General features: G+C 51.2%; 5 protein-coding genes across 13 annotated transcripts in view; all 5 read left to right on the forward strand.

The window, feature by feature from the left end:
- The window catches only part of JMJD6 (jumonji domain containing 6, arginine demethylase and lysine hydroxylase), a 12,553-nt gene extending 12,495 nt beyond the window's left edge, over nucleotides 1–58 (forward strand). The window contains exon 7 of the mRNA XM_065852476.2: nucleotides 1–58. This exon is cut by the window's left edge and continues 3,705 nt beyond it. The gene's annotated coding sequence lies outside the window, so the exon portion shown is untranslated.
- A 2,893-nt stretch (nucleotides 59–2,951) lies between these two features.
- On the forward strand, nucleotides 2,952–30,860 carry MXRA7 (matrix remodeling associated 7). Of its 3 annotated transcripts, XM_065852278.2 has the most exons (6): nucleotides 2,953–3,497; nucleotides 9,964–10,059; nucleotides 12,262–12,328; nucleotides 16,264–16,363; nucleotides 18,401–18,481; nucleotides 24,590–26,352. In XM_065852278.2, the coding sequence occupies exons 1-5, from the start codon at nucleotides 3,072–3,074 to the stop codon at nucleotides 18,432–18,434; spliced, it is 723 nt and encodes a 240-aa protein (XP_065708350.1). In that variant the 5' UTR covers nucleotides 2,953–3,071; the 3' UTR covers nucleotides 18,435–18,481; nucleotides 24,590–26,352. The 3 variants fall into 3 exon arrangements, with proteins under 3 accessions (XP_065708347.1, XP_065708350.1, XP_065708348.1); XM_065852275.2 differs by lacking the exons at nucleotides 18,401–18,481; nucleotides 24,590–26,352 and adding an exon at nucleotides 29,426–30,860 and having other exon boundaries at nucleotides 2,952–3,497; XM_065852276.2 differs by lacking the exon at nucleotides 18,401–18,481 and having other exon boundaries at nucleotides 2,955–3,497.
- Nucleotides 30,861–32,298: 1,438 nt separating this feature from the next.
- Nucleotides 32,299–56,226, forward strand: ST6GALNAC1 (ST6 N-acetylgalactosaminide alpha-2,6-sialyltransferase 1). Of its 6 annotated transcripts, none has more exons than XM_071816416.1 (10): nucleotides 32,300–37,720; nucleotides 39,100–39,200; nucleotides 43,629–43,773; nucleotides 51,041–51,209; nucleotides 51,408–51,579; nucleotides 51,961–52,099; nucleotides 52,479–52,582; nucleotides 53,165–53,254; nucleotides 54,592–54,691; nucleotides 55,073–56,226. In XM_071816416.1, exons 3-10 carry the CDS (start codon nucleotides 43,720–43,722, stop codon nucleotides 55,241–55,243), a joined length of 999 nt encoding a protein of 332 aa, XP_071672517.1. In that variant the 5' UTR covers nucleotides 32,300–37,720; nucleotides 39,100–39,200; nucleotides 43,629–43,719; the 3' UTR covers nucleotides 55,244–56,226. The 6 variants fall into 6 exon arrangements, with proteins under 6 accessions (XP_071672521.1, XP_071672517.1, XP_071672519.1 ...); XM_071816418.1 differs by having other exon boundaries at nucleotides 32,300–35,304; XM_071816417.1 differs by having other exon boundaries at nucleotides 32,300–35,026; nucleotides 35,117–39,200.
- On the forward strand, nucleotides 43,785–48,762 carry LOC136109458 (alpha-N-acetylgalactosaminide alpha-2,6-sialyltransferase 1-like). The gene is made up of 2 exons (XM_071816480.1): nucleotides 43,785–45,046; nucleotides 48,174–48,762. The coding sequence occupies exons 1-2, from the start codon at nucleotides 44,916–44,918 to the stop codon at nucleotides 48,760–48,762; spliced, it is 720 nt and encodes a 239-aa protein (XP_071672581.1). The 5' UTR covers nucleotides 43,785–44,915.
- Nucleotides 56,227–63,726: 7,500 nt separating the features above from the next.
- ST6GALNAC2 (ST6 N-acetylgalactosaminide alpha-2,6-sialyltransferase 2) overlaps nucleotides 63,727–67,503 on the forward strand; it is an 11,195-nt gene continuing 7,418 nt past the window's right edge. Inside the window, exons 1-2 of one of the 2 annotated variants that reach the window (XM_071816437.1) lie at nucleotides 63,727–63,798; nucleotides 64,063–64,214. In XM_071816437.1, the coding sequence (XP_071672538.1) occupies nucleotides 64,090–64,214 (125 nt within the window). In that variant the 5' untranslated portion in view covers nucleotides 63,727–63,798; nucleotides 64,063–64,089. Of the gene's footprint in view, nucleotides 64,215–67,503 lie in introns of both variants that reach the window. The other variant, XM_065852765.2, reaches the window with a different exon arrangement.

Genomic DNA, 67,503 nt, shown 5'->3' on the forward strand with positions numbered 1-67,503 from the left:
TGTTTGGATGATTGTGGTTTTGCTTTTTATTTTAAATAAAATCAATTATTTTGCATTATCCTGTCGGCTAGTCACTTCATATTATGATCTGAAAAAAACCCTACAAGTGCTCACCTGTTTCACAAAGTACTGCATGGTGTTTAGGCAATAGCTCTGGGGGTGCTTTGGGGACGTTCTCTGGGTCTTGCATCCGGTGAGTACGTCTATGTGGTGGGGGGTATTTTGAGGTTGTGGGGGGAGGTTTGTGTCCAGACAGCAATGTGCATTTGTCTCTTCCCTGTCTTCCGCAGCAGCCTTGTGTTGTTTCTCCTCCCACTTAACACTGGCCAGAGGTGGTTTTATCTTCCAGGCTTTGGCTTCACTTGCAGACAGGACACACAGCACAGAGTCACTGCAGAAGGGCTGGACCCTGAGCAGAGTGCTGATCCACCTTCTGCCCCCAAAATCTGGGGGTTCAGGGAGAGGAGCTGCCTCTGTGGGTGCTGCTGGGTGTCTGAAGGTGCTTCTTATGGCTTTGGTTGTGTAGTGGAGCAGTGATTGGGGAAGTGGAAGAACTTGTATATTTTGTTATTGAGCTTGTTGAAACTGTTAACTACAGGTAAATAACCTGCAGCAGTGTGCGACAGCAGCCTGGAGGCTTTTCAAATAATGAATGTAGAATGAAACACCTTGAAGAGTAGATGAGTTTGTGGAGATGGCAAGTTTTACAATTTCTGCATGAGCCCATGTCCTTCCTTTCCCAAACACTGATGTAAACACTCTTCTTGGTTAGTCACCATCCCTGGAGGGGTTTAACAGACATGAAGTTTAGGTTCTTAGGACCATGGTTCAGTGGTAGAGTTGGTGGTGTGGGGGTTAATGATTCGACTCGATCTTAAAGGTCTTTTCCAACTGAAATGATTCTGTGACTACGATTTTAACATGGTGGAAGAAGAGCTGTCTGGGGCGAGGCCAGAGGCCGGGCTGGCAGCGGGCTCAGCAGCAGAGGCTCGGGGAGAAGGTACCACCCCAGCGCTCCCCGGGCTGCAGGGAGCCCGCGGGGCTCGTCCTGTTCGCAGGCAGATGCGCAGCACGTTCCGTGGCGGGGGACGTTTCCCAGCAGTTGTCCCCGCCGCTCCTCTCAATCCCCCTTTGTTGGTAAAGCTCTTCAGCTGCTCCCCAGCCCCTCACTCCCCGCGCCGTGCCCGGGAGCGGGCGGGCCCGGCTCCAAGCCGCTTTGTGCGGGGCCGGGGCTCTCCCGGAGCCCGTTCCCCGCTCGCAGGCGCTGCAGCGCTGGGCTCCCCCCAAGAGAGGGCAGCGTGTTCCTGCGGCTGCCCACGGCCAGGCTGGCAGCCCCGCGCTCACCCTGACCTTGGGACGGGGATGCTGTACCCGAGGAGAATTGCCTTCCTGTCCCCCTTTGCCAGCGGTCTCCGTGCAGAGGCTGCCCCAGCCCCCCGGCAGGCGGGGCCTTGAGGGGGTTTTTCAGTCTGACTGTACTCCAGATCTATTCATACCCCTTTGTACTGCTCTGGTGATGCAGCCCTGGCTGTCACATCCCTCACCTTTTCCCACTATTTCCATCTAGTGAGTCAACCTTTTGGGAGGTAATGCCTTCACAAAGCTAAAAGAGTGGATTTGGACAGGAGGGGAGGAAAAGGAAAAAGCTGCTGAAACAGCCAGCGCTGTGATGCTACCACCTCTGGATGTTCTGGCTGAGCTCTAGAGCAGCTCTGATGATCAGAGCCCAGGAAATGCAAAGCTATGCAGGAGAAGGGGAGATAAGTAACGTGGTTGATTGTTACTAAGAATACAATTATCCATACGCTAATGATTGCCTGCCTGATAGGATTACCAATAAAGACAAACCACAGTGGGGATCATGGCTTCACTTCCTTCCTCCCTCCCCAGGGCTTTAATCACATCTTTGTTCGTGTTTTGTTTTTAGCCAGTCAATAAAAATCTCTGCTCCTGGAGATATCTCCAAAGACATTTCCCTGGAGGAAACTCTGGGGGTGGATTCCCATGTCTGCTCCCCTCACATGCAGCTGGGAGAAAGCTCTGTGCTGGTTTTACCCCGGCAGGAATAGCTTAGGCCTTCTAATTTCAGCCTGCTTTGTAAAAGATTGGCTAATCCTCCCAGCAGTCTCAAGAGGCAGGAAGTCCTTGGTGGCAGCGGCTGGAAGGACCTGGCATCCCCTTGGCCAGTCTCCTTGCCAGCTTGTGATGGCTTTTGGGCACATCTTGGTTTTTTGAGTCTCCTTTTCAGACACCCCAGCAGCAAGGTGCTTGAGGGGAGGCTCTCACAGCCCAGATACTCTCAGCTCCCAGTTTGTGGGTGCAACAGTAACTGAAACGAACATCCCGCCAATATCACCCACAGCTCCTGGGGAAGGTGGAGCAATGCTCTGAAGCTTGGCGAAGAGGCGCTGCCAGATGCTCCTCACCGAGGAGCGCCAGGACAGCCTTCCCTCACCCTGCCAGCCCCTCTGCTACCCAGCCAAGGGCTAACAAGGTGCAAATGCTCATTAAGCACTACATGGCGGACAGCTGATCCCCCCAGCCTGCACAGAGCTCCCTGCAATCCTGCTGAGCTCAGGGACTCTGTGAGTGCCTGTGCACCCACAGCGAGCAGCCTTGGAGACGGAGGTGAGGAAGCAGAGACCCTCCCAAGTCAGACAGTTTGAATGATGCAAGTGTGTGCACATAACAGTCTGGGAACGACTTTTTTGTATATAGGGCAGCGTCTAATGAAAGATCCTCCTGTCCTGAGCCGGACACTCATATCAGGCAGAGCTGGCTGCTTGCAAGCAGCCCTCCTCACCCTGTCCCCCTTGTCCAAATCCCACCCGTGGCTGTGAGCGGGGGCGTGTGGGCAATCCCGACGTGGCGGGGGGGGGATCGCTCTGCCTGCCGGCTCGGTGCGGGAGGTGGGTGCCGAGGCTGGGGAGAGGGGGGGGCCGGGGCTGTGGGCAGGGCCCGGGCAGATGACGCCGGGTAAAGCCGGCTGAGAGCCTGCCCAGCCCCGCCGCTGGCCGCGCACCCTCCGCGGCCGCGCAGTCGGGTCGGGCGGGCTCCAGCAGCCGGGCAGGATGGACGTGGCCGTGGACTGGTACCTGGTCGTCCCGCTGCTCTTCACCGTCCTGGCCATCGTCCTCGCCTCTGTCTTCGTGAGGCTGCGAAGAGGCGAGGGGGAGCGGCCGGTGGAGCGGCCCCGGGAGCCGGCGGCGGCTGAGCCGGCCCGGGAGGGCGGCCCCGGCTCCGGGGGCGAAGCGGCGCCGGAGGGAGCGGGACCGGCCGAAGGGTCGGAGGACGAGAGGGGCCGGTTGCCGGTAGAGGAGGTCGGAGCGGGCGAGGAGGAAGAGAAGAAGAAGGAGGCGGCTGTTGAGCAGCGGGAGGAGGCGGCGGAGCCGGGCCCCGCGGCCGAGCCCAGCCCCGCGGCGGCCGAGAGCATCATCCCCCGGCAGCCGCCCGCCGAGCCCCGGGAGCCCGTGCACCGGGAGGATGCGGAGAGCAAGGTAAGGCCGGCTCCCTGCGGAGCCTCTCCCCGGGGCCGCTGGGGTCCCCGCCCCTGGTGTCTCCTGCTTCCCCCCGTGTCCTTTCCCGGCTGCCTTCGTCCCCGCGGGAGGAGCTGGTGGCCGGGCAGGAGCGCAGCGGTCGGGTTTTCCTCTAAAAGAAGAGAGGTCCCGGCAAAAGCCGGGGTTTGCCATCGGTTGGGGACAAGCCCGTTGTCCCCCAGCGTAGCATCAGTGGGGGGCGTGTTTTGGGCTTTTTCCCGCCACCACTCTCTAAGGAATACTGTTAAAAATAATCAAGACAGTGAAGATTTAAGAGAATAAAGTGTTGGTTTGTGTGAGCCTCTCCTGTTTGCACATCCGGCCCCTCGGAGCCTTTTCCTTTTCCCAAGAGCTCATCCAGGTACTGAGGGTGTTGTGCGTGTGTTTTTTCTTTCTGTCTGCATCCTCTTTCTGTCAATTGCCGCAAACTGTCCCCTTGCCAGCGCAGGGTTCCCTCAGCTGTCCCTGGCCGGCTGTCCTTGCCTGCCCCAGGGGAAGGGACTGGCTTCCCCCTCCCTCCCAACCCCAGCAGGACGCTGGCTCCAAGGTCTGACCCCTGGTTGAACTGGGAGGGGGCAAGGGGGGGACAGCGGTGCCTATAAATGCCTGGTAAATCCTCCTCCAGCACCGGATCTTGTTTAAAAATAAAAGAGCGACCCAGTGTCCACGGAAAGAGCTTGCTCTTCTCTTACCCGGCTCAGATGTGTCTCGGTGACAACCTGAGATGCATGACCTCCCTGCATTGGTTGCTTTCTCCTGCACCAGCCCCTTGTCCCAGTGGGGGGAAGTGAGTACTGGGGTGGCTCAGAAATTCAGGAGTGATGCGTCGCCTGTGTGCAGGCAGCACGTTTCGGCTGGGGAGCGCAGGCCTGGGACCCAGGCGCCTGCTGCCTATTATTAGCAGTATTTGTAATCCTCAGCGACCGTATCCAGGCTGCTGGGCAGTATGCAGACAGCCCTCGCCTTGGAAAGCATCGCCACTGACTCACTGGATGGCCTTGGGCAAGTCCCAGGGCGTTGTGTACCCTCCTCCTTACCGTGATGCTCTGCAAGGCGCAGGGGTGAGCCCTGAGCCGCTCTTGGGGCTGGGACGTGGCTCTGCCTCCCTGTGCGCCTCCTCACCTCCCCGCGTAGTTTCTGAGCCTCAGAGCTCTCTCTCTCCCCTTCCCAGCACCCCTTGGCCACGGATATGGCTCTCGAGCAGCCCCTTCCCTCATCCCAGCATCCTGGACACCACATCTGTCCCTTTGCCATGTGATTTATTGGTGACTTTGAGTACCAGGATCTTTGTTAAGCTGGAGAGCCCCTGGGCTGCCATTAGCTGACTGGGCTAGCTCAGCAGCAAAGCCAGCCACCCAGCCAGAGCTGCTGTGGTGTCTGGGGTGCACCCAGCGCTCTCTGATGCAGTGCAGCACCTGAGTTTCCTGGTTTTGCTCCCTGCAAATATCCTCAAAGTTGCTTTTTCCTCCTCCTCCAGTGCTGCTTAGGCCAGAGCCCAGCAGATGATACAGGCGGGGATGGGACTGGCCTTGGGCAGAGCAGCGTGTGCTTTGCAGGCGGCTGCGGGTGGAAATGAGCCACATCAAACCCATCCTGGCCGGGCTGAGGCTGCAGCCCCGATGTGACTCAGCAGATGAGGCTCCCAGACACTCAGCTGCGGGTTCACGGCAGCGTTGGGGCTGCTGCAGGCTCGGGGCTGCTTAGTTGAATGGGTACATCAGCAAATCAGCAAGCAGAGGCCTGTGCTCGGCACTCAGAGAGCTTGCTTTCCTTTTTTATATTTTTTTCCCCCTTCTTTTCCCTCCTGTTTGCTCAGCATGCACTGCACCAGGCTGGTTCAGATTCACTGCAGCCATTAACCACTTGACCAATATGCTGATGGATGAACCTGCTTGGGGAGCGTGGGTTTGATGGCCGGAGATGTGCTCCTCACTGCTGCCTTCCTTTTCTTCTCCCAACCCCTGCAAACCCGCATCTGCTGAGCACCCTGAGCTGGGGCAGTCCCGTCATGTGCTAAAATCCGTGTGGATTGAGGCTTCAGAACAAACCGTTTCAGCATTGTGCCCACGGTTAGTAAATGAGCAGGAAGAAGAGTCCAGGAGTCTTTGTTTCTGTTAACTGCCGGTAGTGGCTCTCATCACTGCAAAAAAGTTAATTAGTGTGTCGCTGTCTGTTCTCATCCCATCCTCATCTTGTTAACGGACAAGGCAGCGCTGTCAAAGCGATCCCCTAACAAAAAGCTCTTGGGTGGGAACTGCAGCATCGCTGGGGCTGCTGAGTCTTGTTCTTGCAAGAAACGGTCAGCAAACATCAACTCTCTAATGACTGTTTCTGTTGTGGAAATGGCAGTGGCAGGACAAGTGTTTTAATGGTAGTGCAGAGCTGCTGCTGGGTTCTATCCTGGCCAAGCTGCTCTGGAGATGGGGACAGGGCAGTGCCAGGCTCTGCCTGGCTGGTTTGCCAAGAGTTAACCACAGCTGGTGGCTTCAGAGAGAGCAGGGTCAAGTGGGTGACAGTGGGGAGAGAGGGGACAGCTCTGGGGGTCATCCAGCAAGGAGGGGCCTTGCACTTGGAGGTGCCCAGCCCGCCCTGGCCAGGGAAAGTCCTGCCAAGCCTGTCTGTCCAGGACAATGCGCTGTGCTGTCACCCTGACAGCAAAGGCACTAAGAGGGTGTCACCTGCCTGTTCTGCAGAGCTCCCAGCACCTTTCCCCTGTCCCTCTCGTCCCCATCTGTGCCTTCCTGGGGGCTCCCAGCACCCCTGGACACATCAGACAGCAGAAGTGCAAACCACCCAGCTCTCAGCAGAGACTCGCTTTAAATATAAGAAGTCAGCCTCTCACCCTCTAGTACGCCCTGCCTGCTTCGCTGTGCCGCAGCGGAGAGGGTGGGTAATTAATCTGGCTTTAATTGGCAGGTGTGCAGGCTGCCTCTGCACTGCCACAGGGCTGGGGCAGGAGCTCTGTGTCCTGCAGCATGGTGGGGAGGGACATGGGGATGTGTCACAGCTTGTCACAGCCTTGGCAGAGTCACGGGCACTGCCAGACCTGTAACCACTCGGATGTGGCCCGGCTCTCACCCAGTGCGGTCTGTGCTGATAACAAGTGCATTGTCTCTTGCTGCGTCTGCAAACTGGGAGGCAAGGCAGGACGTGCATGTGTCCCTCCCCTGCATCCCAGCGTGGGGTTGGAGCATGGGGCTGGCACTGGGGCACAGTGTGGGACATGATTGAGTCGATGCCTTTACATCGTGTCCCCTCCAGCAGGAACGGGAGGTGGGGCAGCTGCCCAGTCCTTTCTGGGCTGGATATGGCCCCAGGAGCCTGCCCAGAGCCAGGGTGCTGCTGGAGCAGAGGCAACGAGGGCTCTTTGCCTTCAGAAGTGCCCCCCATGTGCATGGCTGCTGGGTGAGGCTTGGAGGTGAGGGCAGCCTGTGCTTCCTGCCCAAGGATGCCATCTGGGCCATCTGCGGCAGGAAGAGGTGTCCTGGGCTTGGTGCCTGTGGTGTTTGCTTGCCTGAGGCTGGAGGACAAGGCGGGAGCACCACAGGAGCCATGTGGGTGCAATGCTGGGGGTGCTGATGGTGCCTCCAGGGATGGGTGCTGCTGAGCCAAGCCTCCTCGTGCTCCCGTGGGATGTGCCAGCACTTTGCTCATCAGACCTGGCACTGCTTGAGCTCTCACAGGGGGCTGGATGTTCGTGGAGTTTTGGGGGGGCTCTGGCTTCCTGTCTTTACCCACAGCAGTGACGGGGGACTGGTGGGAGTGTCCCCTGCTGTCACCCCGGGGCTGGCAGGACCATTGCCTGGGGCAGGAAAACTGCTCTTGTTCTGTAGCAGCTGCTTCTCTGGCTGCCGAGAGGATGGGGAGCTGCGGCGCTGGGGTGAAAGGGAGCTGCCGACATCGCAGCTGCTTTGCTTTGCTACACTCTGACCGACATTGTTATTTATTCTTTTTTTTTTTTTTTATAAGACTTCTTCCTTCCCCTTTTCCTCCTGGCTTTTCTCTTTGTGGCCGTCTGTCTCTTGTCTGCTTTCTTTCCCTCTTGCAATGTCTTGCATCAGGCTTGGAGCAGAAAGTGCAGCCATAAATGGCAACGCGGAGGGCCCAGGAGTTTAATCCAAGATAATTTTCTCCCCCAGCTTTGCAGCCTGGGATCTTCCCTTTTCCCAGAGCTGGAGTGGGGCACTCGTGTGTCCCCATCCTGCCCACTGACACCAGGGCTGTCCCTATGACAGGGGGAGGAACACACCAGCCCCGCAACCTCCTCGTGCCTATTCTGAGAAGGGAAACCGAGACTGTTTGTGCCGGGGATGGAGGAAGTGGGAGGAAGTGGTCAGAAATGAGCTGAAAACCAGACGATGTTGTGATGGGGAGCCTGGCCTCTGTCTCCCATAGGGCTGGGAAGGGGCTCGCACGGTGGCAGAGCTACAAGGGAGGTTTTGGGGGGACAACACGAAGCTCCTGCCTCTGAACCATCCTCTCCTGAGTGACTTGGGTCCATCTGTGGTCAGTGCTGCCCATGCCCAAAACGTCTCTGGAGGTCTGTGTCCTCGCCCCGCGCTGGCCCGAAGCCCCCGCTGCCGCAGTCAGCCTCGCGCGGGCGTCTCGTTTGTTGGCCGCGGAAGCTAAAGGGCAAAAGCTTCTTTCTGATGATCCAACAAATGCTTCAGCTCTAAAGCCAAGCGCTGCCAAAAGCCAAGACAGATGTATTGCTGCATTGTTATTTAAGGTACATGACTTGTTGGGTTTTAACCCTGCGGTGGTTGGTTCCTGGGCTCTGCAGAGCCCCTGGTGAGCTGTGCAGAGGTACGATTCGGGTGCAAGCGGGCATGGGATGTGCTGAGGAATGGGCTGGGTCCATCCCGCCCACGAACAGGAGCTGGCAGGGAGTACAGGGCACGTTCCCGTCCCCGTGTGGCCTCGGGGCAAGGCAGCTGCTGCCGAACACGTCCTGTTGCGATGCCGGTGGCAATGCGATCTTTGTTTGCCGGAGCAGCTGCGCTGGGCGGCTCATGTCAAGTCTCCAGATGCTCCCGGGTAACGATGTGCGTAGTCTCCCTGCAGTGCTTGTTGTTGCCCTTTTTTTCTTTCTGTTGGGAGGCTTTCTTGGTCAGCATTTAACTGTGCAGAGATGCTGGCTCATGGGCTGGTGGTCAGAGCACTTGTGTCCCTGCTTCTCCAGCAGCTCCTGCTGCCCTGGTCCATGCTTCCCTTGCTCACCACCACTCGAAACAGCCCCCCTCTTTCCCAGCTGGCAGGAGCTGTGGATACAGTCAGGCTCGGAGTGAGAGTTTTGTCCCTCCCGACTGTTTTTCAAGCCAGCCTGGAGGTTGCTCCCAGCCCAGCGCTGGTATTTTGCTGCAAGGCCGATGGACATGATGTCCCTGCTCCCTGCCCACGCATATGCTCCTCCATGGCTGCTCTCCTGGCACAGAGGAAAAAGGTTCAGCTGAGACGTGTTTGGGCTGGAGAGGGCAGGGGAAGGAAAGCTTTGCATGGGGGTCAAGATCATTTGGCTTTCCAAGCCGACATGGGGCTGAGAGCACAGGGAAGCCCCAGCTCTGGGACTGCAGTGCAGGGATGGGGTTTCAAGGGGGTATTACCTGGTGATGGAGAAGGCAGCTGGCAGAGCAGCCCCCGCGAGTGTTTACAAACTGAGCATACCGTGTCCTTTCTCTCCTCTCCCCTCCTGCCAGCCCTGATCTGCTCCATCAGCAAAGCCTGGCGCTGGCCAAGCTGTTCCTCCTCACCGACGGCTCCTTAGAATCACAGGATGGTTTGGGTTGCAGAGACCTTCCAAGCTCACTCAGTCCAACCCCTGCCATGAGCAGGGACATCTTCACCAGCTCAGGTTGCTCAGAGCCCCGTCCAGCCTGGCCTAGGATGTCTCCGGGGATGGTTCATCCACCACCTCTCTGGTCAACCTGGGACAGTGTTTCACCACCCTCATTGTAAAAAAATGTCTTCCTCATATTCAGCCTGAATCTCCCCTCCTTTAAATTAAAACCATCACCCCATGTCCTATCACAACAGGCCCTGCTAAAAAGTCTGTCCCCGTCTTTCTTATCGGCCCCTTTTAAGCACTGAAAGGTACAATAAGGTCTCTCTGGAGCCTTCTCTTCTCCAGGCTGAACACCCCAACTCTCTCAGCCTGTCCTTGCCAGGGTCCCTGTCCTGTGGGCTGGGGCTGCCACCAAAGGCAGCTCCTGAGCGCCAAACCCTGGCTCCAGGGCTCGGCACTGGAGGTCTCTGGTGTTCCTCATACCAGCAGCTGCGCCAGGGCTTGGCACATGGATGGGAGGAAGCGTGAGCTCTGGTTCTGGGGCTCCCGGCCCCAGCTGGAGATTTATCCATATGTGCTGATGCTGCCGGGACTGGTTGGTTGGCCTCGGGGGCGTTTGTGCTCAAAGCTTCTCCCTCTTTGCAGATACCAACTGTGGGTGCCTCATCTGGGTCCAGCCCTGGGCACACGGGACCAGCAGAGGATGGAGTTGGCCAGGCTGAGCTTCCCAGCAAAGCAGAGGTGCGTGGGACGGGGAGGTGGCGCAATGAACCGTGTGCTGGTGACCCTGCAGAGGTGGCACATCGTCCTGGGGGAGCAGTGGCTGTGGATGGGGAAAGCCTGTCCACTACACTCACCAGGGTGGGAGATTGGTTGGGTTTTTAATGGTTTGGCCCATTTAAAATGGAGAGAACCAGTTCTCCAGGTGTAAGTGTGCCACTTGGATGTGCAGGGAGCCACCCCTGGCTCCTGCTGGGGATTGGGGTCACGCCAAGGCAGCCTGGGGTGGCTCTGGGGGTGGCACAGCGATGGCTGCAGGTGCCAGGGAGGACAGACAGGGCCATTGAGGCTGGGGCTGCGGCACAGGGGAGGGAGATGCTGGAATCTGCCTCTGAGTCACCCAAGCAGAAACATGTTGGGCTGCAGCGAGTGGGGGGTTCCCAGCACGGCCGTGCACAACGCTGCCGCCTCACAGCCTGGCATCCCCAGCTGCTCACTCTCCATGTTTCTTCTTCTGGGTTGGAGCATAAATATTTTCCTTCCTTGAAGGTTTGGCACCTAAATTTCCTATTTGCTTCCACTGTTAAATGCCCAGAAATTTTCAGTACCTAATGCCTGGGCAGGGAGCAAGCTAAAATATGCCTTTTTGTGCCAGGTCCTGAAGGGCTGGGTCTCCCCGAGGGCATCCCAGCTCATAAGGAGAGACAGATGTGATGAGGAACCGCTATCCTGGGGTTTGTAGCTGACCCCCCCCACCCTGAAGCTGCTCCTTTGGGTGCTGCCCCGCTCCCAACCATCCCCAGGGAACGCCTGTGTGTCCATCGGGAAGTGCCCATGTTTGGAATTGTGGCCCAAAATAGCAGTGGCTTCAGGGGGCGGGGGGGTCTCACTGGCATGTCCTTCTGGGGAGCCCAAGAGCAGGGTGGCGAGAAGAAGCCAAATGGCTCTGAATAATGCACATTCCTCACCGATGACAAACTAACCTAGTTCTGGTCAGGGCTGCATACCACGCTCCAGCAGTTTATCTAAAGCTGGGCGTTGCAAAGCCTCCGATCTGTGCAGGGTCCCGCTCAGACTGTCATTTCCCTGGGGTCTCCTTCACCCCCACTTTTCCCATGTGCTCAACAGCATGGCAGCTTGCCAGGCTCCCTCCACGCTCCTTCCCCAATCTTTGTACACCAGGCCCATCGCTTCGAATCGGATGCACAGGACTGGGGAGGATGCAGGAAAATGGGTGCTCCAGGGTGCTGTTGAGCTCCAGGCTCAGCTCAGGGAGGTTTGCAGCCGGAGTGCTGGATGCTGCATTTTGTGGGAGGAGGGCATGTCCACTGAGGCATTGCCGTGTGTCCCTGCCCTATCTCCAGAGCTGGAACACTGTGTGTACCACAAAGGGAAGGAATCTGGGCTTGATAAAGCTTGTTGTAACTTGTAGGAGGCAACCCCAAAAATGTCTAAAATTGCTTTGCATTTAAAAAAAACAACAAAAAAAGTGCTGTTTAATTGCTGTTCTTGCCTGTGCTGCAGAGATCAGCTGTGCCACTGCAGTGTGTGTGGGCAGGTGGGTCTTGGAGCAACAAGGGGCTGGGGGCCTGTGCACAGGAGCCAGGGGTGTTTCTTGGGGTTGCTGCCAGGCATGAGGATGGGGAGGCTCCTGAGGGTCCCAGCACGATCGCCCGAGCACTGGCTTCCACCACCGGTCCTGGCTGGCGAGTGCTTGGCTTGGCCTGTGGCTACACGGTGGCTTTTGCTGGGGACCCACCTCCTCGTGCTGGGACAGTCCATCCGGGCCTGGCCTGGGGCACACAGAAGTCCCCTCGCTCATGGCTGGATTCCTTGCACAACCCCAGGCTGGGTGGGGGGCATGGGGGATGCCAGCCCAGGAGGGTGCTCAGGCACAAGACTCTGCCTGGGGATGCCAGGTTAGCAGGAACTTCTTAAAAATCTTAATATTCCCTCGATTATGAGGAGGTACTTGCAGTTCATAGAGTTTGGTGGGACTACAGTAAGCAAGGCCAAATCCCTCCCATAGACAAGCAAGAAGAAAGTGAGTTAATGAACCTCGCTCGTTAGTGAGCATCTTTTTGGCTTGTTCTGTGAAGAAGGCAGAGAAGGGTACCCAGCCCTTGCCTCACCAGCTCCTGTGGGCTCTGGTGCCATGGCCAAACACAGGTGGTTTAGCACAGCACCTTCTCCTCACAGCTGCTTCATTTTTAACTCCTCCAGGAAGAAGATCCAGACTCAGAAAACGAGAAGCTGATGGTGAAAGAGCCAGAGGATGAGGATGAGGATGGTGAGTGTCTAGCAAGCCTGCGGCGAGCATAGGGATGGGTTTGAGAGTGCTTGGGGATGGGCTCCTTCCTCTTAAAAATGCAGAGGAGATTCCTACTGAAATACAAAGGGGATTCCTAACCTGACAGCAGCCTCTGTTTGCTCCCCAAGCTGCCCTTGGGCTGTTTGTCATGGGGTAGGTTTGTCATGAAGCTGCCCCAAAAGCTCCTTCCTCACATCCAGGACAATCTCCAGGGGCTTTAGTCAGAGCCGTGTTTAACTGATTAGCCAATTAGTTGATTGGAAAATGATTAATTGACTAACTGGGGTGACAACTGCTGTGCTCATAAGACAATGAAACAGATGGTGCCAAGCAAGAGTGTGTGTCTGAAGGGGACTCTGCTCTCCTGAGCAGCCCCCGGGATGTTGGGGTGTCCCCAGGAGCCCCTGCCCGGGGTGGCTGTGGGCAGCAGGAGAGCTTGGGGTGTTGCCCCTGCCCTGCCCCAGTTTCCGCTTGCCCTTTTTAAGGCGCTGTGTGGCAATCCCTTGGCTCGGGAGGATTACGCCTAATGCCACAGAGAATCAAATTTTAATCCTGGTGCCATGCCTACATGGTGGGGGAAGCGCCTTCGGAGACAGGGCTCCCAAAAGATGCTTCTAGCACCCCGTTAGGCTTCCTTGCAGCACTGTTGATTGGGGATGTTACCGTGTGAGATTGCAGAACCTGGTTTGAGAAATGATGGACATATCCTGACATATGGGTGCTCAGTAAGGCTGCTCTGCTAGGTCCTGCATCCTTGAGCTCAGCCCTGTTTCAGGGATATTCCAGCACTGTTGTGCACCACCCCAAAGCGGCTGTGGCTCACCATCAGGTGTTGATGGTCCCTGGCCCTGGGTTGTGGCTGGTCCAGCATCCTCCTTAAGCACCTCCTGCAGACAACCACCAACTCCTCTCCTGAATTGTTCACACCATTTCTGAGGTGTTTTATAACAGGTGAAGTCCTGGCTCAACCTGATGGTGAAGAGGCGAGCAGCGTGCAGCTGGGAATAGCGGCAGCGCCCTGGCTTTGCTGGGGAGAAACTTTCCTCCTTCCTTTGCCATCTCAGTCCAACTCAAGCTGCTGGACCACTGCCCAGCAAACCCACAGGCAGAGATTCACCTCGGGCAGGTGGGGATTGTGCAGACAGTCTGTCACCAGCCTGGGACAGTGGCCAAAGCCACCAGGGCAGCTTCTCCTGGTTTGGGGGAGCTGGGAGGGAGGCAGCAGGTATTTGCTGTGTGCACAGAACAAGCATTTCAGAGCAGAGGTTTGCTCGAGGGGCTGCTCTCACCCTGCCAGCCCAGGGTCACAGTGCTGGCAATGCCAGGACAGAGAGATGAAAGACAAATGTTTTCTTTAATATGAACTCACAGAGGCTCTGAGTAAGTAGGTCACCTCATATTTCTGTAGTCCACGCGAAAACCCGGCCTCCCCTTCTCTGTGTGTTTCCTGAAGTTTTGTTTTCAGTCTGCAAAGAAAGTTCCTGAGCTCGGAAAACATCTAGTGGTTTCCAAAGCTGCACGCTGGCTCCTTCTTAACAACAACACGTAGGCAGGGAGATGTGTAGCCTCCTCACCTCCCTCTTCCCTTATTCTTTTCTGGCAGGGTGGCAATTAAACAGCCCTTTTTGGGACAGGCAAAATCCCAAATCTCAATTTACTTAGCAGAAAACCACGTAAGGGAAATGATCTTAATTATCCTTGAAATCAGGCAAGCTATACAAAGGTAACGAAGCGGCTCCTGCTCTGCACTGGGTAAGAAACAGGATGTTACACCCTCTTTCTCCTAATATCTCCCAAAGCAGCAGCCAGCTGAATTTTCTTTCCATGCACTTTTACAGCCACCCAAAGGGCTGATAAGCTGTGGCATTACTGTTTGTTTCCAGCTGGACAGACTTGATTATCTGCCAGCTCGGAGGGTTTTCCCACTGAGGGAAGTGGGATACAGCCAAGCTGAATGTTTGGCGCTGCAGGATAGGAGCATGGGGGTGCTTGTGTTCGGACACGTGTGAAGATGCCAGGGAAAGGATTTGCTTTGTTGTTCCCCCGGGAGCCCCGATGGCATTTCGGGATTAGAGAAACGCTTTGGATCAATAACTGCGCAGTAATCCAGCAGGACTTCCCGGGGAAGATCCCCGAGATCAGGGATGCAGAAAGGTAGAGAACAAGGGAGAAAATGTGGATATCTGCATGGAGGCGGTTTCTTTTCAGCTCCCAGCCCACCAGCATCGCTCCGGGCACACTCCGTACGGTGGTGGCAGTGACCTTGCAGCGGTCGGCACGCTCAGTCCCGTACCTGCCTGTGCAGCCTTGTGCAACTTGTTTTTTTGAGATCTCAAGTTTTCCAATCTGTAAAATGAGGCCCTGACTTGCCTTTTGCGTGGGGGTCCCCAAGGTCTGTGAGAGCCCTGGCAGCAGCTGAGTGCACGGGTTGGAGAAATTGCTAAATCAAGCAGTTGACCGTGGACAGGGGGAGAAGATCCATAAGGGGAGTATTGACCGGAAAATTAGGGGAAGCTGCTGATGCTGAATCTTTCTGGGTACAAGAAAGGGAGGAGATGAGCTGTGGGGTGTTTTTCATTAGGGCAGGTGGAGGAAGAGAGTCTGTCATGGATGCGGTGCCTGCAGTAGCAGTGGAGAGAATGGGAAGGGGCTTCCTAGGTGGCTGGAGATGTGGAATAGATTCTGTACAAGCTGGGGCTTTCTCTCCTGCCATGAAAGACAGAGTTTCCCTGCTCTTGGGGTCTTGCTGGTGCTGGGAGGTATCATCCTGGCTATTTGATTTGTGGATAATGTGCAGTTTTTCAGGGCCATAACATCTTATTTTTGTGATCCCCTTAGAAGGATCCCCAGGGCTCTTAGGATGGGTGGAAACAGCAATGCTAGATGGTTCAATGTGAGGCAGCTGAGTCCTGCAGTCCTTGGGAGATAAAGGCTCCCAGATAAACAGCCCACAGATAACCAGTAAAAGCAACTACCCAACACAGCCATTCTTCCAGGGCTGCCCTTTGGATTGACCTCCACTCCTGTTGTTTTCTCCCATCTGTAGGAAGATAAAGCAGGGGAGAGGTTTTTAAAAAGCAAATAGTGCTCGAACAAAATCCGATTGGAAAAGGATCGGCTTTGGCTCAGAGTCCCTGAGCTTCGGTGCTCTAATTAGCACATGGCTGAGGTTGATGAGCTGGGTAGGAGAGCACCCAGGCCTGGAGAAGGAGACTTCAGTCTCCTCTTTAGGTCTGTTGGCTGGTGACAGAGGGACGTGGACCCAGCTGTGTTGGTGCTTCTGGGCTCTCTTGGCTTGGCTTTGTTTGCAGCCCCGGGATTTGCAGGGTGGCATCTCCCTTTTTCACAAGCTTTGCCAAGGGCTGCAAGAACGCTGCTGAGCTGCATGGCCAGGACAGCTCTGCTTGTGCCACCATCCATGAGTCTTAAGGGTGGGAAAGGGCCCCTGGACCAGGAGACGGAGAGAGGAGGAATGCAAGTCTGGAGAGGAGAAGCAGAAAATGCTAATCAGGGCAGGATTAGCATGTCTTGATAAGCCAAGATGGGCGTGCAAGGCTTGGAATCCAAAGAGAGCGTTAGCATATGGTTCCTGTGCTGTAGGATTTACTGGTATCTGCTTCCAAGCAGGGCTGCTCGCTCCCGGCAGTGCTTGCTGTCTCCAGTGCCGGGGTTCCTGCTCTCCTCTGGCCAGCGACACCTTGGCTCTCCACCACAATCCACACAGCTTCTCCAACACTGCCCAGGCTTTCTGGAGACTGATTGCAGAAGTATCTTTTGGGCTGGCCGTACCATTTAGGGTGCGTGTGAGAGCAGGGATCAGTGAGAAGCTCGAGGGAATGAGCCCACTGCTGTTGGTCATTGCTCTCGGGAGGTCTCTGGCTCATACAATCTCTTGCTCCTCTTTGTCTCTGCAGCTGCAGATGAGACGTTCTCTTTTAAATACAGTCCTGGAAAGCTGAGGGGAAACCAGTACAAGTCAATGATGACCAAAGAAGAACTCGAGGAAGAACAAAGGTGAGTTTCCTTTTTCTTCTTGCCCAAGGCCGCCTGGTTGGCATCCTCTCCAAGCAACCTGGCTGTGTTCAGACGTCTCTATCCCCAAACTACCATGGTAGCTCAACATCTCATTGCACCATGGTCTAGACCTCTCCCATCCAGGAAAACTTTGAGAACAAATAAAGTCACACAGATTTAAGAGATGAAGACACTGTGGCCCTGTATATTCTGAAGCTGTTCAAGCTCCTTCTCTCGATGCTTAGACCAGATTTCCCAGCTGATGTGAGCTGGTGTAGTTCCCCTGATCCCATTAGTACCACATTGATTTACATCTGTTGAGGACCTAATCTCTAGCTACTTTGCCTCTGTTTACCCTGTGGATGGCCTCCAAACCGAGGGCATGGGCAAAGCAAGTGAGCGTGGAGCTTTAGAGTTCACTGTGACAGGGCTAAGACTCGGAATGTCCATACCAAGGGCTGGCTCCTCAGCTGTAAGTCATGGTGGGGCTTTGCCAAGATGTTGGCTCGGTAGAGAAGGAGAATTGTCCACCTCACACTTCTTGCTAAAGATTTCTCCTGAACTTGAGCACTGTCTGAAGAAAGGAAGAGCCTTTCTAGCTCAAGATTTCCCAGCCTAGACAAGGGAAATCAAACCCAACCTTCCACCTCGAGCTGCAAAGCCCTATCCAAAGCCAATCAGGTATGATCCTGCTGGCAAACCTGGCCTCGAGGCCTCCGGGCAGCCTCTCCAGGTTGCTGGCGGCTGGGCTGGCCAGGCTTTGTCTCCATGGCATCAGCAGGGCCCTGCAGTACGCAGCATAAACCCAGAGACCTGCCCTCGCTGCCATCTCCTCGCTCTGGTTCTGGGGGACACTTGGACTCCATGCAGGTGCCTTCACTAGCCCAACCTGCAGCCGTTCTCTCCACATCAAACCCAGCTTTCTTGATGAGATATCTTCTTTTTCTCCCCTGGCTTCTGGGCTCCCAGTTGTCCTCAGCTCTTGGGGTTCACCTGCATTATAGCACTGCTAGGAGCAAAGATCTGCAAGGGCTGAGGGATCAGCGATGGAGATGACCTCTGGTTTCCTCTGGCACTGGGCTGATTCTGCACTAATTGCATCAGGAAAATGTTATTTTCTTTCTTTATTTTGTTATGCATTTATCTGCCTAAAGCCCACAACCTGTAACACACTAAGCAGGTCTGTTAGTGTGATTTTTCACTTAGGGAGAGTGTTTGTGAAATGAACTGAGTGAATGCAAGTGAAACCTGTGAGGCTCAGTGAGAATTGCTTTTCAGAATCCTGCTAAGCACCGATGCAAAAATCTACTTGGAGGAGACAAATTCAAACCCTGTGTACCAGCAGCTCCATCCAAACCAGCTGAGCAATCACTGTTCTGGTTTTCAGGGCCAGGAGTCCTGTAGGGCTGGTTCTTTGGTGGCAATGAATGCTCCTGCTGTCACCTGGCCTGGGGATGCTGAGAGGACATTGCCTGCAGACAGCAGTGGGATGGGGGTTTTGTGCTTGGGACAGCAGAACCAGCTCCAGGGTGTGGTGGACCTTTCCTGGGCATGTGGGATCTCTTGGGTATTGCTGCTCACATCTGTTTGGAGCAGTCCTAGCACTGATGGATAGTGCCCCTTGGACGGACAGACAGTGCCTTGGGGTCCCTTGGAGGCTCTCTGCACCTTTCCACACTGAGAGCTACCAGAATATGTGTTTTTCCTACTGCTCCTTTTTTTTCTTCTCTTCCATATTTGTCTTGTTAATTACTTTAAGGCAGCTTTGTGAATATTTTTTGTCTTGCTTTGTTGCTGGCTTACTCTTCCCCCACCCCCAAATCTCCACTGCGGCATCAGCAGCTTTTCATTTCAGCCTCGCAGGTGCTGTAAGGGCTGGGCTGCTGCCAGGTAAGCGCCCGGGTGAGCTGAACGCAGCGGCTCAGCCCAGTCCTGCATCCTTCTCCCTCAGCCATCCCATCCCTCTCCCCACCTCCGTGCACCTCAACTGTGCTGCCGAGCTGCTGTGACCCAGGTTTTGCCACCTTTATGTTGCAGGATTGAGCTGACCTCTGATCTCACATCTCTGTAGCGAGTACCTTAGGTCCTCGGCCACAAACATTCTTGCAAATCTTTTTGGTAAGGACACGCTGTTTCTTAGAAGTAGTGGTACCACTGATAACATCTGCTAATGTGTTTTTATTTTGGTTTTTCTTTGCTTTTTGGTCTCGTTTTCTGGGGGAGGGTTTGTTCCTGAGCTGCAGTTGACTGCCTGTCCCACCTCCCTCCCCACCGCCCTCCCCCTTCCCTCCTCGTAACAGATTAATGAGTTCCCTCCCCTCTGCCTCCATCTCACCTTCCATGAGTGCTCCAGGGAGAACGGGGGCTCTCACATCTGGATGCTCTCCTCTTCCCTCTTGGATGCCTGAAGCTGGACATCCCATGACCACTTCTGTTCCATGATTTGGAAAATTAGGGCTGCTGAGTGAGTGGGTAGTTAGTTCTAAGGTGTGTAGCCAAGGCTAAGTGGCTTAGTCTTTGTTTTTAGCCCTGTCAACCCTGCAGTTTTCCCAAGATATTCCTGTGTGAAATGGGTTGTGAACAACATCCCCAAAAATGCAAGTGGGTCCCCCAGACCCTTTTCAGGCTACTTGTTGTGGTGATCAGTAGTCCATGAGGCTTAATTTGGGGACCCCTGACTTTAGAGAGCTACAAGACTTCAGACAGGAAAGGATGGGCAGGCAGTAGACTGGTTTATTTAACCAAAACCCCACTTCTTCTCTAACCTGCATCGCTCCAGAAGTTGTGGTTGGCTTGCCTAGTATTCACTGGAGTCCTGCGGCTTCAAACCGGTGCTAAATCTGGACTAAAAGGGGAAGGAATGTGACCTTTACTGAGTGATGCAACTTCCTGGTTACTTCAGTCTTAAAAAATAAAGGGACTTCTCGGTGAGGGAGAAGGACAGTAAGTCTAGGTGGCAAACACATCTGCTGTCCTCGATCACACCTGGTAGGTCACCAGGACTTCCAGAACAGAAGCACATGGTGTTTGCACCCCTGGGGTAGAACAATAGTCTGGGCAGGAAGGGGAAGAGTGCAGGGGAAGGATGCAACCCTTAGTCAAGCCAGCACAGCATAGTTCCCAGATCCTTCTCTTCTTCACCTGAGGCGTTTGGCTGTTGGTTGCCTGCTGCAGCTGCCACAGTGCAAAGCACTAGTTCAGGCTGAGAAATAGGACTTGTGGCGGTGCAGCTTGGCCCCACTCAGATAGGGATGAGTAGTGTAGGCACGAGGCAGAGCCCGCAAGGGCTGTTAGATGTTTCTGTCCTGGCTGCGTGCCTCGGGCAGATGAGGGAAGAGGAGGAATGCTCCCCAGTGTGCCTTCAGGGCCTGACTCGCGTGGATGGATTGAAATGGTCTCTGCCAGCTGCTTTTTGAACCTCTCTTGAGGTTGAAAGAGGTTAGTTGGGGTTTTTTGCAGTTAGAAAGGAGTATGCTCAGGACTGTGGTGATCATTGACAGCTGCAACAAGGCTCCACTCAAGACAAATGATAGAACAGTCAGGAGAAACAACTGCCTTGGGACTCTGCATTCAGTTTCATGAGGCAGAGCAGGTCATGGCCAAGTCTGTAGGACTGAGAAGAAGGTAGAGATGGCTTCTCAGTTTCCTTGGCTGGTGGGCTCAGTTCCCACAGCCAGGTGACCCATTCCAGGAGCAAATTCTCCTCCTGCTTCCCAATCCTCTTCTCTCATCTCCTGGCTTTAGGGAATGGCAGAGAGGAGGGACCTATCTTGGATCAAAGCAGGAATGCAGCTGTGGTTTGAGGGAGAACCATGCTGAAGCTCAGTTTTGAATGAAACAATGCTCATGACGACAACCATGGAACACACAAGGGCAGGAAGCAGCTGCAGGGGTTTAATGACCGTGTTGACAGACCTTGACTTATTTCAAACATCTCCACTACTGGTCCTCCAAAAACAAGTGGGTGGATGGGGCCAGGGAAGTTGCATTTCAGGAGAGCTCCCATCGGCATCATCTGTCCCTGTCCACCCCCTGCATTGCCACCATGTAGCCCTGGCTTGCTTGCTTGCTCCCTACTCTTCACAGCATGAGATCTGGGCCTCTGTCTCCTCCCTTCTCTTCTGCTAACCTCCACCCCAACCAGTGGCTTTGCTGTCCTGTCCAGCATGGTGCTTCTTATGGATGAGGGAAGCTGGTAAGTTTGGGCTTTCTTTGAGCTTTTATTGTTTGTTTGCTTTTCATCTTCTGCAGCACGATAGTCGTCCTGGGCTGAGGGAGGAGGAGCAGCAGCAAGGGACCACAGAGCCTGCGGCTGTGGGACTGCAGGTCAGGCTGGTTGCTGCTTCACTGCGGCCACCAGCCATGGGGATGGCAGCCACCGTGGGCAAGGCTGCTTCAGCCACAAAACACCCAGCGCAGGAGGCATGTTTGCTTCCCGCCTGCCTCTTGTAGGAAACGGGTGTTGTGTGTTTGGGGGTTCCTGTTGAGCTCCTCCTGCTCTGATGCTCATTCTGCAGGTGCCAGACTCCATTGGCATGAGGAGGGAGTCTGCTGGTGGCCCAGTGCTGTTCCCTGACTCCACCAAATCCCCAGGGTAAATGTCCTGTGAGATGTCAGTGGAGTTAAGCTCTGGCCCTATTTATAGAGCATCTGATTGAGTCATGAGTCCCCAGCAGCTTTAAAAGCTGAGCAACTCAGGATGCCTCCCTTGGAAGTCCTAGGGGACAGGGAGGCCAGGAAGCCTCTTCCCTATCTCCTCTCCCGTCCCAGAGAGGAAACTTTTGCAGGTTCCCCCATAGCCTTTTGCAGGGTGTGAGTCTCTGCCGCTGCCTGGGATGAGGTTTCAGACCAGGCAGTGATTCCGCTTTGAGCCCCCAGGCTTTTTTTTCTTTTGGCTCAGGTCCTGAATTGTCCCAGCTTGTGGCTGCTTCTCTGTGTCTCACTCACCCAGCGCTCACAACTTGTCTTCCTCTGCTTCTGCTTAATCCCGTGCGGCATGGGCAGCTTGCCGTTCTTTATCCGCTAACCCCCAGGAGCCTGACTCTGCCTCTTCTGTGGCTCCTGGCAGCCAGGGGACACCGAGGGCTGTGGGGAATTGGGGCATCACGCCAGGCTGGGTGTCAAATGGTAGACAGAGAGCTGGAGCACGAACAGAGAGCGATGGAGGAATGTGCAGACTGGCCCATCCACGGCTTTCCCCTCTGCTGCGGCGTTGGCTGGGGGGGTCAGGAGTGTTGCAAGGGATGGACACATGGCTGAAGGAGGTGATTGTGATCTGGAACCACCTTCCTGACTCTGCTCTGGCCTTTTTGGCTGTTTGTGCTGTGGATGGGAAATGTGGGAGGCATCTGTCTTTAAACAGCAGTGAGCAAGGTCAGTTTGGGGGTGACACAGTTCCCAGCCGCACTGACTCCTCACTGGTCTCTATTCTAGAGGTGATGGGGCTTGTGCTCTCTGGTCCCGCAGGCTCTGGCAGCCTTGGCTGCTTCCCGGGGTTCCTGAGGAGCAGCAGGTATTCCCCAAGGTTGTGTGCATCTTTCATCTTTTCTGTCCCACAGGAGGAATTTTGGATTTGTGTTGACAGAAGCTCCCCCTGGTACCTCTCACTCTCCCACTCTTCTCTTGTTCTATGCACTGACTGTGTCTCCCTGTTCTGCACTTAAGTCCTCTCTCTGTGTTTTACCTCCTGGCCAAAGCAGCTGGCCCACTCTTTTGGCACCACCAGGAAAACTTAGATTTAGTATGTCCTTCTTGTGTGCTCCCTGCAATACCCCAGTCTGGGCAAGACTGAGTTACGGCTGCTACCAGAAATGAGATGGCAGCTGTCCCAAGGGTAGAGAAATGCAAAGCGGTGCTGATGGGACTTGTCTGGAGCCAGATTGCTATCTGCGCTCCTTGCCAGGATTGCAGAGCAGAGGACTGATGTTCCCAAGAAGCCTCTGCCAGGGGAAGAAGCTGGAAATGCTTCACGCTTTTGAAAATCAGCTTTCTGAGTGAAACTGTTCCTGAAAATGGCACATGCAATTACCAGAGGTGATTACAGCAAGATGCTCCAGGATCTGCTTGGAGTGGCTCAGGACTCCTTTGGAAAGCTATAGTCTATGGGTGGGCTACAGGATGTCCTGATCTCCTGCTGTGGGTTTTGTGTGTGTGAGGGGTAGACAGTGCCGGGATGCTGCCTGCTCTCAAAGGTGTGCAGCCTGTGCCCTTGTGCCAGTGCCATGGCTGAGTTGGAGAGAGGGTAGTGCTTCCGAGGCCATCAGGACACCCACTTTCCATGCTTCAGGAGAATCATGATCTTTTGAGACCTTCAGTACCTGAGCCTCCCTCACAAGCTGGGACCTGCCTTTATCAGAGCTCCTTGTTCTCTGGTTGTTCCTTGCACAGAACTATGTTCCACTGACAAATCGTCCTATCCACTGACCTGGCCCTCCGCTGGGCCCAGAGCAGAGATATTTGGATAATCTATATCTGAAGAGAGGATATGAGCTTCCAGCAAAAGAAGAGCCTAATCTGGTTTGATTAATGTGCTGCTGGGGGAATGCAGGCTGACCAGGCTGATTTCATCCTCCAAGGCGAATGGAAAGGAGGGAAGAGCCAAAGATAAGCAGTGGCTCACAGCTCTCAGCCTCCGTCCCAAGCTAATGAAATCATTCAGGCTCCATGGCAGCAATGCCAGAGCTTCTTAGCCTGAGGGGGTTACACGGTCCCAGTGTCCCCAGTGACGGACTGCCACGTGCTCTTTGATCTAATCCCTCTCACAGCTTGCTCCAGAAGCAGAAAAGCATATCCCTGTCATGCACATGGATCTGATGAGCATCCTCCAGTAAGTTCATGCTTGGTTTAAGATTTTGTCACCCCAGCTGTCTGCTTGGCCCTGTCCTGGAGGTGAGTATCCCTGTGAGGAGCTGCCGGCTGCAACTGAGCCTTGTCCGCCCTCCCTGACATCTTCCATCCCTCCTGCTCCACCTGTGCCATGCTGGCAGGGACCTCTCCTTCTGGGCCCCCGTGGCAACGAGCTTATGCCCTCACGCATAAAATCTGATTACGCTTGCGTGACTTGAGCGGGATGATCCGATCCTCAGCGCTGCGGATCCTGCAGAGCGATTATCCACTCCAGAGAGTTTCTTTCCTTTGTCCTAATGGGCTGGCACTGAGTTACTTGAGTAACCCTGGTCCCACGTCATGCTTCACCCTCCATCTCCCGTCTGGGATCCGGGTCGCCGGCTGCACTCATGGGGCTGCTGGAGAAGCTGCAGCCTTTTGCAGAAGAGCGAGGCAGAGATGAGGCTGTGACTTGCCTTTGTGCTGTGGCCAGCAGGAGTAGGGGACTTTCAAATGGGGTTCAGGTGTTACGGACAGTGAACCCTGTTGAATTTGGGAGGAATTAGGCTGGGGCACATCTGTGTGTGTTTGTAAGTGTGGTGTAACTTCCCTCTACCTTAGTGCAGGTCTCTGTGTCCATGGGCAGCTGCCCAGCCCACTGTTCAGTGTGCCCCATTGGGCCAAGAGAGATGCTGGGGCAATAAGGACAGAGGTTCAAGCTGAGAACAAGGGACCATTTTTTTAGCCTTGGCTCTGCTAACCACATGCTGCAAGAACTCAGGGAATGCCTAGATGTTCCCAACCATAAAACACATCTGATCATCTCACCCTCCTTTCCTGGGACATTGGGAGGACTTCCCATGAAAAGGAAGCCCCATGAGCTGCAGAGAGTCTTGGGGTTTTTTGCCTCCTTCCCTTGAACAGACACATCTGTAGGAAGATTGAGAAAGGTTAAGCTGTTCAGGCACACTGCCCTGCGAAACCAGTGCTTGGTCCTCATCTGGCTGCAGGTGGGAGGAAGAATCTGGGCTGGACAAGGTTGCCAGCTGCCCAGGACAGTGAGGCAACAACCCCTGGAGCTAACGAAGGCTTCCAATTAGTTGGGCTTCTTCAGCTCTCATCAGTGGGTCAGGAAGGCTATAACTTCGACTTGGCTCCAGACGAGAGGATTTACACCTCTGATTGAGTTTCAACTATCCTGCTGCAGTTGATGAAGCAAAGTGCCTCTTCCTCAGAGGCATGAGGTCTGCAAATAGCAGCTTGTTCTGCCCTGAGGTGGGAAGTTGTCGTCCCCAACACACACACTGTTTTCCTCCTGGTCATTGATGTGGTTAATAATGAACCAACCTGAGGGGTGAAATGACTGAAATGATTTCTCTCTCTCCTTGTTTCTCTTTGCAGAACTGAAGACTATATGAAGTTGTCCCTAGCCTCCTCCTAAAGGCATCCCTTGGCATCCTTAAAGGCTTGAGAGAAATACCAAAACCAACCAAACACTCCCATAAGAGAAATGCATAAACCCTCAAAACTTGGGATCCCCTCTCGGTCTGAAGTTGAGTTCTTCAAAAACTTCTGTGATACCAAGTTAGAGGAGATCCTGTTGTGTGGCTCCATGGACTGGGGCTGGGCCCAAGCAGTGACATGAGTTGTGTTTGGGGGACTGGGATGCCCTAGGAGATGAACCTTCCTCCCTCTCCCCCAAACAGAACCCAAATTGGACACTAAATCTACAGCAAGTCTATTAGTTGTGTTCATTACCATGTATTAGGCCTGCCAAGAAATCTGTGTTGTTATTTTATTGAGATGGGCGAACCATAGCTCTTCCCCCAGACCAGCCTGGACCTTATACCAGATTATCCAGTTGTTTCTTCCTGGGGCCAAACTCCTCTTCATTGCTGGGGGGTGGGAACTGCCTATGATTCCAAATGTTGCACAATGCTGCTTTATTCTGAGGGTTGGAGGGACAAAGTGGGGTTCAAGAGAGGGATGGCAGATGGTAGCTGGACTGACTCAAATCTTGCTTCTGTAGTGATTTTGGCAGAGAGCCGATTCCGTAGGTAGACAGAAGACTTGAGAAGTGATGAAGATTGATAGTTTAGCTGTACTGCTTGTGGTGGAGGTCTAGGAGACCACACTTCGGCTGATTCTCACTTTTCCCTACTCTGATTCCCAAGAGGAGAGACCCAAGAAGGTAGCTATGGCATCAGGGGTTCCCTCTGGCTCAGGATGAGATTTTGGGGGTCCTGGAAGAACCACCCTCCCCATTCCACTGCCTGCTTGCTGTTGCAGTGCCCTCTCTTGCTAGCTGTGTGGCTTGTCCACTGGAGCCAGAGCTCAGCATTGCTCCTCAGCTCTGTCACGTCTAGAAGACAAATCCGGCTGGGTGCGTATACCTGCTTCACCCAGAGCGGGTTTCAAATCCAACCCAGCTGGTTTGGGAGGGTGAGAAGAGGGCCTGTGTCCCCTAATGATGGTGTAAAAACACCAGGCTGGCTGGGGATGTGTCCTTCAAAGTTTCTCACTGCAGGACAACTGCCTCTTGGCTAATGCTGCAAACATATCAGAAACCCAACAGGCTGCTTTTGTTTTGTTTTTCCTTTTTAATCCCTATGCAGACAATACTTGAAACCTTGTACACAGTTGTCCTTTCCAGCGCCTGGGGTTGGCAAACACTTCATAAAAGGGCTCATTTAAAGAACAGCAGGAGGCTTCAGCTTTACAAGAGGCTGGTCTGTCCCTTCCCAGCCGACAACTGCAAGCGTGTTCGGTGGTTTGCATAAGAATTTAGGCACATCTGGACCCTCTGCTTCAACGTCCCACTGGTACAGCCGCTGTCTCCCCTCGGTGCTGGCTGGCTGACTCTGTGTCCCGAGCACCCAACTATGCAAAGAATGCCTTATATACATTGTGTTTAAGTTACATGGCAATATGTACATCGAGCAAAGTCTATAGTTGAGTCCAGATTTTTTGCTAGTGGCAGCAAGTCAAGCTATTTCTTCAACTCAAATGGCTGTCTGGGTATTTTTTACTTTTGTTTGTTTAGGTTGTTTGTTTAGGTTGTTTGTTTTGTATCTGATGGTGGCTCTTATACAAAGGACTGTAATTCTAGTGGCTTGAATCTGTAAAAATTGCCTTTGTTTGGTCCAATAAATCTTTGAATAGTTCGTTTGTTTTGTCCTTGTCCTCCCTGCCTCCAGCGGCTTGTAACATCTTCCTCAAGAGATTTGTGTTGAAAATCTGGATTTTAGGTTAGAGGTACATTCTGCCCTCCTATGCCTTTTGTCCCCTAAATGGTTCCACTGGTTTCCTTAACAATAGAGTCAGACCAGTGGCGAAAGGCAGTGATTTTCCCTTATTTCTGTGGGAGCAATGGGGTGTTGCAGCAGGATCCTGGTGGAGTTTGGCTGCGGAGTCATTAGCAACATTCCCAGTGCAGAGCACTGCCCAGGGTTTCAGCTGCCATGAACACGCTCACTGCCCCAAACCTCCGGTTAATCATCGAATTATTGGCCTGAAATGTCTGCAAAAGAGCCTACGGGAGTTAAGTATGCAAATGCAATTGCCTATCAAGAAGAATTAGGCTGCTTTGAAAATCCTTAATTAATCTATTTTGTCAGCAATAAGTAAAATCCTGTTTGACCTCCTGATTCCAAGTAGTTTTGAGGACAGCACTGATGGGAAGAAAGAATGATTTTACTTGTGAATGGGGTAGGTTGGATCTGAAATAACGATAAAAAAATACAACCTGGAACAGTATAAAGCTGTTTTACAAGGTCACCTTTGATAGGAGAAGCTCCTTTTTAAAATCAGCTTCATGTTTTTGATGCCTTGCTCTTCCTTCCCAAGCACTTTTCTCTCTTTATCTTTGTTTTGCTCTCTCTTTGCTGTAGATTATGTAGCGCAGAGGAGGAACAGCAGTAACAGCTTTGTTTATTATTATTATTATTTCTGTTTTTCAAATGCACGCTCATGATGTTTAAAGTCGAGGGGAGAGCCAAAACACATTGATGTTGCGCTTAAAAAAAATTTTGAGTGAGTGTTGTCTGTGATCTTGAGTTTGGAGGTTTGGAGACAAGGAAAGGGGCCTTTGGGGAGCTGAAGGTTTCAGCAGCGTTAATGTCTGTGGAATAAGGAGTGAGGGATGCGGCCCTGTGCGGAGCACTCCCAGCTGGTGTGCATTTCAGACACGTGATGCAAAGCTCTGTATTGAATTTCTCCACACCAGACTGGAAATGTGCCCTCTGGTGCCCGGCGGTGATCTAAAATAAAATATTGATCGCTAACGACTGCGCTTCCCCTCCTCTCATCTGGAAAGGGTGGCTGGATGCTATTCGTGTAAGCACAGAACATTACAGAAGAGACAGACAAACCCAGGCGCTTGACAGCCTGTGGCCAGAGCTTTCGTAACCGAAAGATCCCACATCATTATCAGGATGCGTTTGGCCTTAGGACAAATTGCATTTTAATTGCAATAAAAAAGAACTGGCAAATGAGCTTTCTTTTGCCAGGATCTGCCTATTTTTTTCCTGCCCTGCCTGCTGCAGTGGTGCTGAGAGGACATTCTGCTCCTGCTTCTGCAGGGGCTTAGTCCAGCAGAGGGGAAAATGCAGAGAGAGCCCCATTCGGCAGGAGCTCAGCCTGCAGAGGCTCCTCTGCTTGTTCCTGTCTCCTTCCACTGATCATGTTCGCGGCATGGTTGTTTCTGATGTGTTGATGCTGTCGTCTCTTCCTTCAAGCAAAAAGGTTGTGTCCTGGTTTTTCCTGTCGATAGGTATTTCTACCCCTCCTGTTACTGGAACAGCTAATAGATTGTCCACACCAGGGCTCACAGGAAGTTAATGAATGGTGCACATTTAAATGGATTAATTACAGTGTATTAAAGCCCTATACACAAGCCTGGCTGTGACGGGGACAGAGGACTCTTGACAAGGTGACAATGTGGAAGCAAAAGCCAGAGTCTGTCTTTCTAGCCTAGGGCAGATCTAAAGATGCTAAGCAAGCAGGAGGAGCTGTGATTGCAGCAGATCTGTGCTCTGAGCTGCTGGGCTGTTGCTGAGTTCTGGCCACACAGTCAAGTAGGGGCAAAATGAGCCTTGAAGTAATAGAAACACTTTCTCCCTCGTTACAGCCACAAAGCACCACAACTTTTCCTCTCGCTCAGGACAGTGGGGTGTGAGGTGTGCGAGGCAACGCTACAATCTGATCCCAGTCGGGCAGGAGTCTGGCAACAAGAACGTACCAGCACACAGCCAGTCCTGGCTGGAGCCAAGGTGCACATTCGGTTTGCCCTAAAAGAGGATTTTGTGGACAGTTGCATCAGTTCTTGAGCTACTTGTGAAGAAATGACACTCCTGTGCTGATCACCCTTCTGGGTGATGATCAGTAGATATATGGCCAATATAATCCCTCCTATAAAGCTTCCCCAAATAAAGCCCTGTGACAGATACCAATCTTAATGCTGCAGCACATATAACAATGGTTAACTGCTTCGGGTTAGGGAAAAAAACAGAATATCATCTGTTATGGGCAGAAGGGAGTTAATAATCTACTCTGGGATTTTCTAGGGATGGAAATCTGAGCTCGATGGTCCTTGGTCAGCCGGTGCCCACACAGGGATCCCCTCAGTGCTGGACTGGCCACATGAACCCGTCTCATCATTTGACATTGCAGACGAACTCTCAAATCAAAGCAAATTTCTGTTTGTGCTCTTATCTTCCAGTGGCTGGTTAAAGTCATGTCCACACTGGTAGTCTGGTCTCTATTTTAAGTTAGGGTATGCATTTAAAATACAATAGTTATTCCTGAGTTACTCTGTGTCTACATAAGCTCATTACAGAATGAAAGGACACTGTGCTGATGAAGCTTAATCCAGTTTCATTATGGAGTCTGCTAAACTGGGACATGTTGGTCTTAAGAAATTTCACATGTCAAGTTGTCTTGAAGCTTTGAGCCTAAATAACTCCCAAGGAACTCCAAAGCTCGTGTTAAACCAGTCTGGTTTATTTCCACATTTAAAGAACCACAGCGAGATGTGCAGGATGGTTGGATAGATGGGAAGGTGGAGGAAGGAGAAGCAGGGGCTCTGTCTTTCTTATCTCACCCAGGCAGATTTCCCACAGCCAGTAAAGCTTGTGAAGTGACTCGCCTTTGCCTTTATGTTTTATTTGACCTTGGTGCTGTTGCTCAAAGTGCCTTCTGGGGACTGGCTATTCCTACCTCTCCTTTTCTTCTCGACAGGGTTCAGAGAGAGCAGCTGGCTGCCATCTTCAGGCTCATGAAGGAAAAAAGTGACACATTTGGAGAGATGTCTGAAGGAGACATGAAGGAGCAGCTTAGACTGTATGATATATAACCTCGCAGCCAGTGGAGACTATGCCCAAAAGTCATCTTGGCCCTTATGCAGGACACTGGAGGCTGTAGTGCTATAAAGGTGTTTCGGTAGTTATTTTACAGTTCCAGTTAGTTTTGCAAACACATATAGGCCTGTGATATATATTTCAAAAGACTTGTAATTTCTCACCCTTTTATCATTTTTCCTTTAAGAGCTATCATGATACTTTCATCTCAGACAGAGATTTTTACCTCTTTCTGACTGGGTCATATATCTCAGTCATACAAAACAGTAAAACTCACTCTTTTTTTTCTGGTTGTGCTTTATAAAAATGAACTTTCAAAGCTAGTCTTTAGCAGCTTGATATCTGAAGAAAGCCAAAGATGATAGATGTAAAATGGTTGAAAACAATAGAATCATAGAATAACTCAGATTAGAAGAGACCTAAGGAGGTCTGTAGTCCAACCTCCTCCTCAAAGCAGCATCAGCTATGAGACCAAGCCAGGTTACTCAGGGCCTGTTGGGTCTTTAAAACCCCTGAGGATGGAGACTGCACAGCATCTCTGGGCAGAGGGGCTTCCAGTCCTATCGCTAGAAAACTAAGAGCCAAAGCCAAGGTGTTAAAGTGCTGGTTAGAGGGGAGCTGCCGCTCTCACCTCCCTGGAAGGAGCACTACATCCTCCTTCACGCTGGCTTCTTGCAACAAATCCGAGCTGGTTCCAGCTGACCCTGCCGAGCGCATCTTCACGCCTGAGGAAACAGCAGCTGACTTCACCCTGGAAACAAACATCTCGTTGCCCCTTGACACTGGTAAAAGTAAAGAAAAGTGGCTGGCATTTTCACAGGAATGGTTGTGCCCAATTCACATCCTGTTCTAAAACAAAAATGATGTGGGAAATGACATACCTAGGAAAGCTCTGTGAATTTATCAAGTATTTTCAACAGTTTTGCCCAGCTCTTGGTGCTTTGGATAGAGTAAATCCATGAGCATTCCTGATTTTAACTGAATGTCTTCTGATGTATTTTTCTCACCTATGAAATCCTGTTAAATACTTTTTTATCTGGAAAGATTTTCCCTGTTTAAATAACTGCTGACAAAGTGAGGCAACATTTTCTGACACAGTTTTAGGGAATGATCTCTTAAAAAATTAGGTTTGCTTTATTTTGTGTAACTATTTTGAGTCTGAGAAATCAAACATCCCACTACCTGGTCGCTGTTTTCCACTACTGTATATTCTGTAACACTGTACCGTTTTACTTTCAAGAATCATTTTATCTTCTAATTGTTTCCACTTAGGTGAAGGCATATTTATTATGAGATCAAGCTGCTTTTACTACCAAGTCATGTCTTAATCTAAATTTAATGTCTGAAAATTACCTCTTCTTATTCAACATGAAGGAATTAAATAGGAAAATGAGTCTCATAATGTGAAACTTCACACTAGATTGCTGTGTCCCTGGTCCACAATTTCCTTTGTCAAGCTGTGCAAAGGGAGAAATGTAGAAAACTTGTATATGGGGATTCTTCCTTGTTCAAATCTGAAAGCAAGATCTTTTTCCAAAGCTCCTCTTGAAAGCAAGCAAAGGGGAGTTAAAGTGTAGGTGATTTTTAGTCTTTGTCTTGCAGGCTTTGGAGTTTATTTCCAAAGTATTTTTGTATTTCTTGTTTTGCATTTGAGCCTTTAATAATTCCTCAAACTCCTCAGCTTCATGTTGTGCCAGCAATCACAATGCTGAATAAGGAAGAGCAGCTGGCATTAAACCTGTCCTGTCTACACCTTCTCCGAGAAGTGTCACCGGAATGTGAAGATGCTGGTGATAACTGGGCAGTGGTAAAACATGTCATTTAATCGGCTCAAATTTAAGAAAGAAATTAAACTAAATAAAGATGCCTGTGCCCAAGACATGAAACAAAGGGATGTCTGGAGGTAAACCCTATGGATTTTAAAAGGTAACATTTTCCCTGTGTGTGGTCGCAAGGCCATAATGAAAAACTCTCTGGACACATCTGCACGGGTCTGAGGGCGGCAGCGGGGGGTGGCGTTCAGAGACTGCCGCAGCAATGGGCTCCATCCTGACCTGGCCGGCCAGCTTTTAATTTCCTTTTCCCTCCAGGCTCATCAATATTTATACCGGAAATTTCTCCGGTTGCTATGGCAGGATCTCCCCTTCTGGGTATTGTCCTTTCAATAACATCGGCTGCTTCTCGCCAGCCTCGCGTGGGGCTGGAGGGTACCGAAGCGGCTCTATGGCTATGTGGGGATACGTGGCAAGGGCCATTAGGGAAGCTCTTCTCCCCTAGACAAGCTCTGGAGACGCAAACACGGGCGGGGGGATTCCGGATCAGCGCTGGCGCTGAGGCGCCTCTTGCGGCCCTACATAACACGGAGGCACGGGCTCCTGCGAGCCCCTGCGGGGTGAGATCCCCCCGGGATCGCTCCCGCGGCCGGGAGCAGCTCCAGCCCACGGCTGCCGCGCACGCTTCGGCAACACGAGGGGATGAAAGCCCCAGAGCGGCGGCTCCCGGTGATCGAGCGGTCCCGGGCAGGGCCCGGCGAGGCGGCCCGTTGCCATGGCAACCAGCCCCGGGCCCTGCGATTGGACACACGTGTCTCTTTTGATATTTGTAAAGCAACGCGGAACGAGACTGGGTTGTCCCTCGCCGGCCCCCGTATGGGGGGGAGGAGCGGCGGCGGAGGAGCAGGGTGGGGCGTTGTCACGCAGTGCGCGTGCGCGGGGCGGGGCCGTTCACCCGCCTCACAGTTAAGATGGCGGCGGCGGTAGCGGCCGAGCCTGGGGGCCCGGCTGAGGGGATCGAAATCCGCCTCGTCGGTGCAGAGAGCTTGACTCTCTATGGGGGTCTGGGCGGTGGGTGCATGGCGGCGCTCCTGGCCGCTCGGAGAGGGTGGCTGTGAGGCGGAATGCTGTGTGTGGGGCTAGTGGGGTTAGACCCGCCCTGTCGGCCCTTCGGCAGCACCCGCCGGTACACTGGTGGTTCTCACCGGGTGTTTGGCCTGAACCAGAGTCCTTCGGAATCGTCGGGACGTTCGTTTCAGTGGTTTTGGGGTGGGAGTGTAGGGAGATGAGGTGACCATGGTTTAAGATATTCTTTAGTAAATCCACACCTGGTCATGATCTTGGGATCTGCCTGTGCTGGCACCTTGGGAAGTGAATCTTCTGTCATTCTCTAGGTGCCCAAAGTCATGGGAAGTGTCTGCTGCTGCCCCACTGGCCTTGGCGAGACCAGTTTATCTTTGCCAAGATATGTTGTAGCCACGTTTTTTCTGATGCTCTTACCTGTATTCCTGACATTCCACTAAGTAAGCTTTACTGTAATCCTGTATTATGACTCTGGATCCTGCAGATAAGGAGTAGGTTATTGTCTTGATCTAATATTGAGTGGATCAGAGAATGAGAACATTTTGTTTCACATCGCCAGGGTTCTTGAGTGTTTTGTTTCTCATTCAAGCTCAGGCAGTCTTTGAGCATCAGAGATCCATGTTTAGATAAATCTGGAATGATTTAGTTGAGCTTTAGTGGATGGGGGAGGTGAAGGTGGAATTCACCTCCTCTGGTTCCAGGTGCCTTTGAAAGGGGTTTCAGGTTTGGAGACCTTCTCTCCAGATCTTTTAAATAAGCTCTTTTTGCATAGGTTGCCTTTAGAATTGGTAAATCTTATGCTCTGCGATGCAATAGCATCTGTTTTGTGCTCTACAGCTGGTGTGAGTTACATAAACTTGACTTAGACCAGCACGTTAGCGGCGTAGACAAAGTGGATGGATGTGCCAACAGTGCGAGGAATTGAGCCAGTGAACTTGTCAAGTGTGTGTGCAGTGAGGAGGTGGGTTTCCAGTGTCCTCTCCTTTGAAGGAAGTGAGAATAGTTACAGGTGGGAAAGATTATCATCCCATACCCACCATGAACCCTCTGCTTCTTGCACCTACAGGGTTGTTTTTTCCATCCTCTGTGTTGTTAAGGGGATTTTTGCAGACTTTGTCAAATACTTTGAATAAATTCTTCTGGGGCATTTCTCAGAATGAATCAAAGGCAAAAGTCCTCATTAATATCTGCCAGAGGAGAACAAGTAGGCGTTTCCAGGCCAACTTTGGTGTTATCCTAACAATAAAAGAATATACTCCTGGTTTTTGTTGTTTTTCCCCGCAGTCTCTCATGTCTCTTAATCACTGTATCCAGGCTACATGCATTTAACAGGGAATTAAATCTACTGTCTCTGAATTTATAATAGACCAGGTTTATTCCCATAAGGATGGTGGGAAACAAATTCAAAAATCATGTTGGAGATAACAATCCATTTTTTGAGAAATTTATTTCCTCTAAAGACTGAAATAAACAGTTCTGAAGTTTGCAGTAACTGATGACTATAGGGACATCAAATGTATCCAATCTCTGGATCCTAGCCAATGACTCTGGAATAGCCCTGGGACTCTCCTTTTCTGAAGGGGAAAAACCCTTGTCTCAAACACTTTAATTCCCAAAGTAGGTCAGGAACGCTGCCGTTGAGATCTGTACAAGTAGCGAGTGAGTCATGGTGTGGTCAGCTGTTGGGAATGCTGTGTACTGCTTGCATTTCCTAACTGCTACATTGAGTTGGGAGCAATAAACTGACAAAGAAGAAGTATTACATGGTGTGTTTCATCTTCATTTGTCTCAAAGGGGATAATTGATTTTGTTTCCTGTGAGACGCTAGTGTGAAACCTACTGTGGGGATTGTGACTGTTTTCAAGTGTTATGCCAACTTGTTAGGGATGCCACTACAGAAAGAGATGAAGTAGCCAGCTGACATAATCCTGGTGAATCATAAGGAGTCTGAACGCATTTCCAAAACTGGCAGCATGACCTGAGCTGAACATGGCTGGGTTTACGTCCCTTCTTGGTGTGGTGATGTGGGGGCTCACTGCAGTGTGTCTGGCTGTGAAGTTGTTCCCAGTGCTAAACCCAAGGGTGAGATATGATGAGTCCTTAGCTCCCTTGGGGTCAATTTTGCCTGCCCAGGTTAAGAGGTTGCAGCCTTGGTGTGAGGAAGGGTGGTGCCTGGAGAGAGACAGTGCTGCTGGGCAGTACAAAGTGTGGGTTTGGAGCTATTTTTTACCACTCTCCCCAAACAACTCACTTTTTCCTACCCAAGGCTAATAATGTAAGTGCAACTCTAAAGTGCTCACAATTGAAAGTTCATATACTGTATATTCTGTAAATAAATGTAGGCAAACATGAGGTGGTGGGAGAGGAAAAGCAAATGCTCTTTACCCGCTGGATGGTGCTGTTGTTTTATACAAACAGCAGTGGCGTCCTGTGTAGCTCTGACTGAAGGCCTCAAGTACCGTTTTACTTCACAGAGAATTAAGAAGAGTATGCACAGCTCTCTTCTTAGCAAGTCTCAGGAATCCTGCATGTTGTGATCCGTCTGTTATCTAGCATTCCTGAGATGGACTAATCTTAGCTAATAATGACAGATGGGAAAACTCCTATTTTCTGAGCAATTCTTCCAGGTGAGAACCAGAATTTTTCTAAACAGAAATCTCATTTAAAACTTCACTTAATCCCCCAGCCACAAGACTTAAGCTTTGTTTCACCTGCAGCGTATTTGTTGGCTCGGTCAAGTGCAGTGAGCTAGCTAGGAGCTGCTAGAGGAAAATGTTTTCAGAGTCTGTGGTTATTGAGAGGGGGAAAGAATACACATTCGTCTGATGAAACCGCCTTTCCAGAGGCCAAGACTTGAGTTTGAACTCTCTTTGCCTGCCACAGCATCAGATAAGATCTCAAATAGGTATTTGTGACTAATGTGACCTTGTTCTAATGTCTCTGTAATTTTTTTGTTGTATTGTTCTATAACTCTCTTAAAGATGTAACTGCGATCCTTATGAAGGAGTGGACTTTGTGGATCATTGCCTCTGTAATTTGTCTTCCTTGTCAACACTGTTAGAGCCTTTTATTGGAAAGGAAACAAAGAATAGTAGCCTGTGTGGTGTGAGAAATGATTTCGCAGACTGCCTATGACTCAGTTGTTGAAGTTCTGCTACTAATTATTAATGGCAGTAGAAATTAACTCAAGATGCTGGTTTTAAGGAAATTAGAGGGTGGGAAAGGAAGTGGTGGAAGTGTTGAGTTTGTAGTAGAGTGAAGGGGCCACATTGATCCAGTAACTCTTCTGAAAGGTGATATACTTGGAATTTTTCGTGTCTTCCAGCATCACAGGACTGGCAATCAGCTTCTTTCACTTTCCAGATAACGCAAATTCTGGTAGCACAGGAGAACTTTGCACAGAAAACTCCAGTCAGCTGGCAGTAGGTGTCTCCAATGACCATTGCTAGTTTGTGAAGGAGAAACCCTTGTGTGATGGCCCCGGTTGAGCACATAACGCTGTGCTCTGTGTCACTGGGAAGGTTTTTTGTTGGTACCCATGGTCCTGCAGCAGCCCTGTCTGGGCTTATTGAGAGCTGAGCTGCTGAGATTCGTGCATGGGGGCGACTAACCGAGGTCCAGAGACCGGCTGCTACAAACTGCGGGGGGGAAAAGCAGAGGTCAGAAGAGATAGTACCTTATTTTGAGGATGCCAGTGATTCATATGTGAAGCAAGTTTTGAGTTGGCATGAATAACAGCAGCAGATTCATGCCTTAATTTCTCATTTTATTGTAAGCTGCTTGGACTCGGTAGCGATCCCCTGTTGAATCACAGGATCTTTCCGCTCCCTCCAGTCACCCTGAATTCCCTTTAGCTCCATTCCATTTGTGTGGAGTGCGTCCTTTCTTGTCAGGAAGGACCATTTGAAAATCCACCTGTTTCATTTTGGAGGAAAAACGTTGTAGCCCAGCAGCTTATGGAGATGACACTGACCTTTGGAAGGAAGAGAGACTCACTGAAAATGGGACTGGATGGGGAAACAGATTTGCAGGAGGTGGAATGACTGACTGCCTGGGCTCGTCCCAGTGTCTGATGTTTGTACTAGTGGCTAGAGCTGTGTCTTTTTTGCAAAATGGAGGGCTTATAGTTTCTATATACTTCAAGACAGAGTCTACATGTAGTCAAGGTGGCTGGGAGAGAGACTCGAACCTGTTGATCTCTGAGATTTTCTGTTTGGTTTGGCTTTTTGTTAAAAGATTCCTCTGAGTGTATTTATGCACTGCAGTTTTGATTAGCTCAGGTAACTGTTGTCTGATCCTCTTCCATGATCTATCTTTGTTTTTCCACTGCGATATGAAGCTACTATGAGTTACAGAGGGTGTTACCTGCATATTAGCAATAGAAAGACCAGTGGAAACAAGACTGAGAAAACACAAACCTCAGCTTTTTTCTGGACAGGTTATGCTGAGATTTTTACACCCACACACTTAAATCAACTTTGTAGTGGTGGAGTTTGACTTTTGGCATGAGCAAGAAGACTTCTATTTCAAGCAGTGCTGTATTAAAAATGTAGTTTGGGTATTGCCGATTCTTTCTCCTTTGCGAGTGACACTGCCTGGCTCTTGGGATCCCACGGAGCTGTGGGAGCATGACCTGCTCTCTCTGGCTCCTTTGTGCCAGCCCCTCCTGTAGCCTTTTGTGCTATATGGTTTCTTAATAGCAGGTGTGGGTTATCCTTGTTTGTATATGGATATTCTGTACCCAAGAACGATCGGCATCGTGCGCAACAGTTTGGTAATATTTACACTGAGAAGCCCATGATGATGGTGTTGATGTCCCTGCTCACTTTTCTGCAGGAGATGAGGCAGACCCCCTCTTGCTGGTTGTATCAGAACATGGTGGGCTCTATCCTGCTTTCTGCAGTTGTAGCGGCTGACTCAGCTGAGAAAAAGTGACTGTTTTGGTGTCTGGGGGGGCACACACATGCAGACACTTAAGGTTAGGATATGGGAGCCCAGGACTGATCCACCACGTTATCCAAAGGTGAGAGAGCATGTGATGATGGTAATGGGCAGGGTTCTGTGCCCTCAGCCTAGAGGATCACCAGCACGTGGTGGGACTGCAGAGCTCTGATCTGAGACCCCCTTTATACAAACCTTTCTCTCTCTAAACAAATCTACCAGAGGACAAGACGCTGCACTAGCTGCTTGTCTTATGTTCTAAGTTATTTTTCTTTCTTTGTGAGCACAAAATAGCCATGTGTGCAACTAGTTTTGGAGAAAGAGGTGGCTGGGATGTGGAGAGTGTGCTGCGCAGGTCACCCAGCTGATGGTATTAACAGGTATGTTATTTAAAGTTGTGTTTTGGTGCACATTGTCAGGGATGGTGTAAGGATGTTCTGCTGTTTGCCAGTGCTCATTTCTGTGCATCAATTCTTTTTGCCAGTTGCAGTGCTTAAACAAAATTTAATCGCCTGTACTCTGGTCTGAGTCAAATCAGGTTAAAAAAACTTAACTGAGGGTTTGCAGGCGTGAGTGTGATGGGATTTGTACTGCAGGAAAATGCAGGCAATGTTGGTTACCACATTTTCCACACTTTCCATACCACACTTTCCACTAGAGTGACACCCATCATGAGGAGTACAGGAGATAAATAATGTCATTGCACAGTGTTCTTAGAAACAGACTGGCTGATCCTCTGAGGCCCAGCTGAGACTTGCAACAAGAGTTTGTTTCTTGGAGATCTAAGGCCTGTGAGACAAACCTAAGCTTGTCTTGATTTTGACATTTTGGCTGCAGTTAGAAGAGCGGGCAGGTAGAACAGGTATCTGTGACTGAACATATCTAACCCAGAGTCCCCAGCACAAGATCAGGCAACCGTAAGAGACCATTTCTGTTGACTTTCCAGGCGGGTGGTGCACTTCAAAGTTTGTAGCAGATAAACCTGCACTTGGGGTATATATAGTGAATGGCCTTTTTCGTCAAGGGTACGCTACGTATTTATGAGTAAACGGAACTGCAGCCTTCTGTTTTACTTGAAGTTGTAATGCCAGACCTTGTCAAATGCTGATATTAAGAGAAGGGAGAGGCTGGCTGAATACAGTGTTCTGCAGGGAACAGTAAACCTTGTAGAAAAACTGTCTTATGATTCCATTGCAATCTCTAGGCTGTAAAATGTTTTACAGGATAACATAAAACCCAAACATTAACCACATGACAAGATGGGAAGTTTTTTTTTCTGCATAGATTAGATAGCAAAGCATATGGAATTCCACAAGTGAAATGCCACGTATTTAAAGAGAAAGACAGATAATGTGTTTTATGAATATATGAGTTACAAGTGAGATAAAGCTGACTCTCTAATCAAATTGTATTTTAGGAAGGATCTGAGCTTCCATCCATGAAACAGTGTCATTATTTTAATGTGTTTGTGGGCCACTTGACATATCCAAATTTTTTTAATAGATCAACCTCGTGAACAACAGTGAAATACTTTGGCAGTGACAAAACAAATAGCCCATCTCAGACTTGTGAGCTACTGGAGAATTGTGGCTTCAGCCATTGGGGTTCTGAGGATGTTGTGGTGGAGCTACCAGGGTCTAGATGAAGCTGAAAACAAAAAGATATACATGTAGCTCTGGGCAAAAGGAGGACTTTGGCACCATCCTGTTTAAATTCTCGTGTGATTAACTGCCTTTTACCGCTCTCGTATTTGTTTCAGAGACCTTCTGTCTGGAAAACTGTGTCGTGCTGTAGCAGAGCTCCTCATATTCCTCTCAGCAATGACTGCCTCTCAGTACCAGCTGAAGAAAATGCAGTAAGGTAATTTGCAAGTGTTTCAGGATAAATTACATAATGTTTAAAAACCAAAGACCTTGTTATTTGCTCTTGGATTCTCAGAGCTCTTCACTATATGATTTCACAGGATAGTACATGTAATTAAACAACCAGAATAGTCATTTTTGACAGTCTTTGTTTTTCTATGGAGCTCTCAGTGTCCTCTTGATTGTTTTGTACATTTAATCTTAAGATGTTAATTATTTCAGTTAACTGTGTACTTATGATTGGACTATCAAAGGGTAAATATGAACTCAAACATTGACGGAGCTGAAAGGTGGGGTGGAGCAGAGGCGGTGCCCTGGACAGAAGTCAGTGGAGTATGACGCAGTGGCAGAGATGACTTATGGAGAGGGAGGAAACCCCCGAGTGCTGAAGGGTAGACAACCCCCAACCACCATCTGCTTGGAGTCACAGGGCTGGTTTAGATGTCACTGAAACCTGGAGCTGCATGAAATGAGCTTTTAAGATGTCTCTTCGAGCCTTTGCTGCTGTGACTCTGCAGTGTAACTCATTATTGATTAATGGATGGTGTCAGTGAGTGCAAAACGCCCACTACAGAGGGGAGCAGTAAGGACAGGCTAGAAGAGATGAGCACAAGGGCTGGACACCACCTGAATTTGACATCTTCCTGCTAACAACACAGCTTAGACTATTCCTGTGGTGGGCTAGATAGCCTTTAAAGGTCCTTTCCAACCCATACTATTCTGTGATTCTCATTTGATGACTAAAAATGGGCACACAAGGCTGGGGATGCAAGCGGCAGAGCTAGGAGCAGACACAGTATATGTCCTCCCTGGCTTCTCCATACCACACTTTCCACTAGAGTGACACCCATCATTAGGAGTACAGGAGATAAATAATGTCATTGCACAGTGTTCTAAGACTGGCTGATCCTCTCAGGCCCAGCTGAGACTTGCAACAAGAGTTTCCTTCTTGGAGACCTAAGGCCTGTGAGACAAACCCCAATTGAACAGATGCTGAGCAGCTCCCAGGGAACAGGGAGAGAACAGCATGCTTTTCCTTAGTGTGAGGAAATCACATTTCCATCACAACAGCACAATGTGCTGCTCTGCTGCTCAGCAATTACTTGCCTGGGGTTATCCCAGTATGAGGTTGATAGGTGTTGGGCGACTGGGCTGACAAAGAATCACCTTCTCTCCATGGCTGGCAAAAGCCTCTGTTAGATTAACAGGAGGAGGGTGGATATAAGTAGCACAGGACCCTCTAGGTATCTAAAAAAAGCAGAAGATTGGTTAAATAGAAGACAATAGACAAAAGAGAGAGAAGGGAAGAGCAGCATGTGATTTCCAGCAGTAAATCCATCTCACCTCTCACAGAACCCTGTGACTGTGCTACTTCTGCAGCTAAAACTGTGACTGCCTTTCTCCAATGCATCTGTCAGTCCAGAGCAGAGAGGACAGCACTGTGAGGCCACATTTTTCCAAGTGTAAATCAGGGACATGATGATTTATACCACTCAAGAAGCAGGCTTACATCTTGCATTCCTGTAGCACTTTTCACCCCAAAGGATGCCAAATGGCACATTTGTCCTACCAGATGTCAAGAGGAATGATTTCTGGAGTTAAATCAGTGGGAAGAGTATGGGAAAGACCTTCAGCAAGAAATATATCACTTCTGGCTCTAAAATTAGTAGACAGTTACAGATGAGATTTTGTAATTCGTACCTGTACAGGATCTGATTTTAGCAGCCAGATGTCAAGTGCTGAGATGATATGTCTGCATTTGTTGCCAGGGCTGTGAAGAGGGATTTGGTTTTTGTGATTCTTGTATTTCTCAGGAGTAGCGGAGGGTCCTGCAGCGCTCCTGCTCCTGGCAGCTGTCAGGGACAGGAGCTGGAGAGGCTGCTTTTCTGATTTGGGGCCAGCTAGCCATGAGTTTAATAAATCACCTCCTCACCTGTCTGCAGTACTGCCCTGCTCCTTAGCGGAACAGATCTCTGAGAGATTCCTAGTCAAGGAATAGAATATTTGCTTCCTTTCCATCAAACAGATTTTAAAGGGGAAAAAAAACCCAACCCTACAACCCAGATCAGCCCTGAAGTGGTGTCAGTTTTGTGTCTCTCTCTGTCAGCTGTGGGATGATATGCAAGGCTTCCTGCTGGGATGGCACAGACAAAAGGCTGTGGAGGGAGGCATCTGGATAAAACAGCCCTGGTTCTTTCCAGCCTCTGTAACTCCAGCTGACGTTTCCAGCCATTGCTGCTGGGAGTGTGTTTTTCTGTGTTTAGTGCTAGCAGTTTGTTTTGTTTTTTAATTCTATCAAATGAAGTGGCTCATCAGTCTTCTCAGCTTTGTGTATCTGAGCCAGGACCTGGAGCCATTGTGGTGGTGCAGCTCAAGCAGGATAGGGTGAATAGTGAAGAGGTTCAAGAAGCATAAAAGGAACATGATGGAAGACTTGATCTGCTTCACTCAGAGCAGAGATGTTAACACCTGTAGCTGTGGCCATGGGAATGTGCAAAAAGAACTAAAGTTCCAGTGGCCAGAGGCTGTAATATGGCCAAATTCAGAGCAGTTTATACCTCCTCTCCCGGTGATTGCTTCATGCAAGGACTTTCTCTGGTGCATGGGAGAGGGAGGAAATATTCCAGTTTAGACCTGTATCGTCTGCTGTTGCAACATAAATTCAAGACCATTTCTTTACTGAGGCATTAGCTGGGTGGGGCTTGATAACAACATGACAAAACAGCTCTAACAAAACTGTCAAGTTTTCCATTCTCTGCAACTCTGCTGAGTGGACGCTTGAAGAGGCACGTGCTAGTGTTCTACCACAAAGGCCACTGTCTTTCTCTCCTGGTGCATTTCAGCCCATGGAGAACACAGACCCGTTGGCTCACTAAGCTGTTCCCCACCTCCTGGTGCAGTTCTGAGGCTTTGCTCTGTGACAAAACTGTGGGTATTCTTGCAAGTGCAGCAGTAGCTATGAGTTTTGCCCTGATAAGTGCAGTTTGTCTCTGGGTGCTTGTTCAGTGTTTTTGACAGAAGGTTTGGTGCAGAAGAGAAGGGTCTTTCTGGAAAATGGCCAGTGAGTCTGGAATTAAGGCAAGCTTGGGAGTTGGGCTGTTGGTTTTGTTTGGTGAAAGCAAGACAAATAGCTCTGCAGAGTTTGCTCTTGCAGTTCTGTGCTTCTGAAAATGACTGCTGAGCTGGGAGGGGAAAACAAGAACCTGACATCTCCAAACCAAGCCTGTACTAGCTTAACCTTTGCTAACCTACAGACATGACCACCGAGCAGTCACATGCTGCAGGCAACATCATTCCTTTTCTTTCTCAGTTACAACTTGCTCAGTTCTTATATCACCAAGTAATACTGTGAATGGGTCCAAACATCCCCAGCTTCATTAGCAGGTCTTTATTCCACAGGCTTACAGTCAACTACTGGTTTTGCTATGTTGTGGACATCACTAAAATGCAGGTTATTCCTATGGTGAAACTTGATCAATTTGTAGAACAACTCTGTCTTTAAAGCACATCTTGTGATGCCCTTTTCCCTCATCCAGAGCCATGGGAAAGCGGAAAGGCACAGGCAGGTAAGCAAGACTTGATACGCAGCCCTCTGGAGAACATACACGCAGGCTGTCACTGACACCCACAACACACACAGCCTAAGATCTAATGGAGATAAAGTTTGTTTATGAAAAGAAAATAAAGGCAAATCTGCCTTTTATCCATCCAGGATGTAACTAAGGATGTAGTTGAACGGATGTGGAATTAAATGGATTGTTAGTGATGGAAAAGGGCAAACAGATAGCTATCTTCACTTGATGGTCCCAGGTGGAGTCTTGCTTTAATAGCAGTATAGGATAGCACAACTTCTGGTTTGGACATTGATATTGTTAGCTGGACACAGAAAACATGGAGCAGCAGTGCTGGGCTCAGAGTATCTGCAACGTGAGAGAAACAGCATCTCCTGGGGTTGCTGGTAGGTCTGCCAGAGGAACATGCAGAAACTCTCGTTTGGAAGAGGAGGCTGGCGTCTGGGCTGTGGCCTTTCCCAGCCTGCCAGCCCCTGTGTTAGGTGCAGTTTTACTTATTGCCTCCTTGTCTGTGGGCCTGTATATCCCAGGAATCACACTTCTTACAGAACTTTACAATTGAACAGATCTGCTCTTGGCCACAGAGATAATGTGAGTGCGAGCTTCTGAAATTTGTGGTGTTGTCAGCAAAAGTTTTTTATATCTGAGCCTAATTTTTTATAAGAGCTGTGCAGAAGCAACCTATGTTGTAAGAAGCAATGTAGTAGACTGCCCTTGAACTGTCAGGGTTAATATTTAACAGCTCCCCATGAGTTAAAATAGCCCTTTGCTGTAGCATGTAAAACTGTTACCTCTGGTACAGTAAGCGTTTCTCTGGCTGTGGTGTTCATCTCTGCTAATCTTTCCCTCTGCAGGTGGGGAGATGTATTCAGCACTTCCAAAGATCTCCAGACAGACTGATTTTCATGAAGAGGAGAGGATGAGATATGGATTGTGGAACTTGAGATGGGAAGAGAGATTGTCAAGTGCTACCTAGCAATGAGAAGCAGCGTATCCCAGGTCTGAATATGCTCATGGCTCAAATCAAGTGTAGTGCAAACCCCTAGGGTTGCAGCAGGGACTCGTGACCCTTGGAGCATTTTGTATGCACGTGGCATTAGTGAAGTTTTGTTTTAACTGGTGCTGTTGATTAGCAAAGCCTGGTTGTATTGTACAAAACCCAAATGACCAGGGTCCCACTAAGTGCAGTAGTGTAGGAGGCAGTTGTCTGTCTGTCTGTCCATGATGGCATGAATCACAGATACAAGAAATTTAAACATATTTTGGTGTTATATGTAATAAAAATTCAGATATATTAGATGCTCCCTTGAAATCAACTGAATTTCAAGGTGCTGTACTATGGGAGTCACAAGGGTGATCTAGTTCTTTTAAATTCTGTAACTAGCCACAGACTCAAATCCATCCCTGTCCTTTTTTAGTGATGAACTGACATAGCTATCATTTTCCAGTTGCCCTAAAGTCAGGTCAGCTTGATTAGGGAGGGAGGGGACTGTCAAACTCTAAGCCGTGTCTTCTCATGCTTCACCAAAGCACTAATCTGCCTTTAAACACAAACTTCTGTGGTAGATTTGCAAGGAGTCTGTCTTGTTTCAAAGCAATCACAAGGTGAAATGGATGCATATCTAACCATCAGCTTTTGGGGACAGGGATTGCTTCTGGATTGGAATTACAAGCAAGTACTGCATGAAGAAGAAATTAAAGATCTGTTTATGGTTGTGCCTGGAATTTTGCTTGAGCCATTGGGCAGGTGGTGGTGTGAAAGCTGATTTATTTGACTGTGACTATGGCTGTTATTTCCATCATTCACACAAATGTTCCCAGTGATGTACCAGGTCTTACAACCAACTAGCCTCATGAAGGAAAATACAGGAAACTTCCACTGTTTGCAGTAAAAGGTGGTGCTTTCCCCACTCTGTGTTGCAGCAAGCTTAGGGTGGTAGATGGGAACAGTGCAAATCTGTTGTTTTGTCTGACAAATTGAATCTGTGTGTGGTTCTGTTGGGAGAGAGGGTGTGCTGTTCTTGTGGGGAAATCCGGAGAGGAGACCTGCCCACTCGATCAATACACCTTTGGAAGGCACTTCCTGACAAGCACCTCTGGGCAGCAGCATCAGAGCCTCTGTTGCTCCTGGGCATCTCACAATGGGGTTTTTCAGGAGAAGGCTTCCTAAAGTTCCCAAAGTTTTGATTTGGCTCGTTATTTTAACAAACTTGTGCGTCTTTGTTGGTAATTTCAGCTCCTTGTTTGGATTGTCAGGATCAAGGCTTTTCAGGTAGGAGACCTGCTTTCTTGTGGAGTGTGCTGCCTGGATAGAGTGTTTCTGCTCATGTTCTTCTCTATGTCGCTTTACCCTGAAGCTTTCACTTCTGCTGTGAGTTAGGTAATCACTTTGCATTGTTGTGTACAACCACAGTGTGGTGTTGGAAGATCTACAGTCACTAACTTGCTTCTGCTGGATTACTAGTTTGCAGTGTTTCCTTGTGTAGCTGTTTAAAAAAGAAGCTTGTGCTTTGCTAGTACTGTTTTTGTACTTTGGCACTATGTAGTATTTGCTTTTTTTGGTGGCTCCCAGAAGGACCTCTCTCAGCCCTAGTCCACACTGCACTGCTGGGCATTGAACTACATGCTGTACCTTTGAATTTATAGTGAGTTCAACGTCTGGTTCCTAATACAAATATGCTGCATACTTGGAGACCAATGTCATGCAGACATAATCAATATATATATTATTTTTTTATATAAATGGTCAAGTAAATCCTACAAGAATGGGTGTGGAGGGAATTGCAGTGTAGGTTGTAGTAAGATGCTTCCAGTGTTGCTGGCAGGAAACACCATTCCTTGCATTAACTGAGCCTTTCCTGCTACAAGCGTGGCTTAGTTGTGTGTTGGTGCTGTGTGTAGGAAGCACTGCTCCCCACCAGCCCTCGGATGGTCCCAGCTCTCCCCGTGAGCTGCTTTGTCTTGTCTCAGTGGGGTTATTTTCAGCTGGACTTCTTGGGGTTGATGCTGTGGGGACAGGCAGGAGGGGTGAGGCTGGGAACATCTGTGTCTCTTCTGGAGGTGACGTGAGTTTAGCTCAGCTCCAGTGGATTGAGACTGCACCTTGAGGACAGCTGTGGAATGTGGAGAAGTCAGAATCTGCACAGGGAGATGGGGAGAAGGGAAGGGTGTAAAGAAGGGAAGTGCATTGTCCATGGTCACAGAGACTGCCAGTGGCAGAGCAGGGCAAGAACTGGCTCTCCATCTGCAGCTGCTTGAAGCTATTTCATTCTGAGATAGTTTCAGATAATGGAAGTGTCCGTATTTTTGCACCTTAAGTGTAATAAAACACACCCACTCATAAGCTGTATGTAGTTAAAACACCACTACACCTGGGCTATATGTGTTTATCTGTGTGTCAGTTCTATTTCTGTACCTTTATATGCAACATAAAATACATAAAGCAGCATTTTAATGGTTTTACCCTCTATTTGTTCTAGGGCTTTGTAAATGGAGAGGAAAATGACAGTAAATATCATTGAGCTTCTGCAGTTGTTTACCAGCTGGACTCTGGAGCCTGAAACTTGATGAGTTATTTTGACCAGTTGTCTGGATTTAAAATGCTGCTCAGGAGAGCAGGGTCCTGTGTAGGCACGAGTGCCTGGCCATGTGGGTCTGACCGCAGGGACCAAGGTTTGGGATGTAAAGGGTGCTCCATTTTGCATTTTGGTCTCTGGATGTTTGGCACAGTATTTGAAATTAAAGTGTAATAGAGCTGGGATGGAATCTGCCCTTCGAGACAGCAAGTACAGAAAGTCTGGAGTGGGGCGGGTTTGTCATACTGTCCTGTTTCATTTGTTATCTGGCCTTTAATATCAAAATTTTAAATGACATCTTAAAAATACAATAGAAAATTATCCGGGGATTTAAGGTCTGCCTAAGCTACCTTACCAAATTTCTCTTAGAGTGTATATATAAAACCTTTCCTCTTGTTAGTCAGTAAACAGTGACACAAGTTTATATGGGAAACACTGTGATAGGAAACCTGGGCTCGCTAATGATTATGAGGAGAGGTAGAGGAAGAGTTGATAGGCCATTTACCACAACCTCTATTTCTTAGACATAGCATTGGAAAAGTACCAGTATTTATCTGATACAAAATGATTTTTAAAAGCCTCCTTAGCTGATAATTTCCTAATCACTTTAATGAATGCCATACTGTTCTGAAGCTTCAGCAAAACTGAACTGTTATCTATGGCCTGCTATCTGCACAGGTGCTTTTTTTTCCCCCCCTCATTTATCACCTTGGAAGCAATCCACAACTCTCCAAAATAAATGTATCATGCAAAGGATGAATGTGAGTGTGAAATCAGACTGCCACGATTACGCTGATTCACCCTGAAAAGCTTTGCTATACATGAAAGCTCAGCTGCAGAAATTTTTTACCTTTTTCTTGTTCCACCCTCCAGCCATGTGCAGATAAAAATTAATATTTGGGACAAAACCCAACCACTTTGCCTTTGGTTTTTTTGTTTGTTTTGTTTTTATGGATTTCAACCCAGTCTTGTTGCAGGTGGCTCCTCTGCTGTGTTAGCAGCTGTATCCTCCTATGATACCCTTGTGCCTGCCTGTGCCTCTGAATTGGGCAACAGAGCAGCTGCAATATTAGAGATGATGGCTGAAAATGCAGAAATTTTACATTTTTAAGCTTCATAGTGTATTTTAATAGCTTCAGAGCACCTTTCTTAAGATGTGTACCTGATGCGTGTTGTGTAATGCCACCACATTAGCTGGTTAAGGGGGAGGAGGAGAGGAAAAAGTGCCATGTGGCCCCAAATGCGTGATAAGTGATGTGTTGTAAAGGAGTTTCAGTTCCCATTTGACTTCCCTTGCTGAATTCTGGGGGCTGTTCATGTTCTGTTGCTGAAGCACTCGGCTCTGATGGGCAAGAAGAGAGCCAGGTGGCTGCTGTCATGCTGTGTGCTGTGTCCTGAACTTGGGATCTCCAAAGCTGTCCCCCTGCAGTGCTCTGGGGACATTGCTGGGGTTCTGCCCAGTGCAGGGCAAAGCTGTTCTGTGTCGCTTTGCAGTTCTGCCAGTGTGGATGTTTCATGAGTAGAGTGTTGAAGAGGAGCGTGTAGCCTCTGGGATTTGCATAGTGGGGAGATAAATAGACAGAATGGTGCAAGAATTTGAATAGTGCTTTGGTGACAAAGTTGTAAATGAACTCAAATTCACACAGCATCTTGAAGAAACTCGGTGGCAGTTGCAACAGCAAGAGTGTGGTGGTCATGTACAGTGGTTGTTCTGAAGCACAGAGAGAGGCTCAGAGTCAAGAGCACTATAAATGGGCTGGAATTTGTCCAGTGTTAAGTGGGAAGTGTGTGTGATGTGTCTGTTTTTCCTTTGATTGCATTCAGGCCATTGAGCATTTTCCAGCGTGCCCCAGATCCTCCAGAAGTGGACACCCGAACACAACAGGATTCAAAGCATTCTGGTAATGGGAGCTCAAGGGGCTTTTTAAAGGTGACTTTGGGGAAAGATGTCACCAGGCTCAAACGAGATGTGGTTGAGAGGACACCAAGATGGGATGGAAAGGAGGAGCAGAAGAAAATGATGAAATCACTTGCCAAGGTGGAGGAAGCCAAAGGGAACACTGCAGTGAAACCATCCCCTGGTTTGGAGGGCGTCAAGAAGACAACAGTCAAGATAGCCCCTAGGGTGCAGGGAAACAAGGAGAAAACAACAGTGAGACCAGCCCCAAGGGTGGAAGAAGCCAAGGAAGAGACAATAGTGAAGCCACTTCCCAGGGAGGAGGGAGCCAAGGAGAAGGCAACAGCAAAACCACCTTCTGGGGTGGAGGGAACTCATGAAAACAACATATCCAAAGACCAAACAAAGCCAAAAGACCCTCCTGCATCAGTGAAAACTGTAAGACCTATTCCTCAGGCTGCTGCGGTGACAGAAAAGAAGGTGAATTACATGGATAAGGGTGCATATGCCACGTGAGAGGGTACCTCACCCTTCCTGCCCAGTGATACTGTGTAGACACAGTGGGGTTAGGTCACCAGGATCCTGCATGTCGACTGCCAGATGTTCCCATCTTCTCATCCACTGAGCTGCAGAGAACATGCAACCCATCTCAAAAGTGCAGAGCAAGAGCTGGCAGGGAAGTGTGGGACAACAGTTCACAGAAGGAACCTGAGAACATGGTGTGCGGTAACTGAGGCTGCAGAACAGTTGAGACAGTGGGAAAAACCCTTCCTCAGTATGGAAAGGAGGAGAAAATGGGCATGGAAGGTTCGTTAGTGAAGATGTGGATCCAAACATCACATGGTGGGTCTCGCTCCAAATCCCAGTCTCTTAATTCTGCAGACAGGGAGTCACTAGAAGCACTCCTGCCTCCTTCATTTCCTACACAATCCCTAGTTCCTCTGGTATGGATCGAGTCTAGCTGTGGAGGCACAAGACGTACCAAGCCTTAGACAGTACAAAGCACAGCTTGAGCTGAGCAGGAAGGGAATGTCCCTGTCTTTGGACATGAAATGTGCTGCAAGTGAAATCATAGAATCACAGAATGGTTTAGGTTGGAAAGGACCTTTAAGATCATGGACTCCAACTGTTAAACTGATACTGCCAAGTCCACCACTAAACCATCTCCCTGAGTGCCATGACTACATGTTTTTTGAATACCTTCAGGGATGGTGGCTCCAGCACTGCCCTGGGCAGCCTGTTCCAATGCCCCACAGCCCTTTGGGAAGAAATTGTTCCCCAGATCCAACCTCAGCCTCCCCTGGCGCAACGTGAGGCCGTTTCCTCTGCTCCTGGCGCTTGTTCCTGGGGAGCAGAGCCCAACCCCCCCCCGGCTCCAAGCTCCTTTCAGGCAGTTCAGAGATCAGAAGGTCTCCCCTCAGCTCCTGTTCTCCAGCTGAACCCCCCAGGTCCCTCAGCTGCTCCCATCACACTTGTGCTCCAGCCCCTTCCCCAGCTCTGTTCCATTTTCTGAACTCGCTCCAGCACCTCAAGGACTTTCTTGTGAGGGGCCAAAACTGACCCCAGGATTTGAGGTTTGGCCTCCCCAGGGCCCAGCACAGGGGGCGGTCACTGCTCTGAACCTGCTGGCCACAACAGTACTAGTACAAGCCAGGATGTTGGTGGCCTTTTTGGCCACCTGGGCACATGCTGGCTCATATTTATCTGCTGTCACCAACACCCCCAGGTCCTTTTCCCCCAGGCAGCTTTCTAGCTGCTCTTCCCTGAGCATGTAGTGTTTATGGGGTTGTTGTGACCCAAGTGCAGGGCCTGGCACTTGACCTTGTTGAACCTGGTCTCAACACATTGATCCATATCCTTCAATGATGCCAACATGGAACTCTCCACAATGTTGTTCTCTTTGCACTTCTGTTGTGACAGGCGGGATGAGGCCCATCTCCTCAGCCTATGACTCGATTGTCACCCTCACCTGTAGCAGAGAGCCCAGCTCAACAGAGCACACAGCAAGGCTTTGGCAATGCAGTTGGGTCATTGCTGGGGATTTGAGCTAGGCATGTGAGTCCACTTGATCTCCTGTTTTGTCTTTCAGTAGGTATTGCAGTAGGTATTTGGGGAAGATGTCTAAGAAGGTAGAGCCCAAATTGACTCAGTGGAAAATCCAAAGCAGTGGAGTTGTTTGTTCTCTGTTTACACAGAGCATAACTCTTGCCAGCCACAATGAGACCCCTCTTGTTAGGGAGAATAACCTGGCTTGTATTCCCTTCTCAGCGACTTGCTTATCTCTGATTCATTTATGACGTTGAACAAGTTGTTTGCATGTTTTTTCGTATCTTTAAGGGGAGTGATAACACAGTTTTCATGTAACAAGTTCCTCAGTGTGTTTGCTTGTGTGCACTCTGAGGCCATGACCTTGCAGGGAGTGTTTCTGATGGGGGCTGCTAGCCTTATTCAATATGTTTAGGTTGGACTTATTACTGATGCTAATTTGAGTCAGTTAATGAGCTCCAAAGCCAGTAAAACACGAGCATCGCAGATCTGTTGTGCTGAAGAGGAAAGTCTCAGAGACCTGGAGTCACTCTGGCATCCTTGTGGGTGACTTTCCACCAGCTAGTTATTGATGTAGTGCTGAGATTGTGCCTCATGTTCGCGGTGAAGGAGACACCAAGGGGAACAGATGATGTACCACTGGAGTTTCTAGACATCTTCCCAATACTCATACACAAGCACTTGCACTCATCAGGTTTATCAGCTCCCTGCTAATCAGTCCTTATTGTTTCCTTTTTGTTTTTTCGAGACCTGCTCTGAATCACTGAAGGCCAAAGCTGCCAAGTCTGAGTGGCTGCGAGATCTCTTCCTACCCAACATCACGCTCTTCACAGACAAGAGATATTTCAGTGACAGTGAATGGGACCGCCTGGAGCATTTTGCACCTCCCTTTGGCTTCATGGAGCTGAATTATTCACGTGAGTCCCTCAGGGCATGTCAGGATGGGGGACCATCGAACTCCCAACAGGAACCTTATACCAAGTAGGTGGAGGTTTGCAGCATCTCCCTGTCAAAGGCATCAGGCTGGGTGGATCTCCTGGTGGCAACTCTGGTGGTTTCACTGTGTCCATCCCAAAGGCTCTCAATACTAATTCTGCACCATGTTTGCTTCACAGTGGTGAAGGAGGTCATGTCCCTGCTGCCCCCAAACCCTCACCAGCAGCTGCTCCTGGCCAACAGCAACAGCAGCATGCCAACGTGCATCAGCTGTGCCGTTGTGGGCAACGGAGGAATATTGAATAACTCTGGGATGGGCCAGGAGATAGACTCCCATGACTACGTCTTCCGGTAAGGCACGCTTCCTTCTGAGAAGATACACACAGCTAGCACCGTGTCTGGCTAGCAGATGATTATGGCTGGATAACTTCACCTCTTCTAGTGTTGCACTGGATCCCAAGTGCCAGAATGACTGATGACAGGAGGAGCTGAAAAACCAAAAAGGAACTGAAAAGTTCCTAAATGCACAGGAAGAGCCTGGGTTCAGAGATGAGCCATAAAGAGCCATCTCCAAAGCATGGGCTCTTCTGCAGATCATGAGGTGTAGCTAAAAATGGGACTAATTCTCCCTTCCTCCAGACTGATGCTGTCTTTTCCTGTTATAAATACAGATGTGAGGGTTTTCAGTGGTCACCTGCTAATCTTGCTCCTCTGTTTGATTTCCTTGGCCAGGGTGAGCGGCGCTCTAACCAAAGGATATGAAAAAGATGTGGGAACAAAAACCTCCTTTTATGGATTTACAGCGTATTCCGTGGTGGCCTCTTTATATGTCTTGGGACGCAGAGGGTTCAGCAAAGTCCCACAGGGAAAAGTAAGTCAGGTCCATGCTGTATGCATGTGCAGATTTGATGGGATGCTGTTGGTCTGTGGGCTTCAGTTCTCATCTCGCCATGTGTGAGGAGCAAAGGGGCTGAGCTAATGCTTTAGCATTACCTGTAGTGAGGTAACCTGCACTGGCTTGGCTCAGTGAATATTTGCAGGGGCAGGTGGCATCAGTTCTACCCCAACCTGTTGGCATGTAGAAATAGCTGCACATCAGATGTTATCTCCATTCTGCTTCTGTGGGATAGTTAAAATCTGCAGACAGAAGATGTGTCCGAGAAACTCTGAGCCTAGCTGCCTGCTTGCATTTTGTGTTTAAAGGATGAGTCTCTTTTGTGCTGTTCATTAATGCTCATTTGTTTTCTTAGAATGTCAAATACATTCACTTCATGGAGGGAGCTAGAGACTATGAGTGGCTGAAGGCTCTTCTGCTGAACAAGAATGTCAGGAAAGGATTCTTGGACCAGTACGGGTAAGACAGGCAGGCCTCACCTCCATACCCTGCAGGGTGGAGCTCTGTGTTATGCCCTTTTCCTTTCCACAGTGCTCAGCCCTGCTGAGGTGCAGGTGAGGGTAGAGCCAGGGTAAAGCCTCCCTCCCCTGGCAGATTTGTCTGGAAAAATATCTTATTTCCTTCACAGCTCTGAGTGCTGCTGTAACCAGTACACCTCCTTCCCAGAAGTAGCTGATTTGAATTACATGTGGCTAGAGCTTGGAGAAAGCTTTGTGGTCCTTAGGGATGAACACATGCTGTTGTCTGGTCTTGTGCCTGCATGGTGCCTGCTCATGGATGAAGGCCTGGTTCCACCAGTTCTTGTCTATGCACACACATGATTTTGATATTCCTGTCTCCTGTTGTTCTGTCTCCTCCCTGATCTCTTCCTCTGCAATGCACACGGCTTGTGGAGGCTTTCTCATGATCTGGGAAATGCTGCAGAATAACTTAGCAGTTGTTTGTGGTCCTTCTCTTATCACCAAGTGCATCAGGGCCAATGCTTTCCAGCAGTGATGAAATACAGGAGCTTGTCCTAAGTATCCCAATTCCTGTCTTTAGGCCGAGGCCCCGGGAGAAATTTGATAAAGATTTCACGACAGACAAATACCTGGTGGTTCACCCTGATTTCCTCAGATACATGAAAAACAGGTGAGCTGGGGGTTTTGTGCTTTAACAGGCTTATTTTTTCTGGGCAGCACCATCTCTCTCTGTCTCTGGGCTCTTTCCTCGCAGCTCCACTCCCTTGTAACTGCAGTTTAACCGCACAAGCAGATTGGAGGTAAGCTTCACCAGGGTTCAGTCAGTTAAAATACTTTGTGGTGCTGCAGCAGGATGGTAATGGTGGATAGATGTCCGACATCTGTGAGCTGGAGAAGCAGCAGCTGTTGGCCAGTTTGGCGTTCTGCATCCAAATGAGGCCCAGGACAAATGGTGACTTTACATGTGGGAGGAGTGTTGCTGAAGTGTCAGAAGAGTTGACTGAAGTTCAGGACCAACCTTTCCTGTTCCCCATTGCTTTGCACCTTGGAGGAAGGCTCCGTAACAGCTTTTCTCTCCTGAAATCCCTTCTTGACTCAGATTGTGCTTGCTGTGGCCTGGGAACCATCCTCCAGCAGGCTCTGTGGAGCCAGTGTTCCCAGTCTGGTCCTTCTGGAGCCCACACAGGGTCACTTTGAGAAGCCCTGACTGGTATCCGTTGTGCTCTCAAAAACAATATTAGGCACTTTTTCAGTATCCCATTTACCTGGCCTGGCTGCTTGTCTTTGCCCCTCTGATCCTTTTCACAAGCCTGCTGGACACTCTTGCTGTAGGATCTGCCAATTGTGGGCCACACGTGACGAAGAGATGTAGGAAGAAGAGCTCCTGTTATGTCCTGCTTTGGCTGCCTTTACCGTTTGGTGTCCTTGAGAGCTGTGTTGTACCTTCTCTGAGAGAAGGCAAATGCAGTGCCAGATGGCTTGTACCTCCTGCCTCGTTCTGCTGTCTCCCTTCTGATTTGGGTCCTTTCCAAGGGCTCGAATGCTATTTTTTCCTGGTGTGGACTCCTACCTTCGTAACAACTGCTGGCATCAAACACTGCAGCTCTTAGCAGGTTTTGTGACTCCTCTGCACCTTTCCCTGTGTCTTGTTTCCCTCTTGAATACGGGGGTGGAGCAGGATCTACCAGGGAGCTTCAAAGACAACAGATTTAAGAGTGGGCTTTAATGTACTAAGATCCTTTAATCCACCCCTCTTTATTCTACCTGCCTCAAGACCTTCCGTTTCCATAAAGCTGGGGAAAAGCTGGACTTAGGTTGCAGTGCAGGTGTTGGAGCATTCTGAACTGGGCTTGTGCTTTACTGAGCACACAGCGGTACCCACACATGTGGCCACAAACCCCTGCAAGGAGGAGAGATGCCACATATGGGCCACAGGGGGACGAAGCAGGCCCAGTTTGAACCAACACACCCAGCAACTGCTCTGTACTTTCTTTTCTCCTGCTGCAGGTTTCTAAAATCTAAATCTCTGGAAAAGACCTACTGGCGGCTGTACAGGCCCACAACGGGGGCGTTCCTGCTGCTGACTGCCCTCCACCTCTGTGACCGGGTAAGGGTATGGTGGTTCTTGCACACAGTGCTGGCTGGAAGGGGAACAAGGTAACAGGGCAGAGCAGGGGTGTCCCCAACCCTGCCTAAAATCTGCCTTGAGGGTATACGGGGGAGGGAGCAGATTGAAGAGAAACAATCCCAAAATAGTTCACGTAGAGGTTGTGAAGCTTGCTGTGGCCTGGGAACCATCCTCCAGCAGGCTCTGTGGAGCCAGTGTTCCCAGTCTGGTCCTTCTGAAGCCCACACAGGGTCACTTTGAGAAGCCTTGCCTGGTATCCGTGTCCTGTGCTGCTTCCCCATTTGAGAACTGTGTCGTGTGTTTCACTGAGCTCCCTCTGTCCTTGTCACCTCTCCCCAGTGATTCCTCCGTCTTTCCCAGGTGAGCGCCTACGGCTACATCACAGAGGGTCATGAGAAGTACTCAGATCACTACTATGACAAGGACTGGAAACGTCTGGTTTTCTATACTAACCATGACTTCAACCTAGAGAAGCAGCTGTGGAAAAAGCTTCATGATGAGAATATCATGAAGCTTTACCAGAGATCCTGATTCTGTGACAAAGGCCATTGCCTGGGAACTTGCAACAACTGGGCACAGGAGAGGACCTCTGGAGCCAAGGTTAGCTCTGGACTTCCAGACACATTTTCATCACAATGAAGATATTTCCCTCCTTCAGTACTTCTATTCTCTTACAATGTTTCTACAAATATGCAAATGCTGCAGACCAGAAGAGGAACAATAAGAAAATGCAGCAAGCCAACAACGTTATCCTGCCTGGCTATGTTGGGGATGGTTGTAGGCACTGGTATCAGGAGAGATGAATTCAGAATGGATCTGGGTAGCATATGGTCCAGTGTCCTGCATCTTCATCCAGGTTTCCTCTCTTTGCAAGGAGATGCTCCTTCTGCTCTGGTTGGATCCTCCCTGTTAGTGGTGCCCATCTTGAAGCTGAGTGTGTTTTCTAAGCAAGCTGCTTCTGCAGCCAGGGGATGGAGGTGGACACACAAGTCCTGTCTTGGGTTGTTCCTGGAAGTCCTGCTCTCACTCTGGTCCCTGCAGATAAAAAAGGGTGGACTGGACACTTCTAGGTGACTAATTTGACAGAGGATGAGTCTCACTTCTACTTCCTAGTGTGACGTGTCCAAAGGACCACCATCAGCACCTCAAGGGCAGGCATATGCTCTCCATGGTGCAGCAGGCACCCCAAATTTGCTGCCTTCTGCTCTGGGGCTCTCCTGGCTGCAGGACATGTGAATGTTGTGTCGCAGTCCTGATGTGCCAAGTCTCTGCTCAGCTGGGCTTGGGCTGTGACAGGAGCGCTGTGTTTGCCTCTTGCCAGGGGAGGTAGGGGGAGCTCTCCATGTCCGGGGATGGATGCTCTCTGTCCTTGCTGCGGCCTGGAGTGCCTGTTCCCCACCGCATGGAGAGGAACACAGTTGCAGCCAGTGCCCCTGCAGCGTATTCACCTTCTGAAAGGGGTTTTGCAAACAAAATAAATGGCACTACTTTGGCCAAGCTGATTCTTCATTGCAGCCCCGTGAGTTGTGGCTCTTCAGTGTGGGTCCAAAGCAGTTGCTTAAAGGCTGAAATAGTAGCTGATGGAACCAGGAAAGGGCAGGTCTGAGTGTTGATGAGAATTCCTACATCTGCAGGTGCTCTGCAGCTTGTGTGGATGTACCTTAGTGTCCCCACTTGCTCATCTTTCTGTGTCAGGATGGGGATCAGAGCTGGGCAAACTCCTCCCTGAGGAAGTGAGTAAATACCTGAGTTTGTCCTTGTCCCAGCATTGTCCTTGTCCCTGATGTCTCCAAGGATATCAGATGCTGGACACAAACACGTGAAGGGTTGGATGTTTCCCTCGTGACACTGTGCAGGTGAAAAGCCACTTGCAGTGTCCAGGCAGGTCCAGTGCACCCCCTGGGTTCATCAGGCTCTGGACCAGGGGCCCAGCTGCACACTGACTGGTCTCACTGGACCTGCTCCAGCTGTGAGCAGTTTTCCTTTTGTGCAGTATTTCTGCTGGGGCAGCAGTGTCTCCAGGGTCCCCCTGGGCTCCAAGGGAGGTATTTCAGCATGGATTGTCAGCAGGGTTTACCAGACCTGGTGTCCTTTGTCCCTTTTCCCTTGTGCTGCAGAGTGGCTGAGCAGTTTCTCATCTCACTAAACTTGTTTGCAAAGGACAAACTCCCCCCCCCCCCGCCCCATTCATAATCTAAATGAAGAATTCAGCTTATCTGCAAGAGGGAGTAGCTTGTGTTGGCTGCTCTGCCTGTACAAACCCCGCAGTGTCTGTGGGAGCAGGGAGTTAAAAAGGTGTGCTATACCTCTGGGAATGCTGTATGGGAATGCCGTGTGTAACCCCGTGTGAACACCAGACCTGTGGGGAGCCACGAGCTTTGGAGCAGACCTGAAATCTGTCCTGAGCAGCAAACGGCCTCACTGGGAAGAGGGGCCCGATGGGTCTGGTCACCCTCTAGAACCCATCAAGGACAAACTCCCGCAGCACCCTCTGTACCCCGCGGGGTGTCTCAGCCCCTTGGGGTGGCTCTGCATGGCTTGCGTCCCCAGACCCCAAGGGCTCTCCCTGCCCCACACTGGGCTCTCGGTGGGCAGCGAGGTTGTTCTGTTCCTTGCCATGCACAGGGCTGTGCTGAATTGCTGCAGGTTGCTTAGTGACCAGTTCCCCACGGGTATTCTTCCTGCCTCAATAGGGCTTTTCTCTTCATGAGAAGTTGGAAGAAGTTTCTCTTAGACCCTTCCCTTCCCCCTCCTCCTCTTTTGTGTCACTCTGGGAAGCGGGATGGGGCTGAGTCTTGCTGACTGAAGGCACAGTGGTGGGTGAGGAGGTTTTGGAGATGGGCTGGCAGCCCCCATGCTGTGCATTTCCCCCAGCACCCAGCTCTTCTGTGTAGCTCAGGCTTCCCAGAATCAAGGGAAGGAAACTTCCCAGGGGCTTTCCCTGCCAGCAGGGACTCTTCCCTCTGGGCTTCCATCTCAAGGCTGCTGGCACGGTTTGTTTTCAGGGATAACCTGTGCTGGAGAAGGATCTTTGCTGTGGCCTGGAGTTTCCCAGCAAGCTCAAAACCAGGTCTGCTCTGGCCCCAAAAAAGCAGCTGTGACCTGACAGTGAGTCCCACAGCTGGGTGTGTGTTCTGGGGAGAAAGCGGCAATGCCGGGGTGTGCTGGAGTGGAGAGCGGGCGGTGCCATGGTGCGGGGCCACCCCAGATGTCCCCATGCAGGTCCTCGTGGCTGGCAGGCCAGCAGCATTGTCCCAGTGCCACCAGGTGGCAGCTTCTGTTCAAGGACTTGTCACCATCATGTCATGTCTGGCACATTGAGGTTTGGCACTGGCCACGTCCAAGTGCTGGGCACAGCTCTGCAGCTGCCCACGTTGCACCAGTTGTCCCCCAGTGTCCCTTGCTTTGTAACACCTGCCAGCCCAGAGGGTTTATGGCCCAGGAGTTCCTTGGGGTACAGAGGGACATGAAGAGAAGAGGTTTGGGACATGCAGGTGCCACCCACACAGCTGCAAAGTGTGTGCAGAGATGCGGCTGTGGCTTGTCCAACGTGGCGTGGTGCTGGAGGCAGCACAAGTGGGTCGGGTCTGACATCCTGAGAGATGCGTGGGACACGGAATGTCCTGAGTTGGAAGGGGTCCACAAGAATCATCAAGTCCAACTTGTGTACTTGCATGGGACAACCCCAAAAATTCACTCCATGACAGCGATTCCTCATGCATGGACATGATATCCAGTGCCAGCGACCAGCAGCATCTGTCCCCTCTGCCAATGGGAGCTCCAGGGTCTGCCAGATTTAAACAGACATGTCTTATTTGAGAAAGAAATACACAACTGTGCATGTCCAGAAGCTGCTGTAGCATCAGCCCTGCTTTCTGGGAAGCTGTTGGTGAGTACCGTGACCTGTTACTGCAGCCGTGCCCAACTCCTCCCTGGATTCCTCAGGAGTTAACAACCTGTAAATATTCCCTGCCAGGCTGCGGGACACAAATCCACTTCTTGCCGAAGAGCTCTTGCAGTGTAACCTTCCTGGCAGGGCTTCAAATCTGTTGTTTGATTTCCACCTCTTCCCCTTTTTGCGGTGTGTCTGCTCGCCTGTCTTAGCAGAAGCAGGGACCGTGTCCTGCTGTGTGTCTGCAGGCACGTAGCTCTTGGCCTGCGGCTGGGGACGATGCAGAGCCCATCTCCTCTCTCTCCTGGTCAGCCCCACCTGGCTCTCTGGAGCCTTTCAGGAGCAGAAAGGACATGGGGTGCCTGCTCTCCTGTCTCTCTTCTTCCCAGGCAATAAACCGAGGCTGCAGAGCTGGACACCAGCACACGGTTTCCCAGTGTGGAGCAGATGCTCCCTCTGGATGTGTCACTCTCAAGCAGCCCTGGCTGATTGGGCACTGCAGTATGTTTGTGCCGGCTCCAGGTCAGCACAAAACCCCCTGTTCTGGTGACTCACCAGACGCTGTTGATGTTTCTCAGGTGCAGGAAGGTGTGGGGCTGTCCTTGGTGCACAGGGGTGGGGGGCTCCCCCTCCTCACCTCTGCTGTATGACCCTAAGCTCCCTTCTCCCTGTTTTGGGAACACAGCAACAGGGAAATCCAGTCAGACCAGAAACTATTGATAATAGGGGAGGGAGAGCAAGATAAAAGGAGCAGCCCTGGCTTTGTTGTGCAAAAAGCACTGGATGACCTCCCAGCTCCTGCCCTGCAGCAAGTTCTCATCTCCAGGTACAAGCACTCCTGGGGTGCAGCAGGTTTGGGTTCCCACGCCAAGGGGCTGTGGGGGCCCAGGCTCTGCCAGACCAAGCAGCTGGGCCCTGGATGCTGCAGGCCTTTCCCATCCTGGCCTAACTCAGCTTTTGGGGTGGGAAATGACACTTGCTGGTCCTGTGGCCATCTCAAGGCTCCCTCCATCCCTCCCATGGCAGTGTCAGGACCGCACAAGCAGAGAAGGGGCTGGCGCCCAGTCACACTGTGACAGTGTGCCCTCTCCTCTGCTGTGTGCTCTGGGGACAGAGGCTGCCCTGACCCTGGGGCCATGTGGTTTTGAGGCTCCCCTGTTTCAGGAGATCTAAGGTATGTCTGTCTTGCTGAGCAGAGGGCAGGATCAGTCCATGGCTGCCCCACCTGGTCCAGAGCAGCCAAGAGAGGAAGGCAACTGTCGAGTGTCACCCTAATTTCTCAAAGGTGTTTCCTAGCTCTGCACCCCTCTGGGGCATAACCCTGAGCCTCGCGGGTTGCTTTGCGCCTGACGGATGGCGATGGCCTTCGGATTGTGTGTTCAGCTTATCTCAGATGCGGTCGATGGTCCAGGGCTGACCAAGGGCTCTGCTGTGCGCCTGCGTCTGTGATAAGAGCCAGGCTGGGCCCCAGCAATGCTGACTGCCACCACATGTGAGGTCCCGGCTGGCCACCGTGGGCTGTGGCTTGTCCAAAACAACCTTCCTGTTGGAGGGGACTACAGGGTGGGTTTGCCAAATGGGCCACATCCTGCCAAATTGGCACAAAGATCATAGGGTGCCCTGAGTTGGAAGAAACCCACAAGGATCATCGAGTCCGACTCCTGTCCCTGCATATGACAACCCCAAAATTTACACCATGTGTTTGGGGGCATTGTCCAAATGTTTCCTGAACACTGCCAGACTTGGGGCCGTGACTCCTCCCTGGGGAGCCTGTTCCAGTGTCCAGCACCCTCTGGGTGAAGAACCTTTTCCTAATGTCCAACCTATACCCCTCGCAAATCTTCCTGCCATTCCCTCGAGTCCTGTCAGTGGTCACCAGAGAGAAGAGATCACAATGGGGCCCATCAGCTCTGTTTCGGTGCACAGCTGCATCCACAAACCTCTCTCCTGCCCCACAGCGTGAGGTGCCATGGAGAGGGACACCCCATTTCCTTGGGCAGCCTTTGGGGTGACAGATGGAAAGGCAGAACCTGGAGCTGCAGTTGCCACAGGTGATGCTGAGCATCTCTGGTCCCACACTGTGCTGCTGTCACTGGTGTCCCCATGTCCAAGCATCCTCTATGTGGTCACTTCTCTGTTTGCCTCCAGACTCTGGTTGCAGTAACACCTAAAAATCAGAGCAGAGACCCTCAGGGAGCACCCACCGCATGGCACAGACAGTGTTAGTGGGGGCAAGCACTTTCCCTGCCCCTGGTTCTGCCAGGAACTCAGCAAGAGGAGGTTTGGCCGGGTACCCCCTCGCTGCTCTCCCCACCCCCCTGGGAAGGGGCCGTGCATCAGCCTCCCCAGACATCTGCTGGCAGCTTTGTCATTCTACAACGGCCGTGCCTCCGCAGGCAGCCATATGGCCCCGCGTTCTCCAGCGGGGCTCATGCAGCCCCGCATTCCTCCGTCCAGACCCTGCGTTTTAGGGACATTTCCTCTGAGCAGACTTTTGGCACTTCCTTAAATGCGCTTCTGACCTGTGCTGAACAAACTGGGGTCTATAAATCCTCCAGGAGATTTTTGGAGATCTCTTTCTCCCAGCCGGACAGTTCACCATGGCAAAGACCTCAAGACTCTCCTCCACCAAGCGGTGGCCAACAGCCAGCTCATGCAAAATGTGCTTATTTTTGTCTTGTGTTCTGTAGCCATGTGGATGGCTTGGGCTTTGTTTCCAAGAAGTATTCACTGGAATAAAAAGCCCAGGCTAAAAATGATACTTGCCGGTTTTCATTACAATTTCTTTTGTGTTCTTTTCTTCATCTTTATTTGGCAACTGTAATCCTGAAAGGTTTTTGCACTTGCGTAACTGCTGAAGAAGCACCGCTTAATTTGGGGGCATGGGCCAAAATGCATTGTAGCACAAAACAAATAGAGCAGATGAAGAACTGTGCATCTCATTTTCACCCCTTTGAAAAGAAAAAAAACAGCAGCAGAAAACCATATATCATGGAAACAGAAAGATGGGAGCAATGTGAGGAAACCAGCTCCTCGTCCCTCTGGGCAAACGCACTGAAGCTGCCACTCACCAGCTTTTGCATAATTGGGCTATAAATGTCTCCGGATGGCCAATTCCTGACTTTTCCCAGGCGTTCGCTCCGGACCATCAGTTGTCCACCTCCAGGGCCAAGCCTTGCTGTGTCCCTTGTGACTTACTAGAGCAGTTGGTAATAATTAGCCGTGATTAACAGAGGGCCAGAGTCAAGAGCACATGTGCTGGGTCGCGGGGAGTGAATTTGTTGGGTCAGAGTGAACAAGGGCGATCCTGGCGCCACACCGGGCAGGGACAGGGGGAACAGGGTGACAGGCTCCAGGCTGGGGGACTTTTGAGCAGGACTCCAGAGTCATGTTCTCCCTCCGCAGGCCCTGAGCCTTCTAGACGATGCTGATACCCCAAAGCTTTACTGACAGAGGCAAAAAGCATCAAATTGTTCCACCAGTGCACCCACATTTCTCTGTGTGGCCCTTTGCTGTTGGGATATGTGTCAACTCCCTCTTCCTGCCTTCCTTTTGTAGTTTTAGTTCTGACTGGGCTTTAGACCTGGTTTCATCCCTGCATGTCCCAGCGGTGATGCTTTGTCCTGTCCTTCCTCCTTCTTGCCCAGTCTCTCCTGCCCACCGCAGCCCCAGCCCCTGTGCAGCCGCAGGGCTTGTTCCCTGGAAATGTTCCTTAAAATCAGCCCAGCTACCATCCCCTCACAGCGACCCGGGGACAATGTCCGCTCTGCCAGCCTTGGGTCACAGTCCAGCTCCCGTGTTCGCACCAGGACATTGTCACCAATGCCACCTGGGCACTCGCTGGATGCCGGCGTGGTGCCATCCCTGTGCAGCCGAAATTTCCAGGGGATCAGGGCAAGAAAATAGAGACTGAAGCAAACTCATATGACATGATTTTTGTATTTATCTCCCTTTGAACAAGCAGCATTGTTGGAAACACGTCCGGGCAGGCTGGAGTAGAAGTGAGGGGTGGTTGGATCTGGGAGGACAAGAAGCATTGGGGGAAATGCAGCCATGAATACACCAGCCTGGGGGTGCATGTGTGAGAGCAGGGATGGGGTTTGGCCCCAAGTTTCTGGGTCTGGATAATGACAGTGGGTGTTTGGGGAGGGGCTGGAGGTGGGTGACGCCCCAGGACAACATGGCGTGGGTGCTCAGGGAGCCTTGGGTGTAGGGCCAAGGGTTTGGATGGAGCAGTGCTCACCATGCTGCTGCTCCCCAAGTCGGGGGGCTTCCTAAAAATCCATTCCCCCCAACCCCAAATCACTACAGATCAACTGTAAACGCTTGTTTTCCTTGCTGAGTCCCTTCCCCCGCTGTAACAAACATTTTGGTATGCACATCCTTTAGTTCAAAGGCCTGTTTTCTTTGTCTAGAAGACTTTAACTAAAAGTGATACTGAAATATCCTTTCAAAAAAGAAACTAAGCCATTTGCTTCTGCAAATATCAAAACTCTTCATCCAGATTTTCCCCCAAGCTCCCTAAACCCGTTTTTCCATTCCCCCAGCCCAAAGTATTTCTCAGAGTCGACACAAAGCCCTGAAACAGTTTGTTGTTTGCTGCAAAACCACGTTGCGGGGGAGTGATAAATTCAAGCAGAAAGCGGGGTAGGGAACGGGAGGCAGCACCCCCCCAACTGTGTGTGTCCCCCCTTTTCTCCCCTTTTGCACCAGAGGGTTTGCCGGTGAGCGGCTGGGTGGGGGGACGTGCCGGGGAGGCTGCTATCGGGCACCCCATGGCCAGAGCTCGGCTTCACCTGGGGGATTTAGCTGATAAACTTAACAAGCAACAGCCGGCTCTGGCTCTGTGGGGTTGGAGCTGCCGATGAGGAGGTCGCGTCATTTAACCGAACAAGAAAGTTAAAAGAAGGGGGAATCTCGTGTTTTGTGAACTGTAGGTAGGTGGCATGAAAAGTAGCCAAAAAAACCAACCAAACAAACAACAACAAACTGAAAAAAAGCGTATTTCACTACTGGTCTGAGTAAATGTTTAATCCTCAGCTCGGAGAGAAAGAAAAAAAAAAAAAAAAGAAAGAAAGGCAGCTCAAAAGTGCGCTTTTTTTTTTCTCGGCAAGTCTGAACCAGTCAGCCCGGTGCCTCCTCCCCCGGCTCACACCCTCCCGCCGCTCCGGAGGAAGATACAGCGCGCTCCGAGGTGCAGCGGGACCCGGCGGCGTCCGCACCGCGGGGCTGCGAGCGGAGCGGGGCCGGGAGTTCGCGGGGTTCCCTGCAGGAGCGGCCGGGGGGTTCGCGGGGTTCCCTGCAGGAGCGGCCGGGGGGTTCGCGGGGTTCCCTGCAGGAGCGGCCGGGGGGTTCGCGGGGTTCCCTGCAGGAGCGGCCGGGGGGTTCGCTGGGTTCCCTGCAGGAGCGGCCGCGTGCCCGGTGCAGGCAGCGCGGGACGGTCTCGTACCCGGTGCAGGCAGCGCTGGCTCCCGCCCTGCCCGGGATGGGGTCTCCGCACTGGAAGCGGCTCTGCCTCCTGCTGCTGGCCGGGTTAACATCCTCCCTGCTGCTCTACGGGCACTACTACGCGACGGTGGAGTCGCCCACGGGCCGTAGGATCATAGCCAGGTACGGCGGGAGGGGGGGCAGAGGTGTGCAAATCCTGCATGAGGTACCGCGCACTGGGGTGGGGAGGGGGAATTGGGGTGCCGCTGAGGACCCCTTAGTGCAGGTTATCCCAGCTGTGTTGTTGGCTGTTTTGAGAAATGTGCTTGCAGCCCCCTGCCATCCCGGTTGTGCCCGGAGCGGGACCCCGGCGCCGTGCGGGGGTGCAGGGGTCCCTGTGTGTGTTCAAAGTGCAAAGAAACTATCGCTGGGTGCAGGGACAGCTGAGGGTGCTCAGCCCCCGCTCAAACCTTCAGCCGGACCCTCTGCCAGCCCCGTGTGTCCCCTTTGGGCTGATTTAGGATGGGAGCCGGCTGATTGTCCTGGGGAAGGCTTGGCCCGCATGGACCTGCACTGATTCTCCCACTGCAGGGGCAGGACACTGCTCCCCGCAGCCCGCACTGATCCCTGGGGCTGTTCCCTCCTGCTTGCAAACTCCCAGAGGCTGCAGCAATTCCCAAACTCCAGCAATTTGCAGCTCTCCCTTTGTGATTGCATCTGCCTTCCCTGGACCCTCCCCATGTCCCTTCCCCAATCTCCCTGTGCCTGGTGGCTGGGAGTGCTGGGGCCCTCCAGGAAGCCCTGGTGAGTTCTAGGGAGTGCGGCTGAGCAGGCAGGGTGTGCGGGAGCCTGCACAGCACTTGGTCTGCAGAACCAGCCACTCCCCTCTCCCGCGAGCAGCAGGTGATACCCAGAGAGTGCTATGGGCGTCCCTTGCCTCTGCGCTGGGTGCTCTTGGGTGCTGTCGGTGCAACAGAGCCCAGCTGCTGCCTGGGACTGCAGGATGCTGTGGGCACCAGAGCTGGTCCTGCATGGGGTGAGCTGAGAGCAGCCAGATTTGCGCTGGGAGTTGCTGGGGATGCAGCTGACTGGGCTGCCTGGGGGTCCAAATCCTCTCTCTTTCCCAGCTGGGAGCCAGGGACTCCCCTTGCCCCCTCCTGCCCTGCCCAGGGTAGAGATCTCTCCTGCCGTGCTGACAGAGCAGATGTATCCCCAGCAGCCCGGGCAAAGGTTGGCTGTTCCCACCCTTGGCCATGCTGGGGGAGCAGCGGTGCTGGCGTCAGCCTGTACTGCACAGGCCAGCTGGTGTCTGGGATGTGGAGCAGCTCCCTGCAAAGAGCTTGATGTCTATGAGAGGGGAAACTGAGGCCCATGAGGGCAGCAAGACATGCCCAGGGACTGTGCTGGAGCTGGGGATGGAAACCAGCTGTGTCCTGCTGCAAGGTCTGTGGCCCATCCTAGGAGCAGGGTGTGGAGGGATCCAGGCTCCCCCCACCAAATGGCAGGTGGCAGGGAACTCAGCCACCACCTGGACCTGCCCCAGATCCCCCCACTGCAGAGCCAGCCTGGCTTACTGTCCTGGGACTGCTTGTCCAGCCCCAGAGCAGAGCCCGGGTTGAGATAACGGGGAGCTGACCTGCACTCCAGAGCTCTCCTTGACATTTCCTCTTGGCTTGAACCCAATTGCTACAACTAGAGCCAAACCAGAGCGAGTCCTGTTTGCTCCGATTCCCTGAGTTCACAAACATGCTGCTTGTCCAGCCTGAGCTGCGTGCCCGGTGGGATCAGCGCTGCCGATGGATGCGGGGCTGAGTCCAGAGGTGCAACCAGGATGGCTGTTGTTTCACACGGCTGATGTGCCATCGCAGAGCACGTGCTTCTCACTTTGCCTGCTGTCGGAGCTGAAAGGGACGATCAGGGGTGCTCGTGCATCGGTTTCGGTGGGGAGGCTTGTGTGAGCAGTGTCTCCATGCAGACTCACCAGGGATGAAGTGGATTAGAAGGAATCTGATCCTGTGATTAATGCTGGCTGCTACCAGCACCAAATCACCTGAGGGCCAGATGCCCACAGCAATGCTGGGTCTCCCTCCAGGTCAGCACAAAGCTGGTGGCAGTGGTGAGGCCCCTGTGGAGATGAGCAAAATGTCTCTGTCCCTGCAGGGACCCAGATCCTGGGAGTCCCCGGGGTTTGGCCCTGTCCCACTCCTGCCCGGCCACCTCTCTGAAACCCCATGGTGAGCTGCTGCAAAGTCCATGCCTTTATTCTCGGGTCAGGCAGGATGTGCACAGAGCTCTGCCCAGCCTTGCTGTGCCACTTGGGGTCTGCACCATGGAAAGGTGCTTTCCGGACCTTGGCCCCTTGTGATGGGATGGAGAAATGCCTTCTGAGAGCAGGTTCACCCGGTGCTTCGGACCGTTCAAATGTCTCTGCAAGGCTGTTTGCTGAAGATAAGGCCGGACTGTGTGCTCACAACACTAGTACACGACGTTATCTTCCGGAAACGAGGGGTGGCCATGGACCAGCAACGTCATATTTGTGAATGCCACGGCAGTGAGAGAGCTGACCCAGGCTGGGCTGGCTCGGTTGCCACAGCTGGTGCCCGGGCAGCCACGGGCCACTCCTTCCCCAGAGCCCCATTGTGCACCGGCTGATTCCGGGGTGGGTTGTCATCTTCTGAGTCAATCAAGCATCACGAGGTGCTTCGCCACATCCTGGCAGATGACGTCAAAGCATTTGGCTCCCCGATGTGCAGCTGAGCTGCTGTCTGGTAGGGGGAGCCCAGCTGCCCCACACCCTCCCCAGCACTCACAACTGGCATGTGAGCACAGAGAGGCACTGGCAAGGGGTTTGGCTTCATCAGGTCAGCACAAGTCCTGGAGGAGGTGAGGAGCAAGTGCCACACACTGTGTCTGGCCATCGGTGGAGGTGGGTCCCAGCTCCTGGAGCAGGAGCCAACCCACTGAACTGTCTGCACCCACCTCCTCCAGCTGAGCCCCCCAGGCACCCTGCAGCATCCCTGGCTGAGCAGAAAGCAGCACAGGCCCCTCCATATGCCAGTGCCCAGGGCTCTGCCTTGTCCTGCAGGCTCTGGGATGGGCCAGGGAAGTGAAGGGTCTGTCCCAAGAAATGAGAGTGGGAGAGCTTGGAGGGGCAAGGATGTGCAGCTGGGGCTTGTGAGCCTGACAGGAAAGGGCTGGGAGGGTAGCGAGGCTGGGAGAGGGTGGTTGTGTGGCTCCTGGGCAGCAGATCCCCTGCTTGGAGCTGGCAGAGCTGGGGCAGAGTGAGGAGGGAGCTGGGACTGAAGCTCATGTGGCTCCGAGTCCCCATCCACACCTGGGGACATTCTCGAGCCCTCGGTGCCAGCACCCAGGTGATGTCCCCGCATATCATGCCATACCCTGTGGTGGCATGGAGCAGGGTTTTGGGGGCACAGGGGTCTGGATCCACACCTGGCCAGGGCTGTCAGTTCGG

Source organism: Patagioenas fasciata, chromosome 18, assembly GCF_037038585.1.
Source record: "Patagioenas fasciata isolate bPatFas1 chromosome 18, bPatFas1.hap1, whole genome shotgun sequence".
Lineage (NCBI taxonomy): Eukaryota > Metazoa > Chordata > Aves > Columbiformes > Columbidae > Patagioenas > Patagioenas fasciata.

Bases quoted from the DNA above. Each gene is read 5' to 3' on its own strand.
- MXRA7 (XM_065852275.2), top strand. From the start codon at position 3,072: ATGGACGTGGCCGTGGACTGGTACCTGGTCGTCCCGCTGCTCTTCACC. The intron at 10,060-12,261 runs GTGCGTGGGACG...TAACTCCTCCAG, and splicing joins AGCTTCCCAGCAAAGCAGAG to GAAGAAGATCCAGACTCAGA. The intron at 12,329-16,263 runs GTGAGTGTCTAG...TTGTCTCTGCAG, and splicing joins AGAGGATGAGGATGAGGATG to CTGCAGATGAGACGTTCTCT.
- ST6GALNAC1 (XM_071816415.1), top strand. From the start codon at position 43,720: ATGGGAAGAGAGATTGTCAAGTGCTACCTAGCAATGAGAAGCAGCGTA. The intron at 51,210-51,407 runs GTGAGTCCCTCA...TTTGCTTCACAG, and splicing joins CATGGAGCTGAATTATTCAC to TGGTGAAGGAGGTCATGTCC. The intron at 53,255-54,591 runs GTGAGCTGGGGG...CTCCTGCTGCAG, and splicing joins CTCAGATACATGAAAAACAG to GTTTCTAAAATCTAAATCTC.
- LOC136109458 (XM_071816480.1), top strand. From the start codon at position 44,916: ATGGGGTTTTTCAGGAGAAGGCTTCCTAAAGTTCCCAAAGTTTTGATT. The intron at 45,047-48,173 runs GTAGGAGACCTG...GATTGCATTCAG, and splicing joins TCAGGATCAAGGCTTTTCAG to GCCATTGAGCATTTTCCAGC.